This window comes from Gopherus flavomarginatus, chromosome 23, assembly GCF_025201925.1.
Source record: "Gopherus flavomarginatus isolate rGopFla2 chromosome 23, rGopFla2.mat.asm, whole genome shotgun sequence".
Lineage (NCBI taxonomy): Eukaryota > Metazoa > Chordata > Testudines > Testudinidae > Gopherus > Gopherus flavomarginatus.
This window is the reverse complement of record NC_066639.1, coordinates 4,487,958-4,555,384: the sequence shown is the minus strand read 5'-3', so window position 1 is coordinate 4,555,384 and position 67,427 is coordinate 4,487,958. Positions and strand designations below refer to the sequence as shown.

The following is a 67,427-nucleotide window of genomic DNA, read 5'->3' as shown; positions in this document are numbered from 1 at the left end:
GCTGCCTGGGTAGGGGCAGAGCACAAAGCTGCCTCCCCTCCAGGGTCTCTTACAGGAGTGGGTTGGTGGGGTCTTTTGGCCTGCAAAGTTCAGTAGGCCGGACTAGATGATCACAGTGGTCCCTTCTGACCTTAAAGGCTCTGAGTCTAAAGGGGAGAGGGAAGTAAAGGAAATTTTTTTAAAAAATAAACCAAACATTGTAATACCAGGATGACTCCAACTGCTCATTGCATAGTCCCGCCCCTTTCTTCCTCCGCTGGGTGTTTAATTACCTGCTGGGATTTGGGACACTGATTCTCTCATTCCATCACTAAACTGATACAATGTGACTGAAATTAAATCAATTCTCAGGGGAGAAAACATCATCTCATTGCATGGGCTGGGAATTGAATCCTGGTCAACTGCTTAGAAAGCAGCTATGCTCACCAGTATACCACCAAGCATCTGGCAAAAAAGCTTCTCCTATATGCCACTTATGCTTGTCAAATGAGGCTAGACCAGCACTGAGGAGATTTTCTACCTGATAAAATGTACTGGATTCTCATCACTGAAAAAGAAACACCTCCATCTTCACTTGGGTTTGAACCATCAGCCTTTCAATTAGCCACCAAAGTTGTTAATCACAGGTTATGTCTACACTACAGAATTATTCCGATTTTACAGGAACCGTTTTTTGGAAACAGATTGCATAAAGTCGAGGGCACGCGCCCACACTAAGCACATTAATTCGGCGGTGTGCGTCCATGTACCGAGGCTAGCATCAATTTCCAGAGGGTTGCATTGTGGATAGCTATCCCATAGTTCCAGCAGTCTCCCCTGCCCATTGGAATTCTGGGTTGAGATCTCAATGCCTGATGGGGTAAAAACAGCATCATTGGTGATTCTGGGTAAATGTCGTCACTCAATCCTCCCTCTGTGAAAGCAACGGCAGGCAATCATTTCATGCCCTTTTCCCTGGATTGCCAGGGCAGATGCCATAGCACAGCAACCATGGAGCCTGTTCAGCCTTTTTCACTGTCACTGTATGTCTACTGCATGTTGTTAACAGAAACAGCAGCACTGCACAGCAGCATCCCTTTGATTTTTGCAAGTTAGCAAAGATGGTTACAAGCCATACTGTACCGTCTGCTGCTTTGCAAGTTGGCAATGACAGTTACCAGTTATACTGTACCATCTGCTGCTGCCATAGGTGCTCCTGGATGGCCTCAGTGAGGTCAGCTGGGGGTGCATGGACAATAATGGGAATGACTCCTCAGGTCATTCCCTTCTTTAAGTTTTATCTAATGGAGAGTCAATTCTGCCTAGACTATCAGCCAAGCCTACTAAAGAACCAGAGAGGCAAACGGTCGCTCTGGGTCAGAGCCCCAGGCATCCCACAGAAATGATGAGCTGCATGTCATTCTAGCCTCACCCTTTGCTTCCCTCCTCCTCAACCCCTCCTGGGCTACCGTAGCAGTTATCCTCCCATTTGTGTGATGAAGTAATAAAGAATGCAGGAATTTGAAACAACACTGACATTATTGCCTCTGCAAGCAGAGCTCAAAGGGGGGAGGGGAGGGTAGCCTCCAGCTGCTATGATATTCCAGGCAGGACTGAATCTCCATCAGACAAAACTTAAAGAAGAGAATGACCTGCGAGTCATTCCCATTTTTGCCAAGTCACCCCCGGCCGACCTCACCAAGGCCAGTCAGGAGCACTCACGGGACGACGATGATGGATACCAGTCCTACTGTACCGTCTGCCATCAGGAAGGGAAGGGAAGGGAAGGGAATGCTGCTGTGTAGTGCTGCAGCACCACACCTGCCAGCAGCATCCAGTAGACATACAGTGACATTGAAAGAAAGATGAGAGAGGATTTTTTTCCCTTTGTTTTCACGGGGAAGGGGGAACGACATATACCCTGAACCACCCACGACAATGTTTTTGACCCTTCAGGCTTTGGGAGCTCAGCCAAGAATTCAAATGGTTTTCGGAGAGTGCGGGAACTGTGGGATAGCTACAGTCATCAGTCGCCCCTCCCTCCGTGAGCGTCCATTTCATTCTTTGACTTTCTGGTACACTTGTCTCAGTTCCTTAAGTTTCAGCACTGCGTTGAGTCCCTGTTGTGGCCTCTGTCCATCATAGCCTTGGAGATTTTCTTCAAATTTTTTGGCATTTCGTCTTTTGGAACGGAGTTCTGATAGAACAGATTCATCTCCCCATACAGAGATCAGCTTCAGTATCTCCCGTATGGTCCATGCTGGAGCTCTTTTTTGATTCTGGGACTGCATGGTCACCTGTGCTGATCAGTGCTCCACATTGGGCAAACAGGAAATGAAATTCAAAAGTTCACGGGGCTTTTCCTACCTACCTGGCCAGTGCATCCGAGTTCAGATTGCTGTCCAGAGCAGTCACAATGGTGCAGTGTGGGATAGCACCTGGAGGCCAATAGCATCGAGTTGCGGCCACGCTAACTCTAATCCAATATGGCAATACCGATTTCAGTGCTACTCCCCTCATCAGGGAGGAGTACAGATTCCGGTATTAAGAGCCCTTTATACCGATATAAAGGGCTTCGTTGTGTGGACGGGTGCAATGTTAATGTGATTTAATGCTGCTAATTTGGATATAAACTCGTAGTGTTGACCAGGCGAGAGAGAGCAGCAGGTTTCCCCTATTGTTTCCTGCTCTTGTTTTCTTGACTAGTTTCTCCTCTGCACCAACTTACAGTTTTGCTTCATGAGGCGGGTGAGCTCAGGTGGTAGAGCCTCAGACTCTTAGTTTGAGGGTCCAGGGTTCAAATCCTTGGTGAGGTGATGACCTGCTCACTATACCTTAAAAATCTGTCTTTCTGGAGTCCTCTTTGACCTTGTTTTTTCTCTTCAGGATTTTGCCTTTCCCAAGAAGGGCCTTTGTGTGGGGGGTATTGAAGAGGCAACTTCCTGACAGCCCCTCTGTCCTTTCAGGGTGGAGGAATAAAGGCCTCTGGGCATATAGCATGTTCCTCCCCTGCACACACACACAAAATATCCCTACGGAATGAGAATCACCTGCTGCCTTCCTCTGTCCTGCTGGATCCCCAAATGAGGATACTCTTCAGCCTAAACCCGTGTCCCCTCTATTCCCAGTGTCCCTCAATCCCAACCCTCAGTCCCTCCTATGTTCACTGCTCCTCACTCCCAACCGGAGCCTGCTCCTCTTCACCCTTCTGCTCTGTCCCAACCCACAGCCCCCTCCTTTTCCCAGTGCTCCTCAATCCCAAAGCACAGCTCCCTCCTTCCCCCCAGCTACAGGTGCCTCAGATTCCCTCAGGAAGATTTTCTTGCAAGGTTTCATGTATAAGTCTGCAAGTGAATTTTACAGTATGTTGGAAATATGTTTGGTTGCTTGCCAAAATGATCATTTTGCCTGGTGTTGGATTTCCAGTCTCCTGGTTATTGGGGCAGGAGAAATAAAGCGTTGTTATCCTTGTTGTGTGAATCAAGGGCAGCGGAACTGTGCTTGGCAGATCCCGATGGAGGGACTCACCCTCAATTCAACAGCACTTGCTAGGCAGGGGACATGGGTTCCAAGGCCAAGTGGGCTGGGGCCTGAGTTTTCATACTAAAATTTATGTGTTACACCAGCTTTAGGTCAGGGTGGCTGTGGAGGGGTGAGTGAGTCCCTAGACAACATAATGAGTACGGGATGGCAGGTGAACTCTACAGAGGCACCTCTGGGCTTGCACTGACTAAGGACAACATCTGTGAGTGGGGTGCAGAGAGGGGATGGCTCATGTTAAAGGACTTTTGGTTGCTGGACTTACGAACTGTAGGGAGAAGGACACTGCCCAGCTTACTTGTGGGTGGGTCTTTTCCTCGTGGTTTAAGTTTATGTGTTGGGGCTGCTGACATGACTTCTGCTAACCCTGGGCTTGCATTGCAATGTAGACGTACCCTGAGAGTGCAGCTATACTGAGATAAAATTCCTGTGGCCTGGCTGGCCTGGATGATCTGATTTGGGCTCCTGGGGCTCAGGTTGTGAGGCTAAAAACTGCATTGTAGACATTTGGGCTCAGACTGGAGCCCAGGCTCAGAGACCCTCACCCCTCGTGGGGTCTCGGAGGCTGGGTTCAAGCCCAAGTGTCTACACTGTAATTTTATTACCCTGCAGCACAAGCCTCACAAGCCTGAATCAGCTGATCCAGGGTTTGAGAATAGTGACTTGGGCGTGTTAACGGCAGTGTGGACGTAATGCTAGGCTATGCCCACACTGCAATGAAACACCCAGGGCTGCCCCATGCCAGCTCAGGCTCCTGGGGCTTGGGCCGTGGGGTGGTAAATTTGCAGTTTAGACGTCTAGGCTTAGGCTTAATACCGGGGTCTGGGACCCCACAAGGTTGGGAGGGAGTTTAGCAAGCCAAAAAGGTAAAACGGCAGTGGAGTGTTACCGTGGACTCAATGGCATTTCTCCACTGGTCTGTCTGCTTTGGGGCAGGGACAATAACACGTCCTGCTGCATTCTTTATTTCAAAGGGCGGTTTAGGATTTTCATTCTCAGACACTGGGCACAAAGCAGGACTCAACCCTCAAGGCAAATTAAATGAGCTGCCCACAGATTCTGGCAGCCACACTGAGCATTTGGTGTGAGAGCTCAGACCTGCCCGTCTCAGAGGGAGGAGGTCATCTGCGAGGGGACTGGACCACTGACCTATCAGCTCTTATCTCCCAAACTTTCAGTAACTCTATTATCAGTGGCTCTGAGCATAATTTAAACAATAAGAAAACCCACACTGGGCTAGGCCGAAGGCCCATCTAGCTCTGAATCTTGTCTTCTGACAGTAACCAATACCAGGTGCCCCAAAAGCCACTCCCCTAGGGATCACTGGGAGTTGAACCTAGAATCTCCTGCTTACGAGGCAAGTGCTTTAGCCAGCTAAGTCATGGTTCCTGCATGTGGTTAAAGCACAGTGTCTGACCACACCTGACTCCCTGCCATGTAGGTAGGTATCTGTGACCCTCAGAGCCCCACAAAGACCCTCGGGACCCCTACAGCATGGATGTTTGTATCTGTGACCCCCACAAACCGCCTAAGGTACCCAGGGCCACCTACAATCGGGACATAGATATCTGTTCCCCCCTCAACACAGCTAATTCCCCCGGGGACCCCTCCAGCTTAGACATAGTTATCTCTGACCCCACGGATCCCCTAAGCCATGATGGGGCCCCTCCACCACGGACATAGGTATCTGTGCCCCCACAACCTTCCTAAGACCCCCGAAACTCCTCCACCCTAGACGCAGGTATCTGTGCCCCCCACAGACCCCCAGGCCACGATGGGACCCCTCCAGCCTCGACATAGTTATCTGAGATCCCCACAACCCCTCGAAGCCCTCCAGAACCCCTCCAGCCTAGACGCAGGTATCTGTGCCCCCCACAAGCTCCCTATGACCCATAGGGCCCCCACTAGTCTGGTTGTAGCTATGTGTATGCCACACAAATCCCCTAAGCTCCCCAGGGCCCCCTCCAACCGGGACGTAGGTATCTGCGCAACCACAACCCCTTAAGTCCCCCAGTGACCCTTCCAGACCATACATAGGTTTCTGTGCCTGTCACCAACTCCCTAAACCCCTAGGGACCACTACAGCCTGGACGTATGTATCTGTGCTCACCACAACCCCCTAAGCCATCCAGGGACTTCTCTAGCCCGGATGTAGATATTTGTGTCCCCCATGAATCCCCTAATCCCCACTGGAATGCCTCCAGCCTAGATGTAGCTATCTGTGCCCCCCACGACCTCTAAGCCCCCCAGGGATCTCTACAGCCTCTACATAGGTGTGATGCTCTGTGCATTACCCTGCATGGCCACATGTTGTCACTGTTCCTATATGAGAGAAATGCTCTGTGCATTACCCTGCATGGCCAAAAGGTGTCACAGTTGCACCATGCAGCAAATCTTCTGTGCATTACCCTGTGTGGCCACATGGTGTCACTTATCAGAGGGGTTTCCCATGTTAGTCTGGAACTGTAAAAGCAGCAAAGAATCCTGTGGCACCTTATAGACTAACAGACGTTTTGGAGCATGAGCTTTCATGAGTGAATACCCACTTCCTCAGATGCATGTAGTGGAAATTTCGAGAGGCAGGTATATATATGCAAGCAAGCTAGAGATAATGAGGCAGTTCAATCAGGAAGGATGAGGCCCTGTTCTAGCAGTTGAGGTGTGAAAACCAAGGGAGGAGAAACTGGTTCTGTAATTGGCAAGCCATTCACAGTCTTTGTTTAATCCTGAGCTGATGGTGTCAAATTTGCAGACGAACTGAAGCTCAGCAGTTTCTCTTTGAAGTCTGGTCCTGAAGTTTTTTTGCTGCAGGATGGCCACCTTAAGGTCTGCTATAGTGTGGCCAGGGAGGTTGAAGTGTTCTCTTACAGGTTTTTGTATATTGCCATTCCTAATATCTGATTTGTGTCCGTTTACCCTTTTCCGTAGCAACTGTCCAGTTTGGCCAATGTATATAGCAGAGGGGCATTGCTAGCATATGATGACTTATATTACATTTGTGGACGTGCAGGTGAATGAACCGGTGATGGCATGGGTGATCTGGTTAGGTCCTGTGATGGTGTCGCTGGTGTAGATATGTGGGCAGAGTTGGCACCGAGGTTTGTTGCATGGATTGGTTCCTGAGCTAGAGTTACTATGGTGCGGTGTGCAGTTACTGGTGAGAATATGTTTCAGGTTGGCAGGTTGCCTGTGGGTGAGGACTGGCCTGCCACCCAAGGTCTGTGAAAGTGTGGGATCATTGTCCAGGATGGGTTGTAGGTCCCTGATGATGCGTTGGAGAGGTTTTAGCTGGAGACTGTATGTGACGGCCAGTGGAGTCCTGTTGGTTCCTTCCTTGGGTTTGTCTTGCAGTAGGAGGCTTCTGGGTACACGTCTGGCTCTGTTGATCTGTTTCCTTATTTCCTCCTGTGGGTACTGTAGTTTTGAGAATGCTTGGTGGAGATTTTGTAGGTGTTGGTCTCTGTCTGAGGGGTTAGAGCAGATGCAGTTGTACCTCAGTGCTTGGCTGTAGACAATGGATCGTGTGATGTGCCCGGGATGGAAGCTGGAGGCATGAAGGTAGGCACAGCCGTCGGTAGGCTTGCGGTATAGGGTGGTGGTAATGTGACCATCACTTATTTGCACCGTGGTGTCTAGAAAGTAGACCTCCTGTATAGATTGGTCCAGGCTGAGGTTGATGGTGGGGTGGAAGCTGTTGAAATCATGGTGGAATTTTTCCAGAAACTCCTTCCCATGGGTCCAGATGATGAAGATGTCATCAATATAGCGTAGGTAGAGAAGGGGCGTGAGTGGGCTAGAGCTGAGGAAGCGTTGTTCCAGGTCAGCCATAAAAATATTGGTATATTGTGGGGCTATGCGGGTACCAATAGCTGTGCCACTGATCTGGAGATATATATTGTCATCAAATTTGAAATAGTTGTGTGTGAGGATACAGGTACAGAGCTCAGCAGCCAGTTGTGCTGTGGCATCATCAGGGATACTGTTCCTGATAGCTTGTATTCAATCTGTGTGTGGGATGTTCGTCTAGAGAGCCTCTACATCCATGGTGGCTAGGATGCTGTTTTCTGGAAGGTCACCAATGCGTTGTAGTTTCCTCAGGAAATCGGTGGTGTCACAGAAATAGCTGGGAGTGCTGGTGGCATAGGGTCTGAGTAGAGAGTCCACATATCCAGACAGTCCTTCAGTGAGAGTACCAATGCCCGAGATGATGGGGTGTCCAGGATTTCCGGGTTTGTGGATCTTGGGTAGTAGATAGAATAACCCTGGTTGGGGCTATAAGGGTATGTTGATTTGTTCTGGTGTTAGTGTAGGGAGTGTCCTGGGTAGATTTTGCAGTTTCTTAGTGTATTCCTCAGTGGGATCTGAGGGAAGTGGCCTGTAGAATTTGGTGTTGGAGAGTTGTCTGGCAGCCTCCTTTTGGTAGTCAGACCTCTTCATGATGACAACAGCAACTCCTTTGTCAGCCTCTTTGATGATAATGTCTGGGTGGTTTCTGAGGCTGTGGATGGCATTGCGTTCTGCACGACTTAGGTTATGAGCACCCATCTTCAACAAGCGATGTTGTTTTTCCACAATTTCTGCCTAGAGGTCCAGACTGTCATTTCGACCCTCAAAAAAAGTCCATGTGGGTATTCACCCACAAAAGCTCATGCTCCAAAACGTCGGTTAGTCTATAAGGTGCCACAGGATTCTTAGCTGCTTTTACAGATCCAGACTAACATGGCTACCCCTCTGATACAGTGTCACTGTAGCTCCATGCAGGAAATGCTCTCTGCATTACCCTGCATGGCCACACGGTGTCACTGTTGCTCCATGGGGGAAATGCTCTGGGCATTACTGTGATGGAGTAGGGACTGTCTGTGTGGGGGATGGGAGAGCAGGGGGTGACTTTAGGTCTGGACACGTTCTCAGCCTGTAACCTGAGCTAGGCGGGGGGAGGGGTCAGCACCTTTGCCCGGGAAGCTGGACACAGGAAGGGGCCGGCTGGAGGGAGTTGGGTTAGTTCAGTTTCGGTTTTGGTCTGGGTGGTTGGAATTCAGGGAATCCCAAACTGGGGACTATGTTTCCTGAACCCCCAGAAGGACTTGATTGCGGGGTCCTGCTTGTGCCTCCAAACTCTGCTGTATCCTTTACTCCTGTTGTCCAATAAACCTTCTGTTTTACTGGCTGGCTGAGAGTCACTGTGAGTCCCAAGAAAAGGAGTGCTGGACCAGACTCCTGCACACTCTGTGACAAACCCTAAGCCCCTCCGGGACCCCTGCAGCCTAGACGTAGTAATCTGTGCCCCCCACAAACCCCCTAAGCCCCTCAGGGACCTATACAGCCAGGACATTGGTATCTGTGCCCCATATAGACTCCAGAAGGCCCCTGGGACACTCCAGTGTGCATGTAGGTATATGTGCCACTCAGAAACCCCCTAACCCCCCAGGAACCCCTACAGCCTGGACGTAGGTATTTGTACCCCCCCAACCCCCCCGGGACATCTACAATCTGGACGTAGATATCTCTGCCCCTCATGAAACCTCTAACCTCCCCCCGGGACAGATACAGCCTGGACATACGTATCTGTGCCCACCCGAACCCCTAAGACCCCCTGGCACCCCTACAGTTTGGACATAGGTATTTTGGGCCACCAAAAATCCCCTAAGACTCCCAGGATGCCTCCAGCCTGGACGTAGGTATCTATGCCCTCCACTAACCCCCTAAGCCCCCCTTGGTACCACTACAGCCTGGATTTAGGAATGTGTGCACTTCATGAACCCCCTAAGCACCCTTGGGACCTCTAAAGCCTGGAGATTGGTATCTGTCCCCCCCCCCAAAACTCTCTAAGCCCCCCGGGACCCCTACGGTCTGGACGTAGGTATCTGTGCACCCCAAGGCCCCTAAGACCCACCGGACCCCTACAGCCTGGATGTAGGTGTGACGGTGCTGCCCGTGGGAGCCAGCTCAGGTCACTCAATCAGGGTGAACTGCAAACAAAACAGGGCAGACAAATCCCAAACGTTGGTGGTTATTTCAATACTTAGATTTACCAAGCCAGCACAAAACAGCTTCTGTAGTACCTCACTGGTTACTTAGAAGTTTAAACCACGCAGTTCCCTTAAAGTACCCTGCCTCAGGCCTCCATCCAGACACACCTGTCAGATATGATGATGATTTCTGAAAATCTTACTTCATCATATAAAACAAAAGATTCTTCCAATCCCAAAGGATCATCCACATACCCAGGTTCAATTATAACTTAGATCTCACCCAAAATACATGCTAGAGACAATTCTTATTAACTAAGCTAAAATTTATTAGAAAAGAAAAGAGAGAGAGTGTTGGTTAAAAGATTAAAAGACATATAGACTTGAATTTAATTCTTGAGGTTTAGATACATAGTAGAGGTGAGCTTGTAATTGCCAAAAGTCCTTTTAGAAATAGTCCATAGGTTATAGTCCAATTTCCATATTCAGGGTGGCTCCAGTCAATGACTGGGTATATCAATCCTTGTGGCTTAAGGTTTTCCCCTCTTGAAACCCAAAGCAGATCTGAGACAAAGAAGGATCGTGCCCCAGGCTTCTTATACATTTCCAGCAGCCTTTCGGACTGAGAAAACAATAGGCTTAACTCTCGTACCAAATATCCTGGCAATTAGTACAGGATAATTTATCCATCAAACAGTTCAAATACAGGTTACCACAACCTTCAAAGAGACACAGAGACAATAATACTATTTCGCTCAAGTATTATCATAAATGTTAATATTCCTTTTTTGCTCTTTGAATTAAAACTATAGCAACAGACAAGACTTGTTTGCTTACATCACAAGACCTGAGCAAACACCTCCCCTTCTACCTCTAACACTGCAGACTTGTATTTCAAAGCTCTGTTCATTTACATATCTTGCTAACTAGTTCTTAAGGTTCACCTATGGGTCAGGTCAGTCGGTGAGGTGAGTTAATTAACTCTTTCTGGCCCTGTCACCTTGCAATGAGATATTAGATTATACTTATAATGTCACAGTCACGGTGAGTGGACTGCTGCAGCTCCCCGTAGACTCTGCCTGCGTCTCTCACCAAGCTGGAGTACAGCAGTCGAGGGTAGAGCACTCGATGTGTTGCATCTACACCAGACGCGATATATCGACCCCGGCTGGATCGATCGCTGCCCACCGATTCGGCAGGTGGTATAGACATACCCTGAGTATCTGGTGATCGGAGCTGGACCCCGGAGGGGGACACATTGAAGGAACTCAGGGGTTAAGGTGCTTCTATTGTCAACTGTCAGGGCTGCTGTGGCTCAGAGGAGGGTGCTTGACTCCTGGCAGGCTTAGGTGCCGCAAGCCTGGGAGGTGGGAGAAGTGATGTGGCCACGGTGGGCTTGGAGTGCTCGTGCTTGGAGCAGGGGTGAGCTGGGGCAAGGGGGGGTGCCGCAGGGCAGAGCAGGGGAGTGGCCACAAGAGGGACGCCTCAGGGTGGAGTGGGGGAGCTGCCACGGATGGGGCACCTCAGGGTGGGGGTGCGGGGGGAGGAGGGCGCAAGGTGGAAGTTTTACCTAGGGCGTGAAGCATCCTTGCACTGGCCCCGCCCCATGCCCTGTCTGCAGCCAGACTTGCACCCTCTGCCCTGCCTGCACCAGCCACGTCCTTTCTGCCCTGCCTGCCGCCAGCCCCACAGCCAGCCCCTGACACACCCCCTGCCCTGTCTCCAGCCAACTCCTGCCACACCCCCTCCGTGGCCCTGCCCAAAGCCAAAAAGCCCCCACTCCCCCAGCCTGCTCCAGCCCTGCACCCCCTGTCTACAGCCAGCCCCGCATCCCCTGCCATGTCTCCAGCCAACCCGACGCACCCCCCTGCCTGAAGCCAGCCAGCCCCGCATCCCTTGCCCTGCCTGCAGCCAGACCCTACCTCTAGCCAACCCCATGTCCACTGGTGCCCTGAAGTTCCCAGGGCAGTAACCCTGCACATGTGTTTCAATGAGGGGGGCAGAGAGCAGCTGGGACCCACACGTGTACACACCCTAGGGTGATCAGACAGCAAGTGTGAAAAATCGGGACAGGGGGTGGGAGGTTTTAGGATTCTAGATAAGAAAAAGACCCCAAAATTCAGACTATCCCTATAAAATCGGGACATCCGGTCACCCTAGCACACCCCCAGGACTCCTGAGTTCCATTACTGGGTTTACTATTGGTTCCACTGCTGGTTGTTTTCCTTTCCTGGGGGACTTTGGGCAAGTTTCTCCCCCATCTAGGGCTCTGTCCCCAGCAGTCAAATGGGGATTTCATACTTTCCCACTATTGGAAAGTGCTGGGAGAATCCCCCAGCAAAAGCTGTTCTGACAGTGTTAAGCAGCATCTGACCACTCAAGGGAGGAGCTCACTGCCCAGGAGGAGTGTTTGGTTCTGGGGTTTCACTTCAGCCCAGTCTAGAGAGAGGGGCCCAACCACGGAGTTTGGCTCAAGAAGATCAAGTCTCCAATTTGTTAAGGGTGTTTTGAATTCCAATCCTGTGCTACAAAGTGCTTGGTGTCACTTGCAAATTTTAGAAGCATGCTCTCCACTTCATTTTCCAAATCATTCATGAAAATATTGAATAGTTCTGGACCCCGGACAGATCCCTCCCGTACCAGCTAGGTACACCCTCTCCGTTGGACAGCCAAACATGGAGAAGGGCTCCTGGAGTCTGTGCTTTCAACCAGCTCTGCACCCACATTACACTGATTGCAGCTGGACTGCATTTCCCTCATTCACTTGTGAGAATGTCCTACGGAACTGTGTCAAAAGCCTTAGTAACACCAAGCTAGATCCCATCTACTGTTTGCCCATCTCCACCAGGCCCGGAACCCTGCCAAAGAAGGAAAAAGGATCGGTTTGGAATGATTTGTTCTTGACAAATCTATGCTCACTAGTCCTAAGAACCAAATGATCCTGTAGGTGCTGCTGACAAACTGATTATTTAAGAATGTATTGCAGTAATGGCAGTGAGGCTAGCTAGTCTGTAAGTCCCAGGGGTCTCTTTGTTCCCCTTTTAGAGAAAGGTCCTGTCTTCTTCATGGATGGGAAGATGTTCTTTTTCAAGGGTCACAGACGAGAACTGGGGCGCAACATCTGGTTTGTTAAGGCCACAAAAATGGAGGCAGGAACCTCTTCTCTCCTGCTGGCAAAGAACCCCAGGTACCTAAAAGACAGGGATTCACATCCCTGAATGGACTTTAAAAAGGGCAGTGGTTAAAAAGTTTGGCCCCGATCATTTCCTGTTTCCACAGACTAGACATTTTAGCAAACTTTAGAATTCGTTGGTGCTAAACACTGTGAAACTCCCCTTTCTCCTTCACACAGGGCTTTAACACCCCTTCTCTCACTCAGGCTCACCACTGCCCAGAGTTTGAGAACCGTCCCTGTTCCCATTGGACAGATGGGGATGAGCCTGAGGTCCAGAGAAGGGAAGTGACCTCCCCAAGGCCCTACAGAGCAAGGTGGTGGCAGAACCAGAAAGAGAAGCCACCAGTCTTGACTCCTGTTCTAACGGACAACAGACCCCCCCTAGAGGCAGGGATAGAGCTCAGAAATCGAGATGGTGGGGAAATTCCATTGAAACCGTTCCTGTCAGAAAATCCCATTCAGACTAAACCAGATTGTTTCTTGAAATCATAACAAGTGGGATGAAAATTCTTTGCAAAAAGATTTTGTTGCAGAACAAAAGCATCTCCTGTTCATCACAGTGTGTTAAATTGTCTCATCGCACACAAGGAGATGCTTAGATCTTGAAAATTAGATAAGATGCTTCAATCTGAGCTAAGTTGTTGCTGCTCTTAACAATTTCAAAATAAAAAAATATTAATAAAATAGAATATTTCAGCTATTCTATTAAGTGTTAATCTGCTCTGAATAAACGTAATAGGACACCTCATATTATGCCCTACTCCAAGTGACACTCTCCAATGGATCCCCATCCTCCACCCACCGTCAGGTAGGTAGGAGCAGATCATTATTATCCCTACTTGAAAGAGGGAAAAGCTAAGGCTCAGAAAGGAGAATTGACTTGTCTTAGGTCACACAGCCAGGCAGTGGCAGAGTTGGGAATAGGACCCAAGAGCTCTTATTTTCAAACTAACCATCGGATCTTGAATTTCAGACATTGAATGACCTGAATAAAGTGCTCTCAGATGAGCTCCAGAACAACAACCGTGACAGTAATAATTCAGCAAGTATTTGAGGAGAACTGCAATGTTAGAGAGAATCATGAACTGCTCAGAGACAATTAATGCAGAGAAGCAGCAAAATTCATCAAACATAGAACTGATTATGACTTATTTCCTTGGTCTTAAAAGAGAACAACAAGGACCTGACCCTCCTCCCTGTCAATAACCCCCTGCTCAGCCAATCAGGGTAGAGACTGAGGACGGGAGGCTGAGGTTTCGCAGCAGATAGCCCAAAGGATGGCCCAGGTCACTGCTGGGGATCACTGCCTGAGCATTAGTTCAGCCCCACATATTTGGGTGGACCTCGCACAGTGGGAGCTGCAGAGCACTGCCCCGTAACACACACACACACACACACACACACACACACATGCATGCACATCCTGGTGTTGGAAGGGGAACAGGAGAAAGGACAAAAGAAGCAAGAGACGAAGAGAAAGGAGAGATGGATGGAGGAAAAGGTGAAACAAAAAGGACAAACCCTAATGTCCCCAGTGATTCTAAGGGACAAAATCCCAGGTGAGCAATAAAATTCTACCTCTTTAAGCTCGTGCTTTCCATGCCTAGAATTCAACTCTCACCAGATGGATCAGACTGAACAGGTTTCAAACCTCCAGGAGTCTCTTATCTTCTAAACAGGGATGGCTGTTTTCTAGTAAAATCACAAAAAGGGAAGGAGAAAACTCAAAACAGGTTTCTCCTGGCGCTCACGTCCGTGAACCCAAATACTCTGTCAGTCCTCAAAGAGAGACCTGGAGAAGGAGACTTGCTGAAGCAAAGCCATAGGGGTCTCTGAGATTTCCCTGCCCCTTGCCCCTGGCCTGCATGGCTCATGTCAGCATCTCTCTGTGAGGTCACCACCTCCTCACCACCTTTGACCAATAGTATGAGGTCCTGAAAAAGCCCTTTGTGATGTCACTGCCACACCCCTCCCTTGCTGTGCCAATGCCCTGCCCCTGGCCAGGCACTTTGGAGGTTTGAGCTACTCCCTGTGGATCACTCCACTCAAGGGGCGTTCGTTCTAGGAAGCAAGCCAGCTAGACAGGAAAACATCAGACACTGCTCCCAATGCTACACTCAGTTTTTCAGAAGTTAGTCGACTTTATGGCCAGAAGTGAGCATTAGAGAATCTAATCTGACCCCCTGCCTATCACAGGCCTCCTGTATGACACAAGAGCTACTTTTGGAGCAAACCCATTCCAGAAAGGCATGTAGTCTTCATTAAATGACATCAAGAGATGCTGAATCCACCACTTTCCTTGGTAGCTTGTTCCTGTGGTAAATCATCCTCGCTGTTGAATATTTGTGCCTTAGGGCTTGTCTACATCAGAAAGTTGCAGCGCTGGTGAGGGAGTTACAGCGCTGCAACTTAGGAGGTGTACACATCTGCAGGGCACCACCAGCGCTGCAACTCCCTGTTTGCAGCGCTGGCCGTACTCCCGTTTTGTCTCGGGTGTAGAGGATCCAGCGCTGGTGATCCAGCGCTGGTAATCAAGTATAGACGCTTACCAGCGCTTTTCTTGACCTCCGTGGAATAAGCAGGTATCCCAGCATACCTGAGGAAACCTCTGGTAATCAAGCTGGTCTCCTTACCCGGCTTGCTCTCGCGTTCCCCGAACCCCGAGCAAGCAGGTCTCCTTCCCTGAGGTTTGCTGGGTGGTTCCGGGAACGCGAGAGCAAACCCGGGAAAGGAGACCAGCTTCGCCGCGGTTTGCTCTCGCGTTCCCGGAACCACCCAGCAAACCGCAGGGAAGGAGACCTGCTTGTTCGGGGAACGCGAGAGCAACCCGCGGCGAAGCTGGTCTCCTTTCCCGGGTTTGCTCTCGCGTTCCCGGAACCACCCAGCAAACCTCAGGGAAGGAGACCTGCTTGCTCGGGGTTCGGGGAACAAAAGAGCAAACCGGGAAAGGAGACCAGCTTCGCCGCGGTTTGCTCTCGCGTTCCCCAAACCTCCCTTGAAGCCGCCCAACAGCGCTGCAGTGTGGCCACATCTAACACCACTTGCAGCGCTGGTTGCTGTAAGTGTGGCCACTCTGCAGCGCTGGCCCTATACAGCTGTACTAATACAGCTGTAACAACCAGCGCTGCAAAATTTTAGATGTAGACATGGCCTTAGTTGTAATAGGAATTTGTCTCTTTTCACCTTCCAGCCATTCGGTCTTTTTATGCCTTTCTCTGATTGATTAAAGAGCCCGTTAACACTCAATCTTTTCTCTCCATTAAGGCACTTCAATACTTCAATGAAGTCACCTTTCAATCTTCTTTTGAGAAGCTAATCAGGTTGAGCTCTTTCAATAGCTCACTAGAAGGCATTTTTCTCCAGCCCTCAGAACATTTGGTGGCTCTTTGCTGCCCCAGCTCCAATATCACAACATCTTTTTCAAATGAGGACACGAAAACTGGAGGCAGTATACCAGTATCAGCCTCACTGATGCCGTGTCACCTCCTGTGACCTTATTGACATAATCTGTAACTGTATAGATAACTGTTGTGACCACTGTTCTATATTTGCAGCCAATATTGTAGAAAGGTTGTCGTATAAGGGGTCTATGGAGAGGTTCTGATTGGCTGATTATAATTATGCTATCTCTAGATGTGTATTATTTTTGTAGTTGACATTATGAATATTGGCTCTATGCTGTCCCTATTTCAAACTTGTGCTATGCTTCTGGGGAACACCCCAGACTAGTTGGTGTCACTTCTGCCTAGCCTGCTTGATGGCCCATTAAGGACCATCAGCTATACAATCGACACATTGAGAGAAGGCAGATACACCTTGTGACTCTGCAACATATGCAGGGACCTGCCTATGGACAGAACTCCAAGGTTTTTCTGTGCCATATGCTGGATGGAGTGTCCTTGGGACAAAGAAAGCAAAGACCACACTGCAAGAGACTATATAAGGCTGATGCCTCGTCTTCATCTTGTCTTCAGTCCTGCTTCAAACCTCTGGAGGGACTTTACTACAAACTGAATCTCTGTACAAAGGACTGAATGACCCATCCCAGCTGTGGATGGACTCCAGAGACTTGATGTGAACCTCCTACAAGTCTGAACCAAGAACTTTGCCATTACTGGATGTGAAGGGTTAAAATCCATGTGCATTTTATAGAACTACCTGGTCTATGGATTGTGCCAGCTCTTTTCCAGACCCAAAGTCCAGAGTATGGTCAAGGGACCAGAGGCCTAGCAAATAGTGACCAGCTAAGAGAAAGCTGGGTAAACAGAAAGCCTTGCTTGCTAAGATAAGCCTGGTAAGCAAATTGCCAGGTGTTGGAGCTAAGAACTAAATAATTGTGTCTTATTCAAAGTTGCAGATTGAACAAAGAATCCCCGTTTTTATTGTGTTTGTTTCTTCTGTAGGGAGATGTTCTTTCCACAGATCCAGGCTTGAGTTTATGAAGAGTTGGCACATCTTAGTATAAGATATGGCATCCTTCCACCTCCTTTCCCAGGGACCAATGCCTTGCCTTAAGACACACAGAAAACAATCTTTATTGCCATATACTTTCACTGTTTCTTTGCTTTAAACCCTAGGAATGTACCTGTTGGACAATCAAAGGAGCTGCTCCATTCCTATGGACCCCAAATTAGAATTCAACATATATATTTTATACTAATAACATTTTATCAAAGTATTAATGAAATGTTAACTTGCTAACTTGAGACCACGGGTGGAGGCATTATGTGACCTGTTAATCATTGGCTAATGTGCTTATCTTGTCTTGCTACAAAACCTATCCTGGGGTGTGGAACTGCCTATCCCATCACTTTCCCCCGCCTGTGGAAAATGTATATATTCTATTGTATTCAATTAATTTGCAGTGTCTCTGAGCATAATAAGCAAGGGGACACTCCGCCAGTGCTATGTGTAATAGACACCTATGCTTGCCCTCTACACAGTGTGGATTTATGTCCTTCAGAGAACAGAGTTGGAGGCCAGGTGAGCAGGTTGCCTGGGAAACAGAACAAAGGAGGGACAAAGGACCTGGCTGACTTTGGTTGTTGGAAGCAAGGAGTCTGCTGGCTTGGGGACTCGACGGGAGAGCCCAGGGTCTGAGTTCTGGGTCTGCCCAAGATGGACATTGCTGAATCTTCCTGCCTCCTGTGCTAACACAGACTTTCCCAGGCTGGATTCCAGACCACTACTAAACCTTCTGTTTTACAACCCTGGCTGAGAGTCACTGGTGATTGCGGAAGTTGGGGGGTGCATGACTCCCCTTTGGGGTGAGGGGTGTAAGGTTTTCCCAGGTGTCCTGCTAAGGTGACTCACTACAGGAAGCTCCTGGTGTGGAACAGGGGTGCTGAAAAGTCCAAGGTCAGTCCTAGGAGGGCTGAGGGCAAGGAGGCTTCCCCTAGTGAGAGCGTCCCCTGGGGGGTGTCACACTGATGACGACTCTGCCTGGGTTTGGCTCAGAACTGTTCCAGAGCATGGAGCATGTGTCCACCCGCCATGATCTGACCTGCAGGCTCCACTCTGGCAAAGTTCCCTGTCCCTGGGCTTTAGCATCACTAGCCCCTGCTTAGTGACTAGGGGTCAGTTTAGGACAGTGGTCCCCAATATGTGGAGCATGACTCCTAGGGAGGCACAGAGGAATGTTCATGGGGGCACCTCAGGGCCCGAGCCAGCCCCCATGGAGGGCAGGGAGGGAGCACCACACAGTCCCACTCTATCCCAGCTCTTCACCCACCCTATCCTCAACCTGAGCCGCTGGCCCAGGTGTGACCCCCTTACCTGTTTCTGCACCCCTCTCCCCAGCAAGCAACAGCCCCACTCCCAGCCCTGGTTCTCGACCGTGGTTTCCGAGGGGCCGCAGACACGGATAAAAAGGCACAATGTGAAAAGTTTGGGGACCACTGGTTTAGGGTGACATCCTGAGTTGCTTCTATGCAGTCGAATAAAAGGTATTCTTCACTCACCTACCCCTCCATCAGGACGGACTAGGTATGTTCTGCTGCCCTTCACTCATACAGGAAGGAGAGTAACATTTCATTCCACTCAATCCTATAGTGATTTGTAACCCAACACCACCAAAACTGGTCATATTGGGAAAGTGGCCCCATCATGCTGCATATCTAGGCAGAGTAGGTGTGTCTGTGCAAACACGGTCTGTTCCTGAAGTCTTTCCCCAGCTCATCTCTAGATGTGAGGGGGGAGCTCATTCAGATCCAGCTTCTGCTTAGTATTTAAAAACTCCTTAGTGTCCCTATCACTGCCAGCCTTAGATTGCTCCTCCTGTCCCTGTTCTAGCAGCTCAGATGAGGTGACTGCGTGGTTAAGGTGATAGACTGCTAATCTATTGTGCTCTGCCTGCATGGGTTCAAATCCCATCCTCATTGGATGTATTTAATCTTCACCCCTCCTTTATAGACAACCGTCTCTCCCTTTGGTACAATGACAGATCAAACAATGTTGTTTCTTGCAAACAAAAACCTTCCCAGAAACTCCAGTCCCCCCTTGCTTTAAATAAAATGTCTAAATCCCACATTTCTAAAAAAAAAAATTCTCTAGTCTTGTATTTCTTAGTTTTTATCTCAAAAGGTAATAGACTCATAATCTCCCCCAAACACTCTGGGATCTGCCCAAATAATTAAAATACCCTCATCCTGAGCAAGGCCACAACAGTGAACCAGAGCTAGTGTCTAGGCCAAGCTATTCTGAAGGGGCAACTCAAACATCTTCTCCCTACTTCCCTTGGCAAAGTCTGACTGAGAAAACAAAATTCCCCAAACTGAAAATTTTCTGCTGAAAAACCAGTAGTAGTTTGGGGACTTTGATTTGAATGTATTATTATTCTCTTCTGATTTCTGAATTATTTCAATGAAGTGTTTGTCCACCAGATGCATTTACAGGTGTTGAGTTGTGGGGGAAAGAGGCCAACTCATGATGTCTCTACCCTTCTTTCATAGTTTCTTCCAACTTGCTAGGAAGTACCTTTGCTATGATGTGAGTCAAGCAGTGTCCATTGTTGCTGTGCTATCTCGGAGAAGTCTGCATTGTACATGGTTCCTGGGATAGTCCTTGGGAATGTGGATCCCTTTAATGGGCCAGCAGCGAGACTGGCTTCTCCATTGTCACACCTGATAGGCTGGTGGTGGGCATTTCCCAACCTCATAACATATTTCAGTAACTCACACAGAACAAAACTTCATAACTTCCCAACCAATGCTACACACGCAGTCCAACATGATATTAAGGTTCAACAAACCAAGACTTTTGAAATGATACCTCACCAGGCAGACTTTGTACAAACCGTGCCATCATTATATGAGTGGTGAATATGGGGCTTCCAGGTGGTGCTTTGAGCACAGCGTGCCACACCTGGGCTGACATTGCAATGGAGATGTACCCGCAGAGTCCATCTCTTCTGGGATAAAGATGGCAGCATGGCTGTTCTGTGTCATCTGACTTGGGCTTATGGAGTTAAAGCTGTGGGGCTAAAAACTGTGGTGCAGATATTTGTGTTCACATTGAAGCCTGGGTTTGGAAACCCTCACTCCTCGTGGCGTCTCTGAGGTTGGGCTCAAGTCCATATGTCTGCACTGTAATTTTATAGTCTTGCAGTCCAAGCCCCATAAGCCTGAGTCAGCTGGCCGGGTTTTGAGACAGGTGCCTTGGGTGTGTTAATCGCAGTGTAGACATGACATTAGGCTACGTCTCTAGTGCAATGAAACACCCATGACTAGCCTGTGTCAGATTAATCAGGATCATGCAGCTTGGGCTGTAGTAAAGTTGCAGTGTCCGTGTCTCAGCTCAGTCTCAGTCTCCTGCTCTAGGAGCCCAGAAGGTTGGGAAGGAGTTTAGCAAGTGGAAATGGTAAAATCACAGTGGAGTATTACCCTGGACTCATGGCATTTCTCCATTGGTCTGTCTGCTTTGGGGCAGGGACAATAACACGTCCTGCTGCATTCGTTATTTCAAAGGGCGGTTTAGGATTTTCATTCTCAAACACGGTGCACAAAGCAGGTCTCAACCCTCGGCATAAACTAAACAAGCTGCCCACTGATTCTGGCAGCCACAAAAAGCATTTGGTGTGAGAGCTCAGACCTGCCCCTGTCCCAGAAGGAGGGGGTCGTCTGCGAGGGGACTGGACTACTGACCTATCAGCTCCTAACTCCCAAACGTTCAGTAACTCTATTATCAGTGCCTGTGAGTGTAATTTAAACCATAAAAACAGCCACACTGGGCTAGACCAAAGGTCCATCTAGCTCTGAATCTTGTCCTCTGACAGTAACCAATAGCAGGTGTCCCAAAAAGCTACTCTACAAGGCACCCCTGGGAGTTGAACCCAGAATCTCCTGTTTACAAAACAGGTGCTTTAACCAGCTAAGCCACGTTGCCTACTGACGGGTACTTGGTTGTCATAGTTTTTGTTCCTATGGCAACTGAGTTAGATTATTAGGGGCTAGCCCAGCCAGTTTTGGCCCGTTAGGCGAGCTCTGTGTCTGTAAATAAATGGCAGTTTTGTTAGCTGTCTGCTCTCTGGCCTCAAGTGATTTCTTCCTAAACCAGCTGCCCCCAGGGATATAACAAGTGGCTATGAGGATGGGATTCCGGTGCTGCTCCAGCAACAGAAGGAAGTAGAAGTCAAGGTACAGAACAAACAAACAAACAAACTGCTTGTTTGCACTGACTGTGAAAGTGAAACTAAAAATCATGGCTACTCTGAGAGGACCACTGGAACCTTTTGATGAGAATATAGAGCAGTGGACTGCGTATACTGAGTGTTTTGAGCTTTTTGTTATTGCAATCCGTGGCCCCACAAAGTCACGGGACCTCCTGGTCAACCTCCTCCTCGCCCTGGCTAAACTGGCCATCTACGCAACCAGGGAAGTAGTATAAGGGCCCTACCATCAATCAAACCCTAACCCCGCCCCTAACCCCGCCCCTTGACCCCTCTAGTCCCTCCCACCTGTCACCGGAAGTCCCACCCTATGGGGGTATTACTTCCGGGGTCAAGATGGCCACATGACCGGAAGCAAAGTGGGTCATGTGACCCCTCTAAGAACTCCTCCCACCACCCTCTACCAATCAGGAGGGGTTTCCTCCAGAAAGGACCACCCCAAGAGGAGATTTGACCAATCAGGGCAACTTCCGGGGGCGGGTGACCTATCTAGAAGTGGGTCATGTGACCCCTCTAAGAACTCCTCCCACCACCCTCTACCAATCAGGAGGGGTTTCCTCCAGAAAGGACCACCCCAAGAGGAGATTTGACCAATCAGGGCAACTTCCAGGGGCGGGTGACCTATCTAGAAGTGGGTCATGTGACCCCTCTAAGAACTCCTCCCACCACCCTCTACCAATCAGGAGGGGTTTCCTCCCGAACGGACCACCCCGAGAGGAGATTTGACCAATCAGGGTGACTTCCGGGGGTGGGTGACCCCGTCTAGAAGAGGGTCATGTGACCCCTCTAAGAACTCCTCCCACCACCCTCTACCAATCAGGAGGGGTTTCCTCCCGAAAGGACCACCCCGAGAGGAGATTTTGACCAACCGGGGTGACCCCTCTAAGAACTCCTCCCAAGGCCCTCCGCCAACCCGAGTGCAGCACCAATACCCCATAAGTACCAGCGCCGAACAGAGGAGGCCATTTTTCTTACCAAGGACACGTGTTTTAGAAAGCGTGGAAAGGCTGCTCAGAGGAAAACATGGACTCCTTTACCACCCCCGTTAGAACTTCAGACTTTGTTTTACCCCCGAGAGTCTTTGACCGTCCACGGAGAAAACGTTACATCAGTGACAGTTCTGAGGAGGAGGTTGTGACCACGGGGAGCCCTTTGGCCCAGCCGTTGTTGGATACGCCGGAATCCGACCCCGAAACTCTTGTGAGACATCCCAAAGAGCCTGATGGCCTCTCTTTGTCCAACCCCTCAGATCGCCACTTGGGAGAGTCACCGGTGGACAAGGCAAATGGAAAAGATGGCGCTCAGGTAAATGAACGATTAAGAAATGGCGGTGGGGAGGGGGGAGGGTAATGAGACTAGGAACCGGGGGGGGGGGGTTGTGTAAATTTAAAAAAAAAACCCTAAGCTGAGGTACTTACACTGTTTCTTTTTTGAAAAAATCTTTTAGCAGCTCAATGATGCCTTTCTAGAGGACCCAGAGCCCCTGGACAGCATTGTATCAAGCAGCGAAGATGAACCGGGCCCACCATGTTTTTGCTCAACACCAGTACAAATTGTTGAAGAGGGCTCCGAGGATGATGGGTTTGAAGAGTTTAGGAGGAGGCTAGGCATAGAACTGTCCGAGCCAGTGCCACGTCGTGAGCGTAAAAAAGTTATGCGGATTATTGTACGTGTTGCTGTTTATGCTGTCCTTAAACACTGCCTTAGGGAAAAGCTTTTTGAAGATTGTGAGGGCTGTGTCATAGATGCGCCAGCCCAACGGCACCATGACTGTGTGACTTGGACTTCAGTGGATATAAACTGCAAGCTCCGGGCCCTGTGTGCTGAGCTGTGTTTGGAAAGCTTACTAAACACTGTTATTGCCATAGGTTATGCTATGCAATGTCTGTGCCTAACCCAAGAACATTTAGCACAAGGGGTGACTTTGATAAATGCTGTGCAATTCAGTGGAGACCCTGACCGTGTTTTAAAGAAAATGACCAAGCCGGAAGATGCCTGCTTACAACGTTATATTGACCATCTAGTTCGCACAAGAAGTTACAGAACCCTGCTTAAGAAAAAGACTATTTGTAAGAAATCTAAAAGGATTAAGTTAGAGAATGGTGAGGGTGCAAACATTCGATATAAAACTTGGCAGCTGTAAATTAAAAAAAAAAAGGGGGGCGGGGGGCTTTTGTGACTATCTGTGTTTTGTTAGAAGGCTTTTGGCCCTTAAGTTTTAATGAAGCATCTTTGTTTGTTTTTAAGGAGTTGTATGTCTTTTTAAAATAAATAAATAGTTTTTGTGAGAATTAGTTTTTGTGTGTGTGTGTGTGTGTGTGTGTAAAAGACATTCATTTGTAGCAAAAAGCTGAAATGCATGTTGTGGGAGGGAAAAAATCCTAAAAACCAAACAAACAGGATAGTTCAGACATGTTTGAGTATAATACAGTTGTTATGGAGAGCTGCTTTTACCAGCAGGACCAAATATTGTTTTTTTTTTCATCCCATGTCCCTAAGTGGCTCTCTCAGGGATTGAACTCCCAACCTTGGGTTTACCAAACAATTACTTAATCCACTGAGCTATCCTGCTTGTGGAAATAAATAGGTTTAAGCACACACCCCACCCTCACTGAATAGCCAGAATGTTTGCAATTACTTACCTTTGTTCCTATAGGGTTACAATTGATTGGTGAGTTGGATGGTGAGTTCTGATTAATATGAAATGCTATTGGACAGTTTAAATGTAACCCCCTGGGGTAAAGGTGAAGCACTATTGGGCAGTTTAAAAGACCCAGGAGTTGGTGGAATGCTATTGGACAGTTTAAATGTAACCCCCTGGGGTAAAGGTGGAGCACTATTGGGCAGTTTAAAGGACCCAGGAGTTGGTGGAATGCTATGAGTCATTCTTGCTAGAAAAACACCCCACCCCCCCAAACTTTAAGCATGAAAGAAACAACCAACCCCAAGACATTAACTGATATTGCAAAAGGGGACCCTGCACTTGGAAATGGGGTACTGTTTAATACTGTAAGAAAGCCACAAATGTATTTTAACTTACAGGGGTGGAGGAAGCCCTATTGTGTATATAGCATGGTTCCCACAACAGAGATACAAAAGGGTGTTCTGCAGAATCTATTATTTGAGAGCTGTGGTGATTAAATTAACCTGTTAGCAACTATGTTGAAACAATGGGGCTAAGAGGGTATAAAAACCTTAGGTATGCTGCAGTCTGTCCTTTTAACAGAAAATCTTTTTACATAACTGCTGGACTGCAAAAAGAGGTAAGCTTGCTGTCTCTAACTCTGAAACTACTGCCACTTTTTGCCCATGCTGTCTTTAGTAAATAATGGTGCCTATGCTTATTGCAGTGTGATCTGTTTTAGCATGGAACCAGTAACTTCAAACTGCATTTTACCACCAGGCCAAGGTAAAAACCATTTTAACTATAGTTAGCTTAATACTGTTAATTTTAAAAAAGTATAGGGATTTGGTGGTAATGCTAACATGTTTGCTTGTTTTTAACCTGAAGGCCCACACACACATGGGGGGGAACAGAACAATCATGTTCCAGCAACACTTTATCCCATAGTGAAAGGTAACTTTTTTTTTTTACACAACTGGTTTTTAAAATGCATGTGGGGTTTTTGAAAAGTGTGTGGCTGCAAGCTTGATTTGGGATGGGGGGGGGTGGATTTGTGAAGGCATAGGTTTTTTACATAAGTATTTGGTTTGTTTTAAACAGGTTTTTTGTTACTGTACATAATGTGGTGTGTGTTTAAAAATGGGCTTTGAGGGGGAAAGGCCCAAACACATGGGCTTTTAAATGCAGGCTGCAACTGGTTTTTAAAATGCATGTGGGCTTTTGAAAAGTGTGTGGCTGCAAGCTTGATTTGGGATGGGGGGGGGGGGGATTTGTGAAGGCATAGGTTTTTAAAAAAAAGTATTTGGTTTGTTTTAACCAGGTTTTTTTGTTACTGTACATAATGGTGTGTGTTTAAAAATGGGCTTTGAGGGGAAAAGGCCCAAACACATGGGCTTTTAAATGCAGAGGGGTGGGGGGGGCTGCAACTGGTTTTTAAAATGCATGTGGGTTTTTGAGAAATGTGTGTGGCTGCAAGCATGATTTGGGATGAGGGGGGGAGGGAGGCAAGGGGGATTTGTGAAGGCATAGGTTTTTTTAAAAAGTATTTGGTTTGTTTTAAACAGGTTTTTTTGTTACTGTACATAATGTGGTGTGTGTTTAAAAATGGGCTTTGAGGGGGAAAGGCCCAAACACATGGGCTTTTAAATGCAGGGGGGGGGCAGGCTGCAACTGGTTTTTAAAATGCATGTGGGTTTTTGAAAAGTGTGTGTGGCTGCAAGCATGATTTGGTTTGTGTGTGTTATAAAGCTGGGGTGGGGGGGGAGGCAAGGGGGATTTGTGAAGGCATAGTTTTTTTTTAAAAGTATTTGGTTTTTACTGTGCATAATGGATTTTTAAAAAGCAGTTTTTGGTTTTTATTTTGCGAAATAAGATGTTTATTGTAGGGCCAGAAATGGATTATTTTGTTGTAAAGCTATGATTTTTTAAATAGAAAAACACCCTGCTGAATGAATATATATAATTTAAGTTTTACAAGATGGCTTTATGTGTTTGCTCCACAGTACTGTCAAAACATGACCAGAGGGAAAACAAACTCAAAAGAAAAAGAGAGGAGAAAGCTGAAAAGGAAAATTTACCAGCATCAGTGACTGATGGACAGATGAAGCCCAGTAAATATATTTTGCTTATTGGTTTAGTTGTTCTATGAGGTTTTGTATTTTAAGTAAATACACAGGTGTGGGTGAGAGAGAGAGAGAGATGGTAAAATTCAGTTTTTGTAAACTGTTGTGTTTTTTTCCCCTCATAGGCATGGGCAACCTTTCTGAAAATACTGTAGTCAGCGCTACAAGGACACCTCCTCCAGAACCACCAAAGAAACTCAAAAGAAAAAGAGAGGAGACAACTGAAAAGGAAAATTTACCAGCATCAGTGACTGATGGACAGATGAAGCCCAGTAAATATATTTTGCTTATTGGTTTAGTTGTTCTATGAGGTTTTGTATTTTAAGTAAATACACAGGTGTGGGTGAGAGAGAGATGGTAAAATTCAGTTTTTGTAAACTGTTGTTATGGTTTCTTTCCCCTCATAGGCATGGGCAACCTTTCTGAAAATGCTGTAGTCAGCGCTACAAGCACACCTCCTCCAGAAGAACTACCAAAGAACCAAAAATCTGCTTTGAGACCTTTAACAACGCAAAACAGCACTGAAGTGCAGATGAAGCATCCGGGCAGCCCAGACCTCATATACGTGAAACCCAAGGACAAAACAAAAGACTCTGGTAAAAAGCAACCACACAAACACAACTCCTGTTGCTCAGCGGCTACAGCCACACCAAGCCCTGAGAAAACTGTGAGTGAAAATGCCCACGTTCACAAACCCAAAGCACGCACTCTAGGGGTTCTGAAGGTGCGCAAACCTGGAGCATGTGGTGTATGGGCTCCGTATAAAAAACCACGGTCTAGAAGCTTCTGCGATGCCAAGGTGTTGCAACCACACACACACAATTCCAGTTCCTCAGCGGCCACCGCCACAGCAAGCCCTGAGAAAACTGTGAAAGAAAATGCCCACGTTCACAAACCCGGAGCATGCGCTCTAGGGGTTGTGAATAAAACACCGAGCACTGACAAAACATTCTCCCAAAACCATAAGCTCGCCACAGCTCCCCCAAGTTCTAGTGTTTGGGAAGAGTTTGATGCTTCCATCAGAAAAGTGATGGATGCTGTATCCTCGGGGAGTCTAAAAGAACGGCCTTCTAGAAAGACTTGGGAAAAATATGATGCTTTGTTCAGAGCAATGTTAAAAGACAAGAGGGCTGAAAAGGGTGTCTCTGAGCAGGCATGACTAGTCGTGGAAAGGGGCCTGGGTAAAAGGGGCACCCTCCAGAGTACACATCAGCTTATGTGTAAACAAAAGGGGGGACAGCGCTTGAGGGATAAACGAATGGCTGCCAAAAAGTTTCAGGCCAGGGTGGCTGTAAAAATCTTAAAAAGGGCTAAAGAGGTAATGAGGAAAAAAAAACAAAGAGAGATGCCTCCTACTGGAGGCTCTCAGACTGGCTTCTCTGAAAATGGGGAGATGGAATCAGACTCTGGTTTAGCAAATTCCCCAGAGGGCTCTCTAGACAGGCCCCATTCTACTTCCAATGACCCTCATGGAGGCTTCTCAGAGTTTGACTCCCAAATAGCATCTGATGTAGAAGATCCCGCTAATGATCCCATAGAGGAACCCCCAAGTAACCCCGAAAATGCAGAGGTGTATATGGAAAGAGTGAGAAGTTGGCAACGTGAATTACCTAGATTTGGGGGGTCGGTATATTGTGAGGAATTTCGTTTTGTCAATCTTGAGCAAGTAAATTCAGCTCAGCGGGTTGTTGAAGCCATACACCAGGGAATACAGTTGGTACTCGATGATGTTAATGGTAGGGTAGGCCCTGATGATTACGTTCAGTTACGTTTAGAGAGCCGTAATTTAGCTAACCCTTTGTTTTCAGTCAGAAGAACTAGGGATGAGCTATCTGCTGAGGATTTCTTAAATCAGACCTCAAAGCTGCTACAGAGCAATAGAGAGTTGCATCTCGATGGGACATTGCGCCTTGTTGTGACAGTTGTAAAAAACAGGGGTGGGGGTGCTCGTAGAGTTTTAAATTCTATCCTTAGTAGTCAAATTATTCATAAAAAAAGACAGTGTTTGGTAGACCTGACTTACACCGGTACCAATCTGTGTTTTGCGGGTGGCCTTTTGGCCGTCATGTCCGATCGTAAACCTACGGACACGGAATTGTTAGCGGAGGCGAGAAAGTTGCATGAGAAACTGGGGTGGTCAGATCAAAAAAAGATTCTGGTCAGTGACGTAGCAAAGTTTGAACAGCATTTAGGAGTGAACATACACGTGGTGCTGTATACGGAAAAAGGTGGCTGGGGCTTTTTTAAAACAGGAGGCCTCACGTACCCCAAGACTTATTTCATCCTGTTGCACGATGAGCATTACTATGGAGTTCTGGATGTGAAAAAGTTGTTTGGAGCGAAAAATTATTGTGAGTTTTGCCACACGGTGTACAGCCACGACCACTCTTGTAGGTATCGTTGCCGCCTCTGCTTGAGTGTAACGTGCTCAGACAGCGTGGGCGTGCAGCTGCGGTGTCCTAGCTGTAGACTGTATTGTCGATCCAAAGAATGTTTAGACAGACATGTCGACTGTGCATCAAAAAACCAAGTTGAATGCCTGTCTAAAACTTTGTGTGATAAGTGTCAGTCTTACGTGAACAAGCGGCATAAGTGTAAAGGGAGGCGATGTAAGCAGTGTCAGGGTTTGATTGTTGGTGATGTAGACAGTCACTTTTGTTTTATGGATAGCCTTAGAAAGCCTGAATCCTCAGAAAAGTATATTTTTTATGATTTTGAATGCATGCAGGAGACTGGGTTGCACACTCCCAATTACATTTTTGCTATGTCCTTAAATCCAGAAAAATCCTGGGAATTTAAGGGCGATGAGTGTCTGTCTGTCTTTGTTAAGACCTTTATCGGCAAAGAGTTTCGCGACTATACGTTCCTAGCGCACAATTCCAAAGGTTATGATGCGTACTTCATCGTTAGGCAGTTACTGAAGGAAAAGATGTGCATAGAACTGATCACTCAGGGTAGTAAACTAATGTGTGTGGAAGTGAAGGCCCTGGGGATTCGTTTTATAGACTCTTTAAACTTCTTGCCCATGAAGCTTAGCAAGCTACCGCAGGCATTGGGATTTGAAGGGTGCAAAGGTTATTTTCCACATTTTTTTAACACTGTAAAAAATCAAAATTATGTGGGACCTATGCCCAGTGTGGCACACTATGGTGTAGAAAGCATGATGCCCAGGGAGAAAACAGAGTTTCTCGACTGGTATCAGGACCACAGTTCTGAGGTGTTTGACTTGCAGAAAGAGCTCGCGTATTACTGTCAGCAGGATGTCAAAATTTTGAGACAGGCTTGTATTCTATACAGAAAAGAGATTATGAAAATGACGGAGAAGGGAGATGTAGTAGAGAAAGAACCTGGTAAATTCACCGAAGTAAAACTGTGCATAGATCCATTCCAGTACATAACACTGGCATCTGTTTGCATGGCTATGTACAGGTTTATGTTTTTGGAGCCTAACACAGTAGCTCTTCTGCCTCCAGACAACTATCACAGGCAGAAAAAAAGATATTCAACTCCATCTATTCAGTGGCTGTTGTATATCTCTTACAAAGAAAATATACAAATACGGCATGCTTTACAGGGTGGGGAACTACAGGTAGGACCCTACTTTTTAGACGGTTATGCCGATGTTGATGGGGTACGCACAGCCTTTGAGTTTAATGGATGTTTTTTCCACGGCTGTGTCACCTGTTGTTGTGAAAAAGCACAAAATCCTATGACGGGGACATCTTTTGGGTTTCTTTATTACAAGACGCAGCTCAAGGCTGACTATCTGAAACGACTTGGTTTTGTAGTGAGGACTCTTTGGGAGCACGAGTGGGAGGTGATGAAAGAAACAGACAGGGAGTTGGCAGACTTTTTAAACCGAGCCCAGTTACCCCAGCCTCTTGTGCCTAGAGATGCTCTTTTTGGGGGGAGAACAAACGCTATCCGCCTGTATTACAAGCCTAACCCCGGGGAAGAAATCCACTATTATGATTTTACCAGCCTGTACCCTTTCGTAAACAAAACCAAAGAATACCCTATCGGACACCCCGATATACTTTATGACAAATTTGGACCCCTGGCAAATTATTTTGGAATTGCAAAAGTTAAAGTTTACCCCCCACGAGGTCTCTTTTTTCCATTGTTACCCGTCAGAGTGGGTGGCAAGCTTATGTTCCCGCTATGCCAAACCTGTGCGGAAACCGAGCAGCGGGAGATATGCACCCATACTGACGAGGAGCGGGCCATCCTGGGGACTTGGTGCACGGTGGAATTGAACGCGGCTATAGCGAAGGGGTACGTGGTGGCTGAAATCTATGAAATCTGGCATTTTAATGAAAAATCTAATAAACTCTTTTCAGAGTACATAAAATTACACCTCCGCCAGAAACAAGAGGCTTCAGGGTATCCCAGTTGGTGCACCAACGAGGAAAAACAAAATAAGTACATTAGCGATTTCTACCAGAAAGAAGGCGTTCGTTTACGCCAACATGAGATCAGATCAAACCCTGCTAAACGCCAAATCGCTAAACTGTTTTTAAATTCTCTGTGGGGTAAATTCGGCCAAAGAACCAACCTACCCAACACCAGCATCGTGAGAGACCCTGACGAACTCTTGCAGTACCTATTTTCCCCCAATTACAAGGTTTCATCCTGCGAGTTTATCGATGATGAAACAGCGTGCGTGTCTTGGAAGCACGCAAAAGAACGGTACTCTGTCTCTGGCAATACCAATGTTGTCATAGCCTGTTTCACCACCGCTTATGCCCGCTTAGAATTATACAGTCTGCTAGACGGTTTGCAAGAGCGGTGCCTGTACCACGACACTGACTCGGTGATATTTGTGAAAAGGGAGGGTGCCTGGAATCCCCCTCTGGGGGATTATTTAGGGGAGCTCACAAGTGAGCTCCCGCCAGATCAACACATCACCGAGTTTGTGTCGGCAGGCCCAAAAACGTATGGGTATAAGTTGTCTGGAGGAAAGGCCTGTATAAAAGTCAAAGGTATTACCCTAAACATAGCAAACTGTGAAAAAATCAACTTTGAAAGTTTAAGAGATCTAGTCCTGGACTACTGCACGGGCCTGCGAGATAACGAAAACACCTCAAAAAAGATAGAGGTGCAGCAGCCCTCTATCGTAAGAAACAAAAACCAGTGGCAAATAGAAACAAAAACCCTTAAAAAAACACAAAAAGTGGTTTATAACAAGAGGGTCCTAGGAAAAGGTTTTAAAACCCTGCCCTACGGCTTTTGAAAAAAAATGGATACGAGGTGGAAACACCCCTTTTCCGCAATTCTTGCGGGGCCTAGCAACTGCGGAAAAAGTTACTTTATAAAAAATGTGTTGAATAATGCCAAACAAACACTATCTGTTATGCCTGAGAATATCGTGTGGTGTTATAGTTGTTGGCAACCTCTGTATAAAGAACTGCTCTGTAAATATCCCTTTATCAATTTTATGGAGGGGTTGCCTGATGCTTTGGATGATGACAGTTTGTTTCCTACTAATAAAGTAAATATGGTTATCATAGACGATCTGATGAACTCTGCTTGTGAAAGCAATGAAATCGAGAAAGCTTTTACCAAGTACGTGCATCACAGAAACCTGAGCATTATGTATATAGTTCAGAACGTATTTTGTCAGGGAAAAAAGAGTCGCACAATTAACCTAAACACAAAGTACATGGTTCTGTTCAAAAACCCCAGGGATAAATTACAAATCGCTACGCTCGCTCGGCAAATGTACCCTGGCAAAGCTCAATTCTTTCTAGAAGCTTTTGAGGATGCTACCAAAAGACCTTATGGCTACCTGGTGGTGGATTTAAATGCTTCCACACCGGAAGCTTATAGACTAAGAACCGGTCTTTTCCCTCCAGACTGGCCAGTGGTTTATACTTTAAAAAAAACAGCTGGATATAAAAAGAAATGACTTATTGGCAGGTCCCTTTTTAACAGCTGGGACTGCTGACTGAAAACATGTCTAGCTGCCTGAAGAGAAACCTGGGCCTTTTAAAATTACTTAGCAAATCGTCCCCGCAGCAAAGGAAGGCTATTCTGTGTTCGGCCTCTGACGATCTAGTAGTGGCCATCTCAGAAATAGCGCTCAATACCTTAAAAGGAAACATACCTTTAACACAAAATCAAGTGCGTGTGTTGAAAAAGAAACGCACGCTTATAAAAACTTTGTGTAATAAGAGCGTTTCACTTAAAAGAAAAAAGCATCTGGTAAAGCAGTCTGGGGGGTTTATTGGGCCTCTGTTAAGTTTTGCTATCCCTCTGATAACAGGGCTTTTAACTAATCGATAATGGAGTATGCAGAAAAAATGTACCTGGTGCCCAGCCACCAGTTGGAGCAATTAAGGGCTCCCCCTCCAGCAGAGGAAAATATCAGAACAACAGCAACTCGCTTACTGGACGCTGAAATGAAGTCTGTTCTTCAAAGAACTGACCTGGCCGAATACGAAAAGGCTAAACTTTACAGCGCCGTGCTTCAAAGGTACCTAACGTACGTGAGGCAAAGTGATGCGGATAAAGGGAAAATAAGTCTGTTTCTACCGGAACAGGAACAAAGCGTAACTGCCAAACCCCCAGAAACACCAAAGAACTCAGACTCTATTGCTCAGGAGGTGCTGGATAATGTGAATAAGCGTTATAAAAAAAATGCAATAGTATTGCTAAATAAACTGGGGCAGGATAAAAATCTCTCTTCATGGAATGATAAAGGGTCTTTTGTGTACAAAGGCTCTGTGGTTAATGGTTCTAACATGCTTGACTTAGTCAGGGCTGTCACCCAAACTCGCTCTGTACCTAGCAAACGTGTACCTAAAGGATGGGATGTGTTTATGAATGCCATGGCGGAACTGAACGTACCATCTTCTGTCATGGGCAATGCAGCCAACAGAGACCTTTTGGAACGCCTCAAGGCCTCGACTGCTGACACCGGGGTGGATCAGGAATCCGTGACCCCTTTTTTGCCCTATAAAAAAAAAAAAAAAGATTGGCTAAAAGAGCCCAATGGCTCAGTGTGTAACGTTTTTCACATTCTAAAAATTTTAAAACTTGTAATGTTTTGCTTTAAATAAAACATTTCTAGATTTTTTTTAAAAAAATCTGTGTAATTTTTTCAATTGGTCATTTAAAAAAACAGACAAACATCAATTTCTTTAAACCCCTAACCTGGGGTGCTTTATTGGGTAACATGGCTATAAAAATCATTACAAGATACACATGTCTGGGCTTGTTGAAACATGTTTTGAGCAAGGCTAGGCATGCCCAAAACTTTAAATTTATTTTTTACAAAATTTATCACCATCCGGTCATTTTGCACTAAGTCGTCAGAATACAATTTTAAAATCCGGTCAAAAGATAAACCCTTGCTACGATGATGTAAAAAAAACACGCAGTGATAGCCACAGGCGACGGAGCGGGGGTCTTGTAATTGTCTATTGTGAAACACCATGTCTGTGGCATTTTTGTTTAAAAATTTCATAATGCTTTTAGGAAACAACACGCTGTTCGGGGGTTGCCCATATGAGTCAAAAAACTCTCCACGGTTATGCTCCGCCAGATACAGGGCGAGCCAGTGTTCACCCGGTTGGTTGTGTGGATGCGTGTTCACCACCAAACCTACGGGCCTCTGAGACAGCTTGCTTCCAGGGAGCCAATCACAAGGGAACACATCTAAAAAATTCTTTTTTGTGTAAGGATCCGTTGATAAGACACGTGAGAGCTGCACGGTGTCCATGTTCACATGTAGTCAAACAGAACGTTTCTTCTCTGATTTATTTCTATGACATTGTCAAAAACTCCATACACAATCATATTGACGGTAACCGTTAAAGCCTTTCCAAACCGTATTTCTGCTCTCAGGTTCCCAGTTTTAATCAGGGAATAGTGATCTGCGCATTCCTGGTCGGGAGACAGGTCAAAGGCAAACAAGGTGTAACCCTGTGCAAACTCCTCACGGTCGATTAACAGAGAACGATCTTTCATGTGTTTACCAGCTGTCTGTACCAGATTCATGTATTCTCTCACGCAGCGTCCTGCCTCGAAGTCCGGTTGCAGAGGCTTGGTCGGTACCTGTTCACCATCCACATACAGGGCCACAAAATTAATATCGTAATGTTTAAAATGAAAGGGATTTTTAGTGTAACTGCCGCTAAAGGCATCGTTATCCACAAATCCTAGGACAAGCATTTTGGGTAACTGTCCCAAGAACAGGTTTTCCTGGTTACTGACCCTGCTGCCTGCAGGGATGCTAAACACTTTCATTCCCACACGGTCCACGGGGTATTTAGCATTAGCGGCAAGCAGGGCCTCTGCATGCCCCAAACGGACACCCGGGGCCACCCGTACTTTCTTCACAAAAAGGGACGCTGATACAATGCGCAGTTTAAAGCCTTCAGCCGCACTGCCCATTAAACAGAAGGCGTCTTTACTGCGTGTCAGTTTAATTTTCACATCCACTCCGTTTAACAAAAGTTTTTCTTGAAAAAACAGGTCACTGTGTAGATGGCCCAGCAGCTCTACCGTTCTGCTCTGGGCTGTCAGCTTTGCACGCTTCACAAACCCTAGATTCTCTCCATCCAACTCTGTTTTTTCATGTTGTCCAGCAGTGTCTTTGTAAAACAGGCCGGCAGAAAATTGCGTGGCGAGGGTGTCATCGCTGTAATTGAGCACTGATTCTATAAAGGCCCTGTAAGGGTAACAGTTGTTGCTTTGGCTTACAAGGCGGTCTCCCAGCGTAACATCCAACTGACTGAAAATAGAGGCCACGGGGTAATTCACCAGGCCCACTTCAGCGTCCGCAGCAAGTTCAGTTCCGTCTCCTTTTACAATCTTGCAACACAGGTAAAGCAGCGTGTTGTTTAAATCCATATAATCTATGCCATTCCCTGCTATAAAAAAGTCAATGGGGGCAGACTCCGTAACGGCCGATAGAGGTGGCACCTCGATGTAAATGCTTTTCTCGATGCTGGTCTGCGTAGGGGCTATTTGAAACAAGTCTAGTTCGGATTTGGTGCACTCTTCAGACCCGCAGTGAACAAAAGCCATATTGATTAAAATATGTCTCTTTTACCAAGCAGAGCGCGTCTCCTCTTTTGCCCAGGCTGCTTCTTGGACTTTCGTTTATGGCCGGCTCTGCATATCAAAGCCCTTCTTTTAAAAGGTTTTGGGGGACCTGTGCGTCGCGGGTATGACGTATTTCTCTTTCTTTTCTTCCTCCTTTTAATGTACATCAGCCCCGATCCTTCCTGTGAAGCTGTATTCCCCACCTTCTCCAGAACAGCACGGGAGACATGACCTACCACATCTTTAGCTATGTTTTGAGCGGCGGTTTTTACGTGGGGCTTAATAATCTCTAGCCCCCTCCTCAAAAGCGGTACAGCTTTTCGAAAGAGGCTACGAAATATTCCACCCACACCAGCCCCGTACATCACGGGGGCCCCATGATATCCAGGAAGGGCGTATCCAGCCTGGGCTTTGTAATAGTTCCTGTAGATGGTGGGGTCGCCATAATTTTTTAGGATCGCCATAATAGTGTTTTTTTTTTTGCTTTTTAGAAACCTCGCTCTCTCCGCGGTCGCAAATGCAGCTTGATGATCACCTTGCCGAAGCGAAATGAGACATGTCTGTTCTGATCTGTCTTTATTTCAATGGTAATGGTGTCGATGTGGTGTTTACTAACAGGAACGTAATGAGGTTTATCATAGGTGATGGTAACAAACTCATTGTTCCTTCCTTGGACAGGGACGCAGCGTAACAGGGGAACAGAAAAGTCCCCCACAAACTGGTGTTCTACAATATCCGTGTACAGATACAAGGAGTTAAAACCCCCTGTAATGTCTGCTGAGAAGGGAAATTTTTGGACGTTGCGTTTTGGGCCCAAACCCAAAATGTTAGCTAGTTCCCCGCCAGTAGAAAACCCGTAGTTAAAATTGGTAGATTTAAGTCTCACTTTTCTACCTACAGGGTCATAGTTCATGACCATCTCAGGCGGTCCTTGGTGACGAGCCATGGTGCTGTTCATATGCTCCAGTAATTCAGGTATGGTCGAGTAATAACCTCGTCGTAGGATGAAATTCCACTTCATATCTTCAAAGGTAATTTCAAAAGGGGTGTCTTCATTGATAGTGTTCCAGCTGTGCGGGTATTGTATTTCCACTAACCCCACCTCCCAGGCACCCGGGAGATCCAAGGGCTTAATTAGCCGTATTGTAAAGTTCGAGATGGTGTTTTGGGGAAAAACTGCAGAGCTGGCATTGCTGGGCAAAGTGATGTAAAACCCGCCGTCGCTCATTATTATTTTTTCTTCTATCTGTCTTTGCAGGAGGAATTGGTTTTTTGTTTTTTTTTTTCTCTCTTTGTTTTGTGTCTAAATGTCACAGAGTTGAGAAGCTTCCACCCAGCTGTTAAACTTATCAGGCCAACCCAACCATTTTACCAGTAAGTGTTTTTTTCTCCCTTTTCCTTTCTCCGCTAGAATTTTTTCAATCCTGTAAATCCTGTCTCGTTTGGGGTTTACTTTTTGTAACTCTTCAGGGTAAAAAGATCCAGTAACTGCCTCACCTTCGTAATCTTTTAATCGGTATACAGGTCTTCGGCCCCTGGTTAAGGCTTCATCCACTATGAATATCTCATCGGTAAACGTCTGTTCATAACCTTTTTCAAAAGCGCCTTTGGTTTTAGATAGTCTCACGTGATCGCCTTTTCTAAAAGGGGGAACAACCTGTTTTATTTTAAAACTGTCTCCATAAACCGTTTTCCACACCTTCAGAGAATTTGAAGGGTTAACATCTATGGGTCTGGTACGTATAGTCCTGTGAAAGCTCTGGTTATAACTCTTTATAAAGTCAGGTAAGACGTCAATGTAGCGAAAGGTGTTATGGGCTGTAAAATATCTCCACATCCTAGTTTTTAAAGTTCTGTTAAATCGCTCCACAACCCCTGCTTTGACTTCATTATTAGTAAGAAAATGGTGAACCCCATGCTGCTTTAACAGTCCACTTAAAGGTTTGTTTAAAAATTCTTTCCCCCGATCGGTTTGTAATTTTTGAGGCACGCGACCTTCGCTGAAAATAGCTTTAAAGGCCTTGGATACCTCACCACTTGTCTTGTCTTTTAGGCATAAGGCCCAGGCATATTTGGATAAAATGTCTATCACTGTTAAGATGTACTTAAAGCCACTGTTGTGTTTGGAGAACTGATGCATATCCACCAAATCTGCCTGCCACTGTGCATCCACATCTGAAACAATAGTCTTGTTTCTTTTAAAATGTATTCGAGCTGGTTTGTGTAAAGTGTATGCATCCTGGTCTGAAAGCCAAGCTGTTACCTGTCTTCTATTTAAAGTTTTACTATGCTTTCTGGCCACTTGAAAAAGAGAGTTCACTCCGCCAAAGCTCCCAACTTCCCTGGGATTGTAATATATTTTCTTTAACAGAGCTGTCGGTGTAGACATGACTGTTACTGGTACCGTCTTTTACTACCACAAGTATGAAAGGGGACACGCTCATATTGACACATTTAAATACATTTTATTAATTGCCTGGTTTAACATGATCTTTTACAGCCGCCTGTAAAATGGACGCCATAACTGCTACCATAAGGGAGTCTGAGCTGTTTCATTCTTCCATTTTGTGATTTTCGGTTTCAGATCTGTCTCTTGGATAGCAGTAAAAACAGCTGACGCGCAAGTTCTTAAAGGCCTCTAGAAAGGCATCGTCGAGCTCCTGAAAGATTTTCAGAAAAAGAAACAGAGTAAGTACCCCAGCTGCTGGGGTTTTTTTTTTAATTTACGCAAACCCCCGGTTCCTAGCTTCATTACCCACCCCCTCCTCTACCGCCATTTCTTAATCGTTCATTTACCTGAGCGCCATCTTTTCCATTTGCCTTGTCCACCGGTGACTCTCCCAAGTGGCGATCTGAGGGGGTGGACAAAGAGAGGTCATCAGGCTCCTCAGGGCGCCTCACGAGGGGTTTCTGGTCGGTTTCCGACGTATCCATCAACTGGTCGGCCAAAGGGCTCCTCTCGGTCGTTCCCTCCTCCTCAGAACTGTCGCTGGTGTAGGTCCTGCGCCACATAAGTATGGTGCTTGGGTCCAAAACAAAGTTCGAAGTTCTAACGGGGGTGGTAAAGGAGTCCATGTTTTCCTCTGAGCAGCCTTTCCACGCTTTCTAAAACACGTGTCCTTGGTAAGAAAAATGGCCTCCTCTGTTCGGCGCTGGTACTTATGGGGTATTGGTGCTGCACTCGGGTTGGCGGAGGGCCTTGGGAGGAGTTCTTAGAGGGGTCACCCCGGTTGGTCAAAATCTCCTCTCGGGGTGGTCCTTTCGGGAGGAAACCCCTCCTGATTGGTAGAGGGTGGTGGGAGGAGTTCTTAGAGGGGTCACATGACCCTCTTTTGACGGGGTCACCCACCCCCGGAAGTCACCCTGATTGGTCAAATCTCCTCTCGGGGTGGTCCGTTCGGGAGGAAACCCCTCCTGATTGGTAGAGGGTGGTGGGAGGAGTTCTTAGAGGGGTCACATGACCCACTTCTAGATAGGTCACCCGCCCCTGGAAGTTGCCCTGATTGGTCAAATCTAGTCTTGGGGTGGTCCTTTCTGGAGGAAACCCCTCCTGATTGGTAGAGGGTGGTGGGAGGAGTTCTTAGAGGGGTCACATGACCCACTTCTAGATAGGTCACCCGCCCCCGGAAGTTGCCCTGATTGGTCAAATCTCCTCTTGGGGTGGTCCTTTCTGGAGGAAACCCCTCCTGATTGGTAGAGGGTGGTGGGAGGAGTTCTTAGAGGGGTCACATGACCCACTTTGCTTCCGGTCATGTGGCCATCTTGACCCCGGAAGTAATACCCCCATAGGGTGGGACTTCCGGTGACAGGTGGGAGGGACTAGAGGGGTCAAGGGGCGGGGTTAGGGGCGGGGTTAGGGTTTGATTGATGGTAGGGCCCTTATACTACTCAGGGAGAGGGGGTTGGCCGATGGGGACGCTGGTGACTGTGGGGCTTGTTTCCAATCCTTTGTCCGTTCACGTATCCGGGCGGAGTTCCTCTGAGCGACGTCCACTGGCTCCCTTGACGCCTTTGAGGAGCAGTGGGCGCTGTCCGGGGTTCTCTGTTCGGTGTCCCCATTAGGCTCCCTTCTTATGATCCTTTGACCGCATTCCTGCCCCTGTTCTTTTACTAGTTCTCCCTTAGAATCAGTGGGTTTCTGAGGTCCTGTAGATCCTCCCCTTCGGCTGTGCAGGGGGGATCCTTTAGCATTGGGCAGGCTTCCGCCAGCCCAGTTCCCAGAAACCCAATAGGTACAGGAAGCGCTCTGTCTCCTCAGGCTGTCCTGCCGGCTGGAGCTCTCCCCCTTCTCTGGCTACTCTGCTGGCTGGAGCTCCTTCTCCCCTCCTGGGCTGCTGCTGCTGGCAGGAGTGCTCCTTCCTTGGACTACTACTGCTGCTGCTGAGCGAGGGGTGGGGGGGCCTTGCTGGTCGGCCCCCACTCCCCCACCTCTGGAGGGAGAAGCCAGGACCCCAGTACTACCAGTACAGCTACAACCTGTGGGGGGGGGTCCTTCCTGCCTGGCCACCAGGGTTGCTGGAACTGCTGCTTCTGCTGCTGGAGCTGTGTTTGTCCTGGAGAGCTGCTGGAGCCTGGAGGAAGAAGAGGACTGAGAAGACCACCAGTTGCTGGGGGAGCGCACAGGACTCTGGAGACCACTGTGGAGGGGGCCATCGAGGACTGAGTAATTCTCTAACTGTACACCCCACAAATTCTGTTTAGCTATGGGTCTAATAATTCAGCTCTACAATTTCACCCCATGTGCCTGGTGTTGAAGTTAGCCTTAGTGGCCTGTAATTGCCAGCTGCATCTCTGGAGCCTTTTTTATACACTGCTCCAGCCAGGGACGAATGGTAGCCCCAGACTTTCCCTTTCTCCCTTCTATGAATTCAAGTTCAAGTTCTACAAGGAGCTAAAGAAGCCTCAACCCTGCATCTGAATTCATGTCACATTTCTCACTACCCGACACAAACAAATGTCATTTCAATCTCAGGTGAGTCCACTTCAGTCATTCCTCAGCCCCATTCCTTCACCCTCGTGCCTTAGCTTAGGGCATTCCACCACCGTGGGCATTTCATGTCCCTCCTCAGTTTCACATACAGACACAATTTCTTTTGCCGTTCAACGAACAGCAAAACCTTTCTGTGTCTCTAGTCTGAGCCAGGGCATTCAATTCCATTGAAACCTTCTCTCCTGCAATGGCAACGGTCAGACAGAGGGGACGTGGCCACCTTCAGCCCTGAGAGTGAGATATTCACTCTCCTCTTTCTTCAAGCTGCTGCTGTTAGTCCATAATACATGTACCATGGAATAAAAAGCTGAGTTTACTCCACAGTGAGGAAAGAAAGGAGCCACCAACTCCTCCAAAAATCTCTGTGCCCCAAAGAGAACCTGCCCCTGCTATTGGAATCACTGATGTGCTTCAGCTACAGTGGGGAAAATATCTGCTCTCACAGGGGTATAGCTCAGTGGTACAGTGTTTGACTGCAGATCAAGGGGTCCTTGCTTCAAATCCAAGTGCCCTTTAATAAGCCTCTTATTTTTTTATTTTTATTTTTGAAAAAAGGGAAAACATTTTCATTTCTATTATCCATTATGTTCAGGAGCTCCACTATATGGGAATGCTTGAAATGAATGTCAAAACTCCACATTTCACTGTCCAAATGCATAAAAATCTAGCAAACTTGTCCATCAGCTGAAATCAGTTCCAATCCTCTAAGTGTAGAGTTTATGTTTTCATCCATTAAACAAAGGGATCATAGGAATGTACATTTGCAGATCCCTCCTGTCCAGGGCTGTGCTGTGCAGAAGAAGAACCACGTTCAGTTGGGGTTCAGGAGTCTCACAAGCAAAGGCAACTTGGTGCGGGCTAAAGTCACCGGCACTTTGGCTCCTTCCCATTCAACCAGCAGCTGGGCCCCAGGACAAGGCATGAGAAGACGACAGTAGCTATGAGCAGGAAAATAGCCTCCAAGAAGCTGGCTAAAGCTGTCAAGAACCTCAGGAAGGTCACCATGCCCATGTCTAGCATGTACTGACTGCAGCGGGGACCAAAAAGGCAGAGAAAAGCCCTCAAAAGTTCTAAGCTGCCAAGCCCCAGAAGGTGATCAAAATCCTACCTAAAATCAAGACAGGATAAGGCGAAGGTCATCTCCAAAGCCAGGGCTAAGAAGGTAACACTGAGAAAGAAGTGAAGAGATTTCCATTGGGATGAGTCCTGCTCCCCTAATGGCTCTTTTATGAATCACCATAGACCACCCAAAGAGATCAAAGTCCTGCACGACAAACAGCCTCATGGATGGTATAATGAAGTAGTGGCAAAGGGGGAAGTGTTTCTCTTCCAGATGGGAAGTGCTGTGTTTTGTGTAACACCTGCCAGGTGAGTGGTGCACTGACAGGGCAGCTGCCCATTGCTCCCACAGGAGCTCATTCTCCTCGGTCTGCTTCTGCTGTTATCTCAGAGCCAGCACTAGTGGGAGTGTGTCCCTGTCACTTCACCAGCTCTAGAACAGGCTCTGTCTGCATCACAGCTCCAATTAATCCCACTTTTTTAATGTATTCCTACTGCGATACTCTCCCACTTCTCTGCATCATTCTAACATTCCCATCAGAGACTGACTATGGGGAGGAATGGACTAATTTGTTTGACATTCGGTAAGTTGCCATAGTATGTGACTGAAACCTCTGCTGGAGGTGGGCAGGAGCCTGTTACACACACAAAATAGCTAAGCTTTACCAAACTACCTGCTATACATTCAAACCTTTCTGTACACACACAATAGAAATTGGGGCACTGAGAAATGGCAACTCGCCTTTAACACAGATCACTGTTTTCTGTACTTCCAGAGGCATTGAAATAGAAGCATATTACCTTTCAACAGCTGCTATTTCATATTCAGCAGCAAAGCCTCTGTCAATTTACCACCCATAGAGCTGATTGTTTCTAACTGCAGGGTTAGCCAGACCATTCAGTAACATTACCGTTCTGTTTACAAAGCCTTTGGTTAGTGACGAATCATGAGACTTATCCCTTCCTGCTGTAATTCCACTGACTCCAGTGTTCTCTTTCCCCAGTTCTGGTTCCAAGAAAAGAAATTAAAACAAGCTTCAGAACTAATATGCTGTGAGAAAGTGGAAATGTTGATAGCTCACATTATTCAGTTTCTTCTGTGTCTTGTGTGTGTCTATCCGCTTTGTTTGTGTGACCGGTGGGGCTTTTTGTTTGCTCCAGGCAGGTTCAACCCTGTCAGATTTGTCTGTGGGGAGGGGCCAGAGAAAACAGACACCCTGGCCTTCCAGGTTGGGGTTAGGCAAAGGAATAATAACCCTGTCCCCTAAAAAACAAAATATGTTACAGAAACAGTGGTAGGAACAGTGCTAGAGAAACTGGTTAATAATCAAAATGCCCAGGCTTGAAGTAATCGGAAATACAGAATTCAAAAAGCTAAGCTCAGGGGAGATTTGAGGTTTATTCTCGGAGCTTAGCCATGTGCTATAGCACAGGGAGCAGTTTTGGAAGTCTCTCATCCCACAACTGGGGAAAGGAAAAGGATTCTTAGGTTCTAGCACGGATTGAAGGAGGACAGTGATGGGGAATAAGGGACTCTTTCAGACTTATCCTAACAATGTCTGTTATAGAGGATGAAATGACATTTTTCCCTACCCATGCCTTCTTCCTGCTCTTTGTTATAGTTCAATATATTTTAAGTGCGGAAAATAATAATGAAAATATCTGCTCTCCAGCACAACCTGAAGCAACATCAGAACAACTGGGAATGAAACAATTTGTTGCCCAAGGGAGAACTTGATGACTAACAATTGCTTTGAAATGGGGGAACAGGATAACTGTGATGCTCAGGGTTAGTTTAGACTAGGAACAGTGATGGAGTTTAAGTCAGGTCAAGGGGAAAGCTAATGCCAACCACAGCACCTGGGCTGCAACTGCACTACAACTTTTTACATTAAGATCACTAACTTGAGCAGCTAACGCCATCTACAGTCCTAGTGGATGGAAGGCACAGGTAGTTTTTGCCTCAGTGTACCTTGCTGGGATCAAACCTCTCTCCCCAACTTGGAACTCATGAACATTCCTGGCTGGAGGGATACACACTCCTATGACTCAAAAGGAAAGGAGTTGATAGAAAAGATCATAGGACTGACCCCAAAGAAGGATGAGCTGCAAAAGGCAGAAGGCGGCAACTTATCTGGTGGAGCTGAGACACCACGGTGAAGATGATGCAAAAATCACTATGTGGGAATTAACTAATGTGATTTATTTTTAAAAAATCGTTTTTGCCAACCCTAGTCAAGAGATTTATTACAATTCTCTCTGCTGTGCATTTTCTGATGTCTAATGAGCCTTGAGCGCTGATTGAAGCTTTGCCTGCACTCAGAGCATGTGTAGGGCATCTCCCTTGTGTGGATTCTACGATGTGTGTTCAGGGTAGAGCTCAGATTGAAGCTTTTCCCGCACTCAGAGCATGTGTAGGGCATCTCCCTTGCGTGGATTCTCTGATGTCCGATAAGGTGTGAGTGCCGATTAAAGCTTCTCCCGCAATCAGAGCATGTGTAGGGCGTCTCTCCTGTGTGGATTCTACGATGTGTGTTCAGGGTAGAGCACTGAGTGAAGTTTTTCCCACACTCAGTGCATGTGTAGGGCTTCTCTCCTGTGTGGATTCTACGAGGTGTGTTCAGGGTAGAGCACTGAGTGAAGTTTTTCCCACACTCAGAGCATGTGTAAGGCGCCTCTCCTGTGTGGATTCTACAATGTGTGTTCAGGGTAGAGCTCTGATTGAAGCTTCTCCCACACTCAGCGCATGTGTAGGGCATCTCTCCTGTGTGGATTCTACTATGTGTGATAAGGTGTGAGCTCCGATTGAAGCTTTTCCCGCACTCAGTGCACGTGTAGCATGTCTCGTCCAAGTTGATTCTACCGCTTGCTTTAAGGTCTGAGAGGCTCCTGAAGTTTCCCTCTGGCGTCCCCTGAGTCTCACAGGCTTTTGGTTTTTCTGGGAGTGCACAACTCCTGGAAACATTCTCTTTGGATCTTCCTGATGACATTCCATGTACTTCTCTTTGCTCAGCATCTTCCTGATGGGGTTTCTCCTCCTCATTCTCACTCACCATCCCATCACCTGATGGGAGACAGAGAGAATCCAGACACAGGTCACTACCTGCACCGGAAAGAAAGAAAATCTCAGAGAGAGGAATGGAAAAAGGGATGAACAATCCAAAATATGTGTGGGAGAGATCAAACCTATCAGGAGCTGATTGTCCCCAAAACCTTCCCCAGAGGAGAGAGGAAGGGATAAGTTTTGGTCTGCATCTCACGAGAACACTCAGAGGAAAGTGAGATCGCGGAGCTACCTGCTGCCACTTGTCAGTCAGAATAGGAGGGAAGCCATGAGTGACATCTGCCATTATGATTCCACATCTGCAGGGAACAATCCTGAACTTGGAGAGCTCACAGGGTCTTTGTAGGGCATCCCAAATGTTTCCTGCATTCCCACACAGTTGTTGAGTTGGTTTAACCACGTCCTCACCTGTGCAGGCAGCTCTTGGAAGCACTTCTTTCTCAGAGCCACGGAGGTCTGAAACCAACGGCTCTTCCCCTCGTTCCACCTGGGAGATCACATCAGGTTTGGAAACTGGAAACCCTACTGCAGGCAAAGAAAACCAGGGAGGTCAGTAGAATTTGTGGGATACTTGTCACAAAGAATAGTCCATGGTTTTAACCCCCAGCTCATTGTTAAGCAGTAACATCCCAAGGCCAGCTTCCTTGGTTCAAAGAGGCAGGAGAGTTATTATGATTATAAATTATATTCATTACATTAGTGATAAGCAGCAACTAACATTGGGTCCACATTGTGTTAGGACAAATACAAACACAGAATAGTAGATGGCCCATGCCCTGAAGAATTTACAATCTAAATACATAAGACAGGCACAGAATGGGATAAGGGACAGAACCCACTGTTAGAATAGAGATATTCAGGCCTGCCTGTAAAGCCTATAGTTTAAGAACTTAGGGGTATTTTTATCACTTAGCTACTTATAGGAGTATGAAAACAAAGAATCAAAATCACTGTCTGTATTTGTAATAGCCTTCTCTTATTGTGACAGTCTGAGGCCTTGTCCTTAGGCTAAGACCTTTGGCTAAGCAGCAGGGGCAGCCATAAGCTGGGAAGCAAAGGGTCACATCCCAAACCAGTCACACTGAAATAAGGTGCTATTGGGCTGTTAGGAAGATGATCCTGTCCTGATAGTGCCCAGCACTACCAGATAAAGAAACGGATCTTAAGATGGTTAAAGAAAACTTAGTTTGATAGCAGCCTGGTTTGGCAAGAAATCACTACTCAATGCTTGTGGTTGTGAAACTCTCATTTTTGTATTCTTTTATCTTTATGGCCACCGCTTTACAATGTTAATCAGTCTGGTTCTCTCATTGTTTTTGTCTGCTGCATAATTAATTTTGCTAGGTGTAAGTTAATTAGGTAGTGGGATACAGTTGGTTAGAGAATTATGTTTCAATGTGTTAGGATTGGTTAATTAAATTTCAGTACAATGATTGGTTAAGTAAAGGTATAGCTGAGAATATTACTATATAAACTGAGTCAAACAGGAGGGGGAACAGGAACAGGGAATGGGGAAACAGGGCAAATGCTCTGAGGCATCAGAGCTCACAGACTCATAGATTCTAGGGTCAGAAGGGACCCATGTGATCATCTAGTCTGACCTCCTGCACAAAGCAGGCCACAGAACCCTATCCATCCACTTCTATAACAAACCCCTAACCTACGTCTGAGTTATTGAGGTCTTCACATTGTGGTTTGAAGACCTCAAGCTGCAGAGAATCCACCAGCAAGTGACCCATGCCCCATGCTGCAGAGGAAGGCGAAAAACCTCCAGGGCCTCTACCAATCTGCCCCGGAGGAAAATTCCTTCCCGACCTCAAATATGGCAATCAGCTAAACCCTGAGCATGTGGGCAAGACTCACCAGCCAGCACTCAGGAAAGAATTCTCTGCAGTAACTCAGATCCCATCCCATCCCATCCCATCCAATATCCCATCATCGACCACTGGGCATACTTATCTGCTGATAAACTAAGATAGATTGCCAAAATTAGGCTATCCCATCATATTATCCCTTCCATAAACTTATCAAGCTTAATCTTAAAGCCAGATATGTCTTTTGCCCCCACTAAACCCCTTGGAAGGCTGTTCCAGAAATTCACTCCTCTAACGTATAGAAACCTTCATCTAATTTCAAGTCTAAACTTCCTAGTGTCCAGTTTATACCCATTTGTTCTTGTGTCTACATTGGTACTAAGCTTAAATAATTCCTCTCCCTCCCTAATATTAATCCCTCTGATATATTTATAAAGAGCAAGCATATCCCCTCTCAGCCTTTTTTTGGCTAGACTAAACAAGCCAAGTTCTTTGAGTCTCCTTTCATATGACAGGTTTTCCAATCCTTGGATCATCCTAGTAGCCCGTCTCTGAACCTGTTCCAGTTTCAATTCATCCTTCTTAAACATGGGAGAGTAGAACTGCACAAAGTATTCCAGGTGGGGTCTCATCAGTGCCTTATATAAGGGTACTAACACCTCCTTATCTTTGCTGGAAATACCTCGCCTGATGCATCCTAAAACCGCATTAGCTCTTTTAACGGCCATATCACATTGGCGGCTCATAGTCATCCTGTGATCTACCAATATCCCAAGGTCCTTCTCCTCCTTTGTTGCTTCCACCTGATGCGTCCCCAATGTATATCTAACCTTCTTATTATTAATCCCTAAGTGCATGACCTTGCACTTTTCACTATTAAATTTCATCCTATTACTATTACTCCAGTTTACAAGGTTGTCCAGATCTTCCTGTATGATATCCTGGTCCTTCTCCGTGTTAGCAATACCCCCCAGCTTCGCGTCATCCGCACACTTTATTAGCATATTCCCACATTTTGTGCAAAGGTCAGTAATAAAAAGGTTAAATAAGATTGGTCCAAAAACCGATCCTTGAGGAACTCCACTAGTAACCTCCTTCCAGCTGGTAAGGGGGACATGAGGAAAATGCTCTGCGGTGTCAGAGCAGATAAGGGGGACACGCCACCGAAGACCCCAGGCCCCCTGAATCCTCTGGGCAGCCCTGGGTGACAGTCATTCTCTTGTCTCTGTTGGGTATTAGATTGATGTAGGTTACTCCCAGTGAGTCCTAAATGACCCATTCATATCACCCCATGACAGCTGTGTGACAAAACTCCTCACGTCTCCTGCTCTTTAAAATCATAGCAATACCAATCACAGCAGGAAACTGAGGTGTGTATTGGCATCATACAAGTATCACCAGAAGTCCCACCTCTATCTCAGACACATTGCTCACAGCCCCTGGAGAGAAAGCAAAGCACAGGAACTGGACGTTAGTCCAGCAAACACAGTGGAGGACAAGCTGCAATCCTCACACACTGGTCAAAAAGGAGAGGCATGTGGGTTCCTATCCATAGAGAGGGGCTGGCTAGAGGCCTGATACCTGAGGGGCCATTCCTTGGGCAGACCATGGAGGCAGGTCAAAGGCTTAGCTACCCCTGAACTGTGACATTGCAAAAGCACATTTTGGGGAATTAGGAAATCTAGTGACTCAGGTGAAATGGGAGGGAGAATTGAACTCCCCCAGTGGGAGGAGAAGGCTGGGGAATTAAACGCTAACATTCAGGAGCAACAGCCTCTAATTCTTCTGGAAAAGGAGAATGTAAGAAACAAGAACTGGGCTACGCAACCTCAGGAGGGACAGGCTCAAAGATCCAAGGAGCCTGGAGGGAAGACAGCTTGTTGCTGCTGCAGATGGGGATAGGGGGGACAAGACTCTCTCCAAACCCTCACTCTTCTTGACCCTGCCCTGATTTTACGATCTATGAGCTAGTCTCACGTCTTGTGGGCAATTTTATACTTGCTAGAGCTAAGATGCCATGATCAGAGTATTACTTATTATTTTGGAACATGCGTGGAGGCAAAGAGGTGAGCATAAAGAAATGGGTTATTAAGGGCAGGTCGACACTACAGCCGGGATTGACGCTCTGAGATCAATCTAGCCATGGTCGATTTAGTGATACGATTTAGTAAACGTAGCCTAAGCTTGCTACAGTTCAAGGCCTTATATTAAGTTGAGGCTTTGCGAGAGTGGTTATGCTGAAGTCTAGGATTTACCTGAGGTTTGGGTAGGGATTCAGGGTTAAAGGTCTGGGATCCCCCACAGCTCTAGATCCCCCAACCTCTCCTGCCTCCCACTGACCCACCCAGCCCACTTCCTGGGTGCACTTCCTCCACACTCCCCTCTGCTTCTTCCCATTACTTGCAGCCGGCAACACCTCCCGGCACCTTGGGAGCTTCTTGTGTTCCCTCCTCATCCCTTATTACCTCCTCCCTCCCTGCTGCCTGCTAGTGTATGGGAGATAAGGAAAAAAAGGGGGACAAAGAAACTTGTCAAAACTTGGATGATGAATAAAGGTATAAAGTTATTACTGCTCAGGTTCTTTATAGACCCCACAGCTTCTAATAACCCAGAGGACAGGACTTCTTACCCAGCGAGGTCAACGTCTCATAGTTCTCCTGCATGACATCCCTGTAGAGGGCTCTCTGAACAGGGTCCAGAAGAGCCCATTCCTCCCTAGTGAAATACACAGCCACCTCCTCAAAAGACACCGGCCCCTGAAAAAGAAAGAGTCCAACACTCAGGACCTGCTGCCCCACTCACAACCCCACTGTTCATGGAACAGCAGCACCAGGTAAATGGAAGCTCCAGGAGGCACATGTTAACAGAGTCCCACCCCACCTTGCCTAGAGCAGCCAGGAGGAAGAGAGAATCTTTGTGTCTCCCAGCTGACAGACGGAAGCAGGGTCATCACATTTATCACATACCTACTAGCCAGAGCTTAATATAGGAGATGGGGCTGTCTCTGGAGCCTGCTGGTAGCTCCCTGGTAGGAATTCCAACACTCTCCAAATAAAATATATGGAAGAAAGGGGAACTCAATAGTAAAGAATAGAAGTTAGAAGGTCAGAATTGTAGAAAGTTGGCAAGGGAAGCTAACAGAAATCAATGATCAACCAATGAAAATAAGAAGGAAGTTTTTAAAAGGACAAAATTAATCCTAACAATGGTCCAGATAACTAGAGTTTTGAAAGAGCTGCTGGAGGAGCGTGGTGGACTGTTAATGTTGATTTTAATTACGACTTGGAACACTTGGGAAATTCCAGAAGACTGGAATAAAGCTAATGCTGTGCCAATATTTAAAAAGTATAAAAGAGATGACGCAGCTAATTACAAGTGTGTCAGTCTGAAATCGATACTGGGCAAGAGAATGGAGCAGCCAATACTGGATTTCACTAAGAAAGAAAGGAGGGTTGTTAAATTTAGAAGCCTTTTTAGAACAGGTTGTTCCAGGACAACTGGTTCTAAAAAAGCTTTTAAATTTAACAAAGGCTCAGGCAGTTGTCCACCCAGCCCGCGGCCCCAGCTCACACCCCCCCTCCTCTGAATGCTCCACCCTCCTTCTCCTCCCCATCCCCTGCTTCCCGCGAATGTTTGCGGGAAGCCTGAAACAAGCAGCAGGCAGGTAACCCAGGCCGGGGGTGTTGGGGAACGGCGCGTGTGGCTCAGTCTGGCTCCACCAGAGCGGCTCCCCCTGGCCCCAGTCGAGCGCCCCAGCCGGGTCCCGTCTAAGCACCCCTGGCTCGGGCTGGTCCTGGCCGAGTGGCTCCGACCCGGCCCAGCTCCGGCCCCGCAGCACCGGTCCCGGCCGAGCGGCTCCAGCCCGGCTCGGGGAGTTGGATCCTGCGGCGCCAGTCGCGGTCCCAGTCCTGGCCCCAGGCAGTGTGGTAAGGGGGCAGGGAGGGAGTGTTTGGTGGGTTGTGGGCGCGTGGATAGGGGTCAGGGCAGTCAGAGGGCAGGGAACAAGGAAATTGAATGGGGGCATGGGTCCCAGGGGGCAGTCAGGAAGGAGCAGGGGTTGGATGAGTGGGGGGCAGTCAGGGACAGAGAGAAGGGGTGGTTGGATGGGGCAGAGGTTCTGAGGGGGCATCAAGAATGAGAGGAGAGGTTTGATGGGGCGGCAGGGGGCAGTCAGGGGACAGGGAAGGGGGGTATGGGTCGGGGTACCTGGGGTGTGTGTCAAGGAACACGGGGGGTTGGATGGGGCACGACTCCCGGGGGGGGCATGAGCCCCTTGTGAGGTGAGGAGGAAGGAACCTGTTGTTAATATTTTGGCAGCTCATCACTGGCTCCCACCCTCCCATACATTTACTGCTTCTCTCCCTCCAAGCAGAACCCACCACCAGCTCCCTGAGAATCCCTTACCTGAGCCAGCTCCATTGCAGCCATTGCCTTCCCCCAGGGAGGATGGGATGATCTGGAGCAAAACGTGGACGTTATTCTGTAGTCTGCCAGGGTGAGAAGGGCAATGTGAGAGCATTCACACAGGGTTTCTGTCCTTTCCACATGTCGATTCCCCCCAGGATTTTCCCTGCTAATGGACATTCTAGGTTCTGCCACATTGGGAAGCACAGAGTGACCTTATTCCAGAACAGATCTAGCCTCCTCCTACCAGGATGTAACCCTCTGACCCATAGTGAAACCCTCCCAGCAGCAGAGTCTCTCTGTTACACTTCTCAAGTTTGCGGGCGATACCAAGCTGGGAGGGGTTGCAAGGACTTTGGAGGATAGAACTGAAATTCAAAATCATCTGGACAAACTGGAGAAATGGTCTGAAGTAAATAGGATGAAATTCAATAACAAGAAATGCAAAGTACAGCGCTTAGGAAGGAACAATCATACAAAATGGGAAATAACTGCCAAGGAAGGACTGCTGTGGAAACAGATCTGGGGGTAATAGTGGATCAGAAGCAGAATCTGAGTCAACAGAGTTATGCTTTTTTTGCAACAGTAAGTATCAATTGGGGATGTATTAGCAGGAGTATTGTAAACAAGATACGAGAAGTAATTCTGCCGCTCTACTCCGCACTGATTAGGTCTCAACTGGAGTAATGTTCCCAGTTCTGGGGGCCACATTTCAGGAAAGATGTGGACAAAGTGGAGAAAGTCCAGAGAAGAGTAACAAAAAATGAATAAAGGTCTAGAAAACATGGCCAATGAGGGAAGATTGAAAAAACTGGGTTTGTTTAGTCTGGAGAAGACTCAGAGGGGACATGATCACAGTTTTCAAGTACATAAAAGGTTGTTACAAGGATGCCAGAGAAAAATTGTTCTTCTTAATCGCTGAGGATAGGACAAGAAGCAATGGATTTCAATTACAGCAAGGGCAGTTTAGGATAGAGATTAGGAAAAAAACTTCCTAACTGTCAGAGTGGTTAAGCACTGGAATATATTGTCTAGGGAGGTTGTGGAATCTCCATCACTGGGGATATTTAAGAGCAGGCTGGACAAACACTTGTCAGGGATTGTCTAGATAATATTGAGTCCTGCCTTGAGTGCAGGGGACTGGACTAGATAACCTCTCGAGGTCCCTTCCAGTTCTATAATTCTATGAACCAAAGGCCAGAGAAGAGCAGAATCAAAGGAGTCACTCTGGGGAATTCTCTCTGTCACTGTTCCCAAGACAGCTCTCTCAGGTTTACAAAGCTGTTTGATGCTCCAGCCTTTATACAGTCTCTCCTGGCAGTGCCCCTTTCATGGGCTGGGCCTAGTTTTAGCTTTTGGGAAGTGTGACCCCTGGGGCTCTGAGACTGGGCCTTCTTGCTTCAGCATATCTTGTTTCTTTCTGTGGCCCCCCAGTGAGTCCAAATGAATAGATACTCCTGACAGAGACTGTGAACATAAGAACATCAGAGCTGCCCACTGCATCAGACCAATGGTCCATCTAGCTCAGTGGCCAATGCCAGGTGCTTCAGAGGGAATGAACAGAACAGGTAATCATCAAATGATCCACCCCGTCACCCATTCCCCGCTTCTGGCAAACAGAGGCTAGAGACACCATCCCTGCCCATCCTGCCTGTGACACTGGCAGATGAGGAGTTAGCTCTTGCAAAAGCCCCCATGTCTTTATTGAACAGGGACAAAAACATAGCTGGAATCAGTCTGACTCACCTGTGTTAGTATTAGGGACTAGGATTATAAGAATGCGTTTACACTTTATTGTATGCTTGTGAGTTGCTGCCTGGGTTAATATCTGACTAGTTGCATTGTGAGCCTCTGTGGCTCTGTAAATTACCAGACAGGAGAGAGACTTTACCTAGGTGAAGTGCTGACTGGCAACCGAATGCATTACATCCTGCCTGGCAGGAAAGGTTCATCGACACCAGAGAGACTACTATGGGATGTTAAAGACGACAAAAGACTGTTGTTGTGCTCTTGACTTCCCGTTAGCTCAGTTTGCAGCTCACAGCACATGGCAGGAAGGGGATAAAAAAAACCCATACAGAAGGAACTGATTATCTGTATGTTGCTTGGACTCTGGGGGGCAAAGATTCTAGGCATAAGCAAGAGATCCCGAGCTGATTAGCCTTGGTTAGTCCTAAGGAAGATATAGGGCTTGCTTATTATAGAGGCTTCTATTACCTTTTGAAATTTAAGACTGTAACTTGTCTCCATCTATAGGATTACCTGTTTTAACTTTGTAAACAACTCTCGTTTCCTTTTAAATAAGTCTTAATACAGGTTATTACAGGACTGGCTACAAGTATTGTCTTTGCTGTGAGATCTAAGATTCAACTGATCTCAGTAAGAGACTGGTCCTTTGGGACAAGGTCAGGCGTGACAAAGCCCTGGCTGGGATGATTTAGTTGAGGATTGGTCCTGCTTTGAGCAGGGGGTTGGACTAGATACCTCCTGAGGTTCCTTCCAGCCCTGATACTCTATGATTCTATGACTGGCAGGAACCTGAACATTGCTGTGATTCGTGGGCTAAGGCAGCAGTTCTCAACTAGGGGTCCTGGGCCAGCTAGGGGCCACTAGCAGGTTTCAGGGCGGGCGCCAAGCAAGACCAGTATTAGACTCACTGAGGCCCAGGGGAGAAAGCTTAAGTCCCAGCGCATGGGGTTGAAGTCCAGGGCCTGAGCCCCACCACCCGGGGCTGAAGCCAAAGCCTAAGCAATGTAGATTTGTGGGGCCCCTGAGGCATGGCACCCCGAGAGAGGGAGAAAGTGCTCAGAGGACTCAGCCAGAAGGTTGAGCTCTGACACACTACTGGCTTAGAGGGTCTCTGCCAGTCAGGAAGGGCTAGCAGTGAGGGAAAACTGGCAACTGATGGTTGGAGGCGTGAAGAGGTTTGGGGTATGGTGGAGGAAGAAGCATCTGGGACTGGATAACCGGGGGCTGGGCAGTCTCCATAGGGGACACTTGCTCCTCCTGTGCCCTTTCCACACCCTCTTGTGAGTAAAGAATGACCACCCTGTCCCCACCCCCAGAGGCAGCCGTGTCTCAGGACTCTCCCAAGTTCCACCCACTAACTCTCTTCCCATTTGGGGTAGAGCTCGGGGCAACAAATTACCACCAAGATGAACCCAGCTGAATGCTGTTTGTTCTGGTGCTACAGGGGCCTCTGGTGGGTGAAAGGCAGAACTGTAGCACTTCTCAGGCAGAACGTATCTTCATCATGCCAAAAAAAAAGAAATTCTGTGCTGGACGTGAATTCTGTGCATACGCAGTGGTGCAGAATTCCCACATGAGTAACTCACACCTGGCACAAACATAACCTGCTCACTCCCGTCTCTTCTCCCTATGTGTCGAGTCCCAGAGCTGCTGCTGTCATTAATGCACACAGGCTTTCACTCCTGTTCGTGCTGGCAAGACCCAATCCAGTGACAGGACTGATCCCTTATTTTCCTAGCACATGGGACAGTCTCAGCTGAGGGGGAGGTGAGATGGGGAGGGGGTACAAAGGGGAAAGTTGTTGTACCCATGTTGGTCCCAGGATAGCAAAGAGGTATTTTTAATTAGTTCTAAAAAAATTACCTCACCCACCTTGTCTCTCCAAGAGATCTAAAAGTGGCAGACGGAGACAAACAGGAAGACAGAGCTCAGGACTCTAAACCAAACATTTCAAACCCCTGGAAGAAACAACATTTCTCTTCTGCCCCTGGGAATGTTTGGATCCTATATGAGGGACCACCCCATTCCCCTCACAGCAGCAAAGGGAGACTGCAGCCAGCCCCAGATGGTCCTTCCCAATCCTGGCATGTTTGTTGTGACAATTTGTGTGTGGCGGGTGCACGGGCTGGGTACAGCTGGACTGATCTGCAGATTGGAAAGTCAGGGCAACTCTAGCACAGCTTGGGGGCTGTGGACAGGGGGAGCAGTTCTGGAGCTGGGCCTCTGTCCTCTCTAGATCCCATGGCACATGGCTCTGGCAGCATCAAGTGGGTCCATCACTGCAGGGGAAGATTGGGGAACTGTCTGAGATCAGGGTGAGAACTGGAGGGGAGGGTCCATACTCAAGAATGGGGGATGGAATTCAGCTCCCCACCCCTCTGCAGAGCTCAGCAACTAGGGATTTATCCAGTGAAGTGAATTTCACTCTGAGTGACTTTGAGTCAGCCACAGAAAGATCCTTGGGCCTTAGGTTCCACACTGGCCACAGGAGTTTACTAGTTCTCCCTCCCCAGACGGCCGGGGGCAGCCAGGGATAATTAGTGGGTTATGGGAATTAGAAGATGAAAATTCACTAAGAACAATGATATTTCTGTGTTTATTATTAAAGCCACAGACACCCACCAATCCCCATCCTCCTTCCGATGAGCTATAAATATCTGAAGGACTCAGCTACTGATCCTGCAGTCAGTTCCTGCCCTTCTCCACTTTCTAAAGCAGCACTTTTAACACCAGGGCAGGGAAACATAAAAATACTTTGAACCAAATTCCAGAAGCTGCTGAGCATGGAGAAGTTAAAATGAAACCAAGGTTCCATCTCTCCAAGGACCTTGCCCCTAGTGCAAAATAACAGACACTCCCCAGAAATCTGAAATGGCCACTTCATAACTGACAAAACGTTAATAATCTGTTCATTTCTGGGAATTACCAACAAGAGAAACAACCCAGTTACGGTGATATCCTGAGGAAAAGATCTCATGTGTCTTTAGATCATACCAATTTGTAACCTGGAACTTTATACACTAAAATGCCTAATTCATAGCCCTACGGTGATTACCTGGCATCACTACAGGGCAGAATTAAGGTTGGGTCCCTTAGCTGTGAATTTCCATCCCCTAACATATTGAAATTGCGGTTAAATGGGTTTGACAAAATTCATTTTGTCTATTTCTTTCTTTTAATTTCAACAGATAGTGATATTTATTTTTAAGCCCTTTTTTTCACTGTTTACAATTTCAATGTTCAGAGTTGTGGGAAGTTATGGGAGTCCTCTGACAACAATTATTTAATTATAGTAACTGCTGAGATTCCAAAAGCCAAATCATATAACTGTTCAAAGAGAAATTGTCAATGTCACACCCAAAATATACAGTGTAAATATCCTTAAATCAAACTCCACTTTTTCCAGAAGCATTTCTGTATATTACTTATACAAATATTTTTTCATGTGTGTCTGTGTACAGTGAAATCAGCATTTGCTGCAATTTATTCATAAAAATCTAATCATTTCAAACATAATTTTAAGTAATGAAGTACTTGAATTCTTTCACTTCCTAGACTGGAATGTTTCATTTCAGGATAATTACTCCCTCCCTGTGATGTATTTTTCTCTCAGTACCATAACCCTCTTGTGATGTAGCTCTTGTCTCGGTGCTCTCCTGAGGCTAGTGGCATTATGATCAGAAGGTGACACACTGACACATGAGCAGAGACACATGGAGGAAGGTGGAGGACGAGGTAACATGGAGCCTACCAGGGTTGAACATGGCCCTAAGAACAAACGCCCTCTCAGCCTCTCCTCTCTCCCACCTCCCAGAGTCAGTAACTCGGATAAATCGTTCCTTGAAATCTAAATAGCCCCAGTTTGAGAGACTGTGATTAATGCAGGTACCTTAGGGGCTGCTGCACCAACCCCCTGCCTGGATGAGGAGGATGAAGAATAGCAGTAAAAATGGGTTAGGCTGGGAGAGGGCACAGTTGATGTGAGACTGGGAGCCAAGTTGACCAAGAGGTCAGAACTCATGGAGGGTTTAGGAGAAGTCAACAGGACTGGGTAGAGGCATTTCAGCGTATTTTCCCCATTAACTATTCTGCCATGTATTTAATTTAGAAATTTTTCATTCCCATCTAAACACCTTGGAGCTAAGCTGGGTTGATGCATTTCCACTTACAGTGGTACAGTTTTAATTAGGTGTTTAATCAGATGCTCATGCAACACAAAGCAGTGAATAATGGGTGTGCTTTCATTCATTAACTTGACTGTGCTGGGCATCACTTTTAAAAAAAGATGGTGTGAGGAGTGTCAAAATTTTAGGCATTAAGAAATGGTACATAGGTGTTAGTTCCTTTCTCATGCGTTTCTCTCCTAATTTTAATGTCAGTTTTGAATTAGTATTAATACAATGTTCTTTTAACAGCAGTAGGGTCCTTTCGTATAATTGTTTGCAAGATTTCAATGGATATTGCGAACCAACTGTCTTAACCTTTTATTTTGAGATTCCTAAATACAACCCAGCGCACCTCTCCTGAACAACTGCAAGCCCTGGCCGGTGACATGTTCCTTAGAGAGCAAACACCTGATGAGCCCTTTCACCCTAAAAGCGCGCATTTCGCTCTTTGACATTGCTTTATTCACCCCGCCAGAAAATGCTAAAGGGAACCCAGTCATTACAGCCGACCGTCACCAGGTACAGTTCTACCAGCTATGGACCAACATTCAAATGGTTCTGTTTGTTTATCTTTCATTCAGCGTTGCAATTCTAAGATCCTATTTAAAAACTGGAAGTGAAATCACAGAAGCAAGTTAAGAAGAGAGCGGCATCGGGCATAGGTGGGGGTAAAACAACAAATGGAAAGAACCGACTATGCAAAAAGGAACATAGCAAACTATCAGAGCCCCAGACCCCCGTCCAACTGAACCCACCCCAGCCAGGCATATTAAGCTGGATCTCTGAAAAATTGCCCAGCCCGTCTGGCAGTGAACGCTGCGTGTTACAGACAGAGCTACAGTGTGTGCGTCTGCTCTGCTGACGTGCTGCTTGGGTACGGAATGCACCACAGCCACAGGGAGTAGAGACATGGACTCCTACAAAACACATTCCCACATACACCTCCAATGCCGCATCTCCCCCACCTCCCCACTGTCTGCCATCCCCTCCCCTACCTCCACATGGCCATTCTCAGCCTATTGCTAACTCCCAGCCTTCAGCACTATAAATCAATAAAACATGGTGTTACAAAAGGTAGACTGTGCCACAGAAACCTGATCTGGACGTGAGTGAGGTTTTTGATACAGTTCCACATGGGAAACTATTTGTTAAATTGGAGAACATGGGAATTAATATTAGAACCGAAAGGTCAATAAAGAATTGGTTACAGGGGAGTCTACAAGGGGGTCATATTGAACGGTGAGTTGTCAGGCTGGAGGGAGTTACTAGTGGAGTTCCTCAGATCAGTCTTGGGACCAATCATACTCAACACTTTTATTAGTGATCTTGGCACAAGAAGTGGGAGTGGGACACAAAGCCGGGAGGGATTGCCAATATGGAGGAGGACAGGAAAATCATACAAGAAAATCTGCATGTCCTTGAAAGCTGGAGTAATAGAAATGGGATGAAAATGAACAGTGCACAAATTCTAGTTGTTAGTCCCCAAGTGTATAATTTTGCAATACGGTGGGGATTTGTCAATTGGAAGTGACAGAGGAGACTGGTTGATCAAAGGATAATTATGAGCTGCCAATGTGATGCAGTCATGAAATAGGTTAATGCAGTCCTAGGATACATCAGGTGAGGTATTTCCAGCAGACACATGAAAGGGTTAGTACTGTTATAAAAGGCACTGATGAGACCTCATCTGAAATTCACCTCTACCTTCTGCCCTTAATGTCTCTGAGTCTATAAACTGTGCTTTGTGTTGCACAGACACCGATGGAGATCAGGGCCCCATCGTGCAGCACATGGCAGAGAACCTGACTGAGATCAGCACCCCCATTCTCCTGGGCACTGCACAGACAGAGAGGGACAGTCCATGCCCCAAAGAGATCACAATCCAAAGAGACAATGGGTAGGAGGAAAACAGAGAGGGGTTGTGACTTCCCCAAGGTCACCAAGCAGGTCAGGGACAGAGCCAGGAACATACCCCGTTGACGCCAGAGCCACATCACCCGCAGCTTGGAACGGTCCCCACACCCCATTGTATTAAGCTGCAGGAAGAGATGGTTTGTCCACGGATGCACAGGCTGTCTTGGCAGGGCAGCTCAGCTGCGGTCCCTGCACACAGCTGGGTGTGTGTGTCATGAGTCAGGAGAAGTCAGTGTCCAGTCCTGTGGGGCTGTGTTCCTGGCTCATACCTCCAGCACTCACTGCTGCCCCTCTTTTACCAGCTGCACTGGTCAGCCAGCCCCAGGCCTCTATGAAGTCACTGTCCCTCCCACTCCACCACTTCAAACTTTTAAACAGGGACATGGTGCACCGGTGTCAGAGTGCACTAGTGTAAAGTCTGTCTGTACTAAGAGTTTGCACCAGTGCCTAAAACACCAGTGTGGCAGAGACCTTCAGTGCCGAAAACAGCAGTACGGTGGCACTAGAACTGGGATCTAGTTCTAGCTCTGTCACAGACCTTGCACACATCAATGATTCTCCTCTCAACTTTAGTCTTTTTACCCAGCTATCCACTCATTGGGGTCTCCCCTCTCTCCAGAGCTCCTCACAACTAAAATCTGTGTGCGTGTCACCAGAGCGGAGCTAGTTCAGCTCTGGAATAGTCTTACAAGGGGGGCTGTGGAGTCTCTTTCCCTGGAAGTTTTTAAGAACTGGTAGGACAAACCTCTGTCAGAGATAATCAACATATACTTGGTCCTGCCTCAGCAGAGAGAGCTGGACTTGATGACATCTTGAGGTCCTATCTAGCCCTACATTTAAAGGATGCTATGCGATATATACGTATAAAACATACAGAGAAAAACCACACAACAACATGATGTCAGGCCATTCAAAAAAACAACAACAAAACAAAAAACTACACTGCATAGCATAAAATGACACAATACTAAGGAGAAGAAAGCAACACAATGCAAACTAACACATCTTAGGACAAAAGTACACAATGCAAAACAACAACTCAAACCAAGATAACACAGACACCAAAAAAGCTAAGGCAAAACAACGCATCATAAAACTATGCAACATAACGTGGTGCATCATAGTTCCAAAAGGCACCATGCAAAATAGCTCAGCATAGAACAGGACACAGCACAAGAGAGAAATATTTCAGTGTAGACCTGGAAGGGATCTTGAGAGGTCGTCTACTCCAGCCTCCTGTGATGAGGCAGAACCAAGTATCCCTAGATATTCCCAGACTGGTGGATCTCTAACCTGGTCTTAAAAATCTCCAGTGAAGAAAATTCCACAGTCTCCCTTGGAAGCCAACGCAAGGCAAACACAGACCAGAACAACACTGTACACACACATGCTGGGCTTGTGGATAAGGGCAGAGGGAAGACCTGAAACAATCTGGGTTCAGTTCCCACTTTTGCCCCATATTCTCCATGCAAACTTGAGCAAATTACTTTAGCGCTCTGATCTTCAGTTTCCTCATCTGTAAAATTGAGAGTCGCCTCTCACAATTGGCCTACCTAGCCTTTGAGCTTTTTGTGGCAAGGTCTATCATTGTGGGCATGTCTACACTGCAGTCAGACACCGGCGGCTGGCCTGTGCCCACTGACTTGGGCTCACATGGCTCAGGCTGTGGGGCTGTTTAATTGTGGTGTTGATGTTCTGGCTTGGGCTGCAGCCCAAGGTCTGGCACCCTCCCACATCGCAGGGTCCTACAGCCTGGCTCTAGCCCGAGACAGCACATCTATACTGCAATTAAACAGCCCCTTCACCTGAGCACCGTGAATCTGAGTCAGCTGGCATGGGCCAGCTGGGGGTTTTAATGGCAGTGTAGAGATACGCTTGGTGTCTTTTCTGCACCTGTCAGAATGGGGACTCTGATCTTGCTCAGTGTCTGTGCAGAGCCCTGCACAACAGGAAGCCTGATCTCAGTTGGGGACTCTGCAACTCCCAGCATTACAGGATCCTGATTTTGTTTAGAGCCCCTGCAGGAACTGGCAAAATGTGGGGACAGGATCTCTGTCAGGGTCTGTGCAGTGCACAGTACAGTGGTGGGGTGTGATCTTTGTTAGGGTCAGTGCAATGCCAGGCCCAACGGGGACACAGATCTCAGTCTAGGTCTCTGAAGTGCTCACAACAATGGAGGCAGCAGTTTGGGTCACAGTCGTGTGCTGCCTGGCACAAGGGGGGCTGTGATCTCGGTGCAGGTCTCCGTTTTATCTGGCACAACAGTGGGGTCTGATCTCACCTGGGGTCTCTTCATTGCCTGGCAGAACAGGGTCCAGATCTCAGCTGGGGTCTCTCCAGTGCCTGGCAGAACAGGGCCACGCTCAGTACGATAGAAGCCCTGATCTCAGTCACACACCTGGAGAGAAAAGTGGGAAGATTTTTGAGAATTTGAAATCAGTATTTCAGAACTGAGGAGAAAATGGGGCAGAAACTAAATATTTGCCAATATAAGGGACAAGCATCAACATGTGGGGAGATTTTATGTCACTATTCAACAGTTCAAGAGAAAAGAGGGGAAATTGGAGGGGATTATACAGCGATATTGAATCAACAGCAGAATGGGACGGATTCTTCTTGCCTCACACTCACAGGGCCAGGAGGGAGCCCTGGGTGATGTCTTTTCACAGGGGAAAGGAGCGGGGCTGGAGGCAGAAGGTTGCTGGCTGTGGGGAGGGGCTGCCAACGGGAGTATTGTGGCCACAATAGGTCTGGGAATGTGACTAGCTAGTGATGGGGGGGGAGGGAGAGCAGTAGGTGGACTAGGAAACCTGGGGCTTGGCCATCTCTATGGGGGACACTTGCTCCTCCCTCCCCTCCCACGCCCTGTTGCCAGCAGAGAGGGGCCCCCTCAGCCCAGCCCAGAGGTGTCCCTGTCTCAGGCCCCCCCAGCCTCTGCCCAGTTCAGAAATCACTCGGGGGAACCATTTCCCACCCACACAAGGACAAATCCCTGCAGGTGAAAATGGGGGAAACACCCCAAACCTGAGATCTGAACTGGCCATTGGCGAAGGGCAGAGAAAATGGGGCACAAGGGGGGGAGGGGAACAGGGAACTTCTCAGGGGGTTGGGGGAGGGGGGGTCACCCTGGGTGCTGCTCGTGGCTCTCTAGGGAGAAAGGGGGCAGGACGGGAGAGGAGGGGGGTCCCCACGGGGGGGCAGCGGTAAATCCGAGGGGATCTCAGCCCCCCCCTTTCTCTCCCCGCTCCTCGGGGGTCACCTGCTCTTCTCCCCCCCCCCCGGCCATGTCCGGGCTGCACAGACATTTCCCCCCCGCCCGGCCCCACGGGGGGTTAATGCGGGACTCTCCCCCTCCCCGATCTGCGCATGCCCAGAGCCCCCACGGCACAAACCCTTCTCCGGCCCCGGGAGAGGCTCCAACGGCCCCGCGCGAGCCAGGCAGAGCCGCAGCGGCCCGCGCGTCCTTGCAACCCGGCTTGTTCTCTCCCACGAAACGTCACTTCCGGCCCAGGGACAGACAGGAACTACATCTCCCAGCCTGCCCCGGGGGCGCTTCCGCTTTTTCTATGCCAGGTAAAGGAGATCCCTGGAGCTTGCCCCCGCCCCCGCCCCCGCTGCTACCTGGTGCCTCTTAGAACCCGCCCGGGGAGCGGCAGAGCTGGGGGGGCTTGTGACCCCCGCGCAATAACCACCCCCCACGCCGACCCCCAGCCCTGACCCTTCCGCGGCAGGAGCGTGTCCGCCCCACGCGTGTCCCCGCCCCCAGGGCCCAGCCCGCCCCGCGCTGCCCCCGCTCTGCCCCGCGGGCTGCAGGGCTGGAGCAGCCCCCGCGCTGCGCTCCCGGCCCCGGCCATGGCCCCGCTGCCGGCACAAAGGGGCGGGGGCAGGAGAGGGGCAGGGGCTGGTGTAGCGGAGGGTGTCAGTCAGGGTGTCCAGGAAGGGGCTGGAGCAGCTGGCAGCAGGGGGGGGGCGTTGCGGTGCACAGGAAGGAATTAACCCCTCCGTGCCCGGCCGGGGGGGCTCTCTGGCTGCAGTGGCGCCAGCTCAGGTCGGGATTACTGGGGGGTTGCTGGTGGGTTCCAGCTGGAAGGGGAGCGGCAGTAAATACTGAAGAGGTGGCAACTTGTGGGGAGTTAGGGCTGGAGGGGGCAGGGAATATCCTGGGTGAGGAAAGGGAGGGGGACAGAGTGTGACAAACCTGCTGGGTCTTGTTAACATGGGCCTGGATCCTCAGAACAAACACTTGGGTGTTGGGGAAGAAAATTCCCTAATTTGTGAAACAGGAAACAGACAAACCAACCCCCTGGGCAGGGCTGGGATAATGACCAGACTTCCAGTGCTGAGCCCTCAGCCTGCTAGCCAGGGGCTGGTGTGACATGGAAAGGGGACCCCCACCAGGGAGGTACAGGGAAGATGTCCCGGCCCCTCACATCCAGCTGCTGGCAGTGGGGAGGGTGTTGGGTTCCTACCATGGGGTTGTATCAGCCCCTGGCTAGTAGGTGTGTGATGGATCAGCAGGCAGAGACAAGGGGTCTCTCTTTGTTCTCTCACCGTGGTGCCCTTGGCTGCTCTCAGCAGTGTGGGGATAGGACTCTGCCGACTGTTTATCTCTCAGAGCTTCCATTTGATTGGCTCCTTTCCCCCATGAATAGTGGGGCTGTGAGTGGGGCAGCAGGTACTGAGTGTTGGACTCTCGCTCTTTCAGGGGCCGGTGACCTTCGAGGAGGTGTTTGTGTATTTCACCAGGGAAGAGGGGGCTCTGCTGGACCCCACTCGCAGAGCCCTTTACAGAGACGTCATGGAGGAGAAGTATGAGAATGTGACCTCGCTGGGTAAGGATTCCCGTCCCCTCGGTTCTTAGAAGGGGAAAAGAAAAGTTTAGGTTCACACCACTCCCACAATGCCACCTCTGCTCTGCCTGATTTCAGCAGCGCCCCGACATGCCAGTGGCACAAACACTAGCCCTCTCCCCTCCCCTGTTACAGAGCGCTCTGGGAACAGAGCAGTCCAGCAGAAAGTCTCACAACTTCTCTTTGCTAAGATAATCGGGTTCATCTCCATCATAGCAAACAGAAGCTTCCTCCCCCTGGGCTGCTCTCCAGTACTGAACCTTCTGCACACAGACCATCTCAGACTTGCAAAGTGTTACCACCCCTTTGCCCTCAACCTGAGTTTTCCTTGTGAGTCCCTGCCTTCACTTACCCCTCACTAAGCCCCAAAGGTCACTCGAACATACGCCACCAGGGTGCTGACAATCCCCATGGCAAGAACACACCCTGGGCACCTTTGCTGACACAGCCTGCAACACTCAGCACAGAAATGAGGCAGAATTGGCCCCCCAAGTTTCACATGCACCTCTCTGCATAGCACAGGCACAGCTCTGCCCAGCTGCTCCAGCCCATCCCTCCATCAGCCAGTCACAGCTACAGCTGGCCCAGTGCACACAGCTGGAGGCATGTGGGTAGATGCTGGGATTCCCATCTGTGAACACAGCACAGACAGTGACACGTTCTCTTAGTCTTTCCTCGGATCGTTTATGGGTTCGCAGCTTTGAAGGCCAGATGTGACTATTAGGTCATCTGCTCTGACGTCCTTTATACCACAGACCATAGAATTCATCCTGTTACTGCTGCATTGAGCTGAACACCTGAGTCCCTGTGGCAGTTTGTTAACCTTTGCATGGCCCACACAGAACCATCCTCAGTGGTTCTTGCCAGCTGCAGGGTTGAGGGTTGGGGGCAAAATTAAGGTTGCATTGGAGGCGTTTACATTAACTTCTCATTTCCTGGTTTGCAGAGGTTTACGTTTAGTCACCATCTATACCAGAGGTGGGCAAAGTACCCTCCTGCCTCCCTTGTTTTCTTTCCCTTGAGCAAGGTTTCCAGTTTCCAAACCCTCTGTGATCTCCCAGCTGGAAGGAGGGGAAGAGCCGTGGGTCCTGGATCTCCAGGGTTCAGAGGAAAACGAGATCCTGAGAAGTCCCTGGACAGGTGAGGAAACACTAAACCAACCCAGAAACTGTAACTGCCTGAGAGAACCAGCTGGGATTCCCCACACAGACTCTGTGAGCTCAGGACAGTCCCTAGCAGATCTCACTCCTGGCTTCCTACAGATGGCGATTGACAGCTTGGCTGGAGCTGCCTCCCTTCCGACTGAGCGTTTGGATGGGATGTGGGCAGGGCCGGCCTTAGGGAAATGGCACCCGGGGCAAACTTGCATTTTGGTGCCCCTGGCTCCCATGGGCATGGCACCTCCCCATTCCCTCTGTCCCCCATGGGCTCGCCAGGTTCCCCACCCTCCCTTTCCCCCAGCCCCTGCACTGTGCCCCCTTCACTCCAAATACCTGCTCCCCCTTCACTCCTAACTTCTGCCCCCTCCAGCCCCTCCCAACTCCTGCCCCCTCCTGTGCCCCAAAGCCCTGCACTGTGCCCTTTCACCCCAACCCCTTCTCCTCCGTCCTGTGCCCCTAATCCCAGGACTGTGCCCACTTCAGTCATGCCCCCTGCACCTCCCTCCTGCACCCTGAACCCCTGCGTGGTGCATACCCCCTTCACCCCAAACCCTGCTCCCTGCACCTCAACACCTGCCCGTTCCTGAGCCCCCAACCCCTGCACTGTGCCCCCTTTGCCCCTAACACTTGCATCCTCCTGCACCCAAGTGAGGAACCTCACCTAGATGCACAAAGCAGCTGGCATTGCTGCTCACTCCCCCACTGGACTGCTGCTCCCCTGCCCCACGCAGCCCTGGGGGACTGGGGGAGGGGAGCAAGGAGCGATGTCAGGGCTGCCTGCACTCAGATCACTTTCCCTGCAGGCTGTGTAAGGGGAGGGCAGGAGAACAGCTGCTCCTGATGTCTCAGCATAGCCCAGGTGGGGAAGTGACCTGCATGCAGGGAGCCATGGTGGGGATGTGTGTGTGTGTGTGTGTGTAGGAGAGGATATGAGGAGTGTGTGTATGTTGATGGGCGTGTGTGAAGGACTGTGTGTGTGGAGAGGCCCCTCTGCTCTGGAGCAGTCACCTGGCTCTGACGGCTGGTCGTCCAACTGCCCCCTGCAGCTCAGGTCTCTCCCACTCCCCCACGCAGCTGCTTATCTGCCTCCCTGTGCCATTTTCATCAGCCCAGCGAGCCTCTCGGCAGCAGGTCTGATGGGAATCCAAACCCTGCTCTCGTCACCCTCTTGGGTGGGGTACCCGTACGGCCCACTCTAACGGCCGGTCCTGGGTGTGGAGCAGAATTGATCCCCTCCACTCTCCCCTATGGAGATGAGTTTGGGGGAATTCAGTCCCTGATTTTTATTGTCTGTCTCTCCGGCACTTACTTGGGTTTGCTCTCTGCCTTTCCATCCCCAATTCTGAGATTTCTCCTCTCTTCTAGCAGGTGATGGGGTCGTGAGGGAGAGCGAGGAGCAGAATCCTCACCAGGAAGATGCTGAGCTTGACGAAGTGCATGGGGAATTACTGCGAAGATCCAAAGGGAGCGTGACCAGCCCCCGTGATCAGGGAAAAGCTGATGAAAGTTACCAGAGACATGAGAGAGAGAGCAGGGAAACCACTCAGAGGAGAGAGTGGATGAACCCATTAATTGTCAGGGAACTCACAGGGACCTCAAGGAAACTACATCCCAGGAGAAGATCCTCACGGAGAAGCGAGAGAATACGTGTAGTGAGTGGGGGAAAAACTTCAATTACCGTTCAGGTCTTATTCAACATGAGATAATCCACACAAAAGAGAGACCCTATGAATGCTGTGAATGTGGGAAAAGCTTCAATCGTACCTCTGCCCTTAGTAGGCATCAGCAAATACACAGAGGAGAGAGACCCTATGAATGCTGTGAGTGCGGGAAAAGTTTCACTCAGAGATATACCCTTATCTCTGATCAGAGAATCCACACGGGAGAGCGACCCTACAAATGCTGCAAGTGCGGGCTAAGCTTCACTCAGAGATCAGCCCTTATCTCTCACCAGAGAGTCCACATGGGAGAGAGACCCTATGAATGCAGTGAGTGTGGGAAAAGCTTCTCTTGGAGCTCAACCCTTATTACACATTACAGAATCCACACCGGGCAGAGACCCTATGAATGCTGCGAGTGTGGGAAAAGCTTCACTCATAGTTCAGGCCTTTCTAAACATCAGAGAATCCGTAAAGGAGATAAACTTCATAAAAACCTTCTCTAGACCTGTCAGAAGATTTTTTTCTTTAATTCTTTTGACAGTTCCCAGATAGTGAGTGTTAAGGCCGTTTACATCTTTTGCTCACTGTAGTCCCTCAGCTCCCACACGAGTTGTGCACTTTTGAAGCTCGCCTGTCTTTGGGGTGGATCCTGTGGTCCTTTCTATCAACTCCATTGTCCTGCGAGTCATGGGAGTGGGTGTCCTTTCTATCAGGAATGTCATCACCCCAAGTGGGGGAGATGGGGAGTGTCTTCAACCAGCTACATTGAGATAAAATCTGCCTGAGTCTCATCACTGTGGTTGCCACGGAATTAGCTAGCTTGAGTTCACTTTCCTGATGTAAAAAGATAGCTATTCTTCCAGTAAAGACATGGCCCATGGAGAGTGGGTGGGGTTATCTAGCATATTTCCTCCTGATCTGACCTAACCACCGTCACATTTCCTTGTCTAAACAAATCTGGAGATTCACATTTATACTCCTCCTCCCAGTGCAAAGTTATTGTTCCAGACGTCAAGTTCCTCTCTGAGGACAGATTGTCTCATTCCCAGTTGTTCTCACATTACCCTGGATTGTGCAGAAGAGCAGTTATTTTGTTGACTTTTTTTCTCAGGTAAAATATATTTAAATATGATGAAGAGCTGGAGCAGTGTCAGGGAAATAAGGGTCATTTCAGGCTCTGTGACACTGGAAGGAGATGGGGCGACTCAGAGATTCCGTTCTTCCCCATCACCCCAGAACTGTTACCTTGTGTCTGAGCCATGCAGAGTCCACCCCTTTATATTCCTTCACTTCCCAATGTGTCCGGTGAGGTCATGTTCTTGGCTGTCCATGCTTGGGAATGGTGCTTATTCATCTTTGATCCTAAATCAGAGTCACTCTGGCAGGCAATTAAAGTGTCACAGACCTGGAAGGGGATTTCAGATGGATCCCAAGCACTGTTCAAATCCCCTTTTCCCTCTATTGGCAAAGC

The 67,427-nt window shown here is 48.0% G+C and overlaps 3 protein-coding genes and 1 non-coding gene across 4 annotated transcripts; 1 reads left to right on the top strand and 3 right to left on the bottom strand.

Annotated features, from left to right (window-relative positions):
- Window positions 1–20,971: 20,971 nt before the first annotated feature.
- TRNAT-UGU (transfer RNA threonine (anticodon UGU)) lies at window positions 20,972–21,045 on the bottom strand. Its single transcript has one exon. It is a non-coding gene; the product is annotated as a tRNA-Thr (tRNA).
- A 907-nt stretch (window positions 21,046–21,952) lies between these two features.
- LOC127039727 (uncharacterized) lies at window positions 21,953–31,307 on the top strand. Its single transcript, XM_050933585.1, has 8 exons — window positions 21,953–22,633; window positions 22,776–23,430; window positions 24,840–24,905; window positions 25,955–26,062; window positions 26,200–26,346; window positions 26,482–26,798; window positions 28,905–29,041; window positions 30,209–31,307. Exons 1-8 carry the CDS (start codon window positions 22,352–22,354, stop codon window positions 31,305–31,307), a joined length of 2,811 nt encoding a protein of 936 aa, XP_050789542.1. The 5' UTR covers window positions 21,953–22,351.
- Window positions 31,308–33,799: 2,492 nt separating this feature from the next.
- LOC127039726 (uncharacterized protein F54H12.2-like) lies at window positions 33,800–35,107 on the bottom strand. Its single transcript, XM_050933583.1, has 2 exons — window positions 34,292–35,107; window positions 33,800–34,132 (listed from the first exon to the last, which is right to left on the bottom strand). Exons 1-2 carry the CDS (start codon window positions 35,105–35,107, stop codon window positions 33,800–33,802), a joined length of 1,149 nt encoding a protein of 382 aa, XP_050789540.1.
- Window positions 35,108–43,404: 8,297 nt separating this feature from the next.
- On the bottom strand, window positions 43,405–61,775 carry LOC127039725 (zinc finger protein 239-like). The gene is made up of 5 exons (XM_050933582.1): window positions 61,678–61,775; window positions 50,457–50,539; window positions 48,682–48,808; window positions 44,647–44,763; window positions 43,405–44,277 (listed from the first exon to the last, which is right to left on the bottom strand). Exons 2-5 carry the CDS (start codon window positions 50,478–50,480, stop codon window positions 43,406–43,408), a joined length of 1,140 nt encoding a protein of 379 aa, XP_050789539.1. The 5' UTR covers window positions 50,481–50,539; window positions 61,678–61,775; the 3' UTR covers window position 43,405.
- Between the last annotated feature and the right edge of the window lie 5,652 nt (window positions 61,776–67,427).

Bases quoted from the DNA above. Each gene is read 5' to 3' on its own strand.
- LOC127039726 (XM_050933583.1), bottom strand. From the start codon at position 35,107: ATGGCTTTTGTTCACTGCGGGTCTGAAGAGTGCACCAAATCCGAACTA. The intron at 34,133-34,291 runs GTCAGTAACCAG...GATGGTGAACAG, and splicing joins GCATCCCTGCAGGCAGCAGG to GTACCGACCAAGCCTCTGCA.
- LOC127039725 (XM_050933582.1), bottom strand. From the start codon at position 50,480: ATGGCTGCAATGGAGCTGGCTCAG. The intron at 44,764-48,681 runs GTAAGAAGTCCT...CTTTGCCTGCAG, and splicing joins TGAGACGTTGACCTCGCTGG to TAGGGTTTCCAGTTTCCAAA. The intron at 44,278-44,646 runs GTGAGGACGTGG...TTTCCGGTGCAG, and splicing joins TCCAAGAGCTGCCTGCACAG to GTAGTGACCTGTGTCTGGAT.
- LOC127039727 (XM_050933585.1), top strand. From the start codon at position 22,352: ATGGACTCCTTTACCACCCCCGTTAGAACTTCAGACTTTGTTTTACCC. The intron at 24,906-25,954 runs GTAACTTTTTTT...TTTGCTCCACAG, and splicing joins ACTTTATCCCATAGTGAAAG to TACTGTCAAAACATGACCAG. The intron at 26,347-26,481 runs GTAAATATATTT...TTCCCCTCATAG, and splicing joins TGATGGACAGATGAAGCCCA to GCATGGGCAACCTTTCTGAA.